Raw genomic sequence first — 58107 nt, forward strand, 5'->3', positions numbered from 1 at the left:
CCACATGCCACGGAGCGGCTGGGCCCGTGGGCCATGGCCACTGAGCCTGCGCGTCCGGAGCCTGTGCTCCGCAACGGGAGAGGCCACAACAGTGAGAGGCCCGCGTACCGCAAAAAAAAAAAAAAAAAGTGTTGTACCTTTCTATACACAACAGCCAAAAGGTGGAAACAACCCAAATGTCCATCAGTGGAGGAATGGATCAACAAATCATGATACTTCCGTACAATGAGATATTATTCAGCCATAAAAATGAAGCACCAACACACCCTGACATGGATGAACCTTGAGAACATGATATTAAGTGAAAGAGGCCAGACGTGAAAGGCCACATATTGTGTGATTCTACTTATATGAAGCATCCAGAACGGGCAAATCCAAAGAGACAGGAAGTGGATGAGTGGGTGCCAGGGGCTGCGGGGAGGGCAGTGGGGAGGATGGGGAATGATGAAAATATTCTGGAACTAGTTAGTGATGATGGTTGCGTCCATTACGAATATATGAAATGTCACCGAATTAACTGTTCACTTTCAAATGGTTAATTTTACGTTGTGCAAATTTTACCTCAAGTTTTTAAGCAAGTGGAATAAGCGTTGGACTGAAGGCTTCCGTGAAGTGAACCTTCTGTATTACGTTTCTAAGAACTTTACTGTTTGGTCCTTTGAGCTGGGCAACAGTCCACCTTGGACTGATTTTGTGTGGTGTGAGGTAAGGTCTGTTGTGTGGCCCTAGCTAACATTTACCAAGTGCTTTCTAAGTCCTGGGCATAGACCGATACTCTTCCTGTTGGGTATTTGACCCTCACAGCTCTGTGAGAGAAGTTTTATTTTATTATCATGACATATTTTAAGGTAAGGAAACAGAGGCTCGGGAAGGTTATGAAACACGTTCAGTTTCAGTAGAGGGGGACCAGCCCCAGTGGGCAGAGGAGACCAAGGTTTGTTGTGGGCAAGGTCTTCTGTCTCTGGGCCTTGCATTCCCCGCCTGAAACAAGAGGAGCCTGAGCTTGTGCAGGACTTCAGGGTGCTGAAACCTCCTGGCCTCTGGGCCGAATTCCAAGCCCCAGGCTTGTTCTGAGCTTGTGCAGTTGGGCCTGAGTTCAGAGGGCCCTGGTCTCAGCAGAAGACGGAGGAGGGATCTGCATACCCTCACCCAAAAGCAGCCCCGGGTGACCCTGGGCAGGGTCAGGTACCTTGTGAGCCCCATTTTCCCTGGTTTAACCTCGGGTGGGGGTTAGAATAGCCTCCACCACACTCTTAAGAGGGATGAGCTGTCACCATGTGACCTTGGGACACAGCAGCATGAATTCAAGATTATTGTGGTTCCTATTGTAGGTGAATGATTCTTTCTGGGCAGAGATGGTGGAGATGTCAAGGTGGGTCTGAGATAGGGTCTGTGAGCCCCGCCTGGCCCTCTGGCAGTCTGTGGTGGCTCTATCAGGCCCAGACCAAGTGGCAGGACTGATAAGGCCTGGCCGTCCAAGGAGCCTCTTTGCCCTGCCCCGGGGAGTGGGGGGAGAACCCAGGCTGGGAGGAAAGGTCAAGAGTTTCTGTTTCCAAGAATCCACTTACCTTCCAAAAAGCAGGTTACTAAAGAGAGTTATTTAAATTTAAAATGAGGACTTAGAGGTGTGGGGTGCTGGCAGGGAGGAGTCTGAGGACATACCCTGCAGTGAGCAGAGGCTGGGCCTGGGCACATCATTGTTCAGGAGACCATTTGTTCCCACTGCTGTTACTGGTGGGGAACCTGAGGCCCAAAGTAGGGCCAGCCTACCCTCGGTCCCTCTGGCTGCCGGCACCAGGCTGGATTGGCCAGGGAGTGACCATGAGCCCTGGTTTCCCTAACAGCCCAGTGAGGCAGACAGACAGACAGACATGGACTGAGATGCTGCCAGTGAAGGTGATGTGGGACTCGGACCCCGCTTCCTCCAGTCCAGCCCTCCGACAGCCCTGCACCTGGGCCTTGGGAAGGGTTGTATCTAGGACCCCTGGGAGCGGCGATCCTGGTGAGCTCCCATCACCATTCATGGATTCCAGTGCTTGTTACAATAAAAAGACATTAGCCACACAGCCAGAAAAATAAACGATGGATACTTTTGTGAAGGTTGCTAGTGGGGAGAGGGCTCTGAGTGGGTAATTGAGGAATGATGGTTTCTCCATGTCTGGGCCTTCCCCCAGCCCAAGGACAGCCAGGTTCTGGGGCCATAGGACCATCCAATGGGGCAGCAGCATGTCCAGGGAAGTTGGAGGAAGGAGGCCTGAGTCAGAGTCCTGGTTCTTATGTCTGGGCACCCGCAGATTCCCAGCACCCCTGTGGGGAGGCCCCCATTACCACAGCTAGCCCATCTACCCAGCTCTCCCAACCTCACATCCTGCTCCTTTGCCCTTGTCTCCATTCTGGGGACATTCATGGGAACTGGGGGAGAACTCAGAAAACTTTTGATGATACATAAAATCAATATATTCTAGACTGGGAAAAAGGCTTGCAGAATCTGTAACAGAGGGTAACTAACCCTCACAAAATAAAAATACATCAAAGAAGGACAAACAACCCAAAAGGAAACATGAAGGCAATTCTTAGGCTCTGGCAAATAATCAAGTGATACAGTTAGTTCTTCTCCTCAGTAACAAAAAAATGCAACATAACACACTATTTCCTTTTTTTTGAAATTTTGGGAAAAAATAAAGTCCATGCTATGCAGCCCTGGGCAGGGCAATATGTTGGTGGGCAACGTCTGAGACATTTCAGATGCCTGGCAGATTCAATCCATGAATCTGTCCTGCAAAATACACGTTTGTGTCATCTTCAGTGCAAGAGGTTACTTTGGCAATGAAAATCTCATTCCTTAGCCCATTGGTTACTTTCTCATGCATCTGATGTGCTTGAAAAGATTTGGAAACAGTTGCAGTAGACTGTTCACTACAGTAATCTCCGGGGGAAGACTGGGATGGGGTGGGTGGGGTGATTTTTTTTTACTTTTTAAAAACAGCTGTACTGTGAGATAGAATTCACGTATCATACATTCCACCCATTCAAAGTGTGCAGTTCAGCGGGTTTTAGTATATTCAGAGAGTTATGTGACCATCACCACAATGTTAGAACACTTTCATCACCCAAAAGAAACCCCATCCCCATTAGCAGTCACACCCCCCCAACTACCCCAGCCCCAGACAACCTAATCTACTTTCTGTCTCTAAGGATTTGCCTATTCTGGACATTTATATAAATGGAATCATACAGTATCTATTTTTTCAAGGCTCACTCATGTATCGGTACTTTGTTCCTTTTTATGACTGAATACTGTTCCATTGCATAGATTATACCTTATTGGATTCACCTATTCATCAGTTGGAGGACAGTTGGGTTGTTTGCACTTTTTGGCTATTATGAATAGTGGTGCTATGAACACAGTACAAGTTTTTGAGTGGATGTATGTTTTAATTTTATTGGGTACTCTATGTTTAACCTTTTGAGGAACTGCTAGGCTGTCTTCCACAGTAGCTGCATCATTTTACATTCCCACCAGCAGTGTCTCAAGATACCAATTTCACCAACACTTGTCATTTTTCTTTTGGATTATAGCCATCCTAGTGGGTGTGATGTGTTCTCTTTCTGGTTTTGATTTGCGTTTGTCTAACGAGGAATGATGTTTGAGCATCTTTTCACATACTTCCAGGCTACTTGTCTATATTCCTTGGGGAAATATCTATTCACATCTTTTGCCCACTTCTCAGTTGGCTACTTGTCTTTTTCTTGTAGAGTTGTAAGAGTTTAAAATATATATATTCTAGATACAATTCCCTCATCAGATATATGACTTGCAAACATTTTCTCACGGTTCGTGAGCGCTGTTTTAACTTTGTTGGTCTTGTCCTTTGAAGCACAAAATTTCGCAACTCTATTCAGGACAATTAACTTCTTCTTCGGTTGCTCGTGCACTTGGTGTCGTATTTAAGAAACCTCTGCCTAGCCCCAGGTCACGAGGACTTAACCCCCGTGTTTTCTCCTAAGAGTTTTACAGCGTCAGCTCTTACATTTAGGTCCGTGATCCACTGAAGTAATTTTTTTTTTTTTACTTTTTTATTTTAGTCCTTTATGTTTCTAAGAAAGAACTTTCTGCCCAAAGCAAGTGTTCCTTTTATAACGAATAAAGCAACATTTAGAGAAAGATTCCTTAAACCGTACGACTAACCCAGCCACACAGTCCCGCTAGCCTTCCCGCTGGCTCTTCTCCCCACTCCACAAAGGGGCCGCGTCCCGCATGCGCACGAGCACAACACCCAGAGACGGCCTCGCGCCTGCGCACACGGCAGCCTGCGCCTGCGCAAACGCCTTCGGTCCGCGCGCAAGCATTTTATGCGCGTTTGCCCCGTGCTGTTGCGCGAATCTCGCGAGCGTTGCCGGCCGCGTTAGGGGTAGCCTGGTTTGCGTCACTGTCGCGCGGGAGACGTCTGCTTGGCTCCCCTCGGCCCCCGCCCCCAACCAGTCCTTAGAGCGCTCTGTTCCGCGTCCCCGGCCCGTCCACCTGGGGGTCCCCACCGCCCCCCACCCCCGTCCCGTCCCGGCCTTGGCCCCGGCCCGACCCCTCCCCAGGCCCCCGGCGGGATGGGGGACAACACCAGCCCCATCAGCGTGATTCTGGTGAGCTCGGGGAGCCGGGGCAATAAGCTGCTGTTCAGGTACCCCTTCCAGAGGAGCCAGGAGCACCCGGCGTCCCAGACAAGTAAGTGGGCGCCGGGCGGAGGGCCTGGCGCCGCCTCCCTCGCCGTTAGCGGAGAAGTCGTTTCCTTTTTCCTTCTTATCGTACGGGCGGTGCCTTCTCATCACAGAGTGTTGGGGAAGGATAGAAAAGTAAAAAGAAGCAGGGGAAAAAAAAATCACTCATAGTTTTAGCATGCCAAAGCCACTCCTGCTAACGTTTCATCGGTGTCTCTGGCCTTTTAAAAGAGCTAAAGCACCGTATGAATGTATTCAGCTTGGATTAAGTACGAAATCCAGGTACATCGGAAGTTTTCTTTGACCTCTTCCCCCCAGTTCTGCTGCTCCTCCCTCGCTTGCAGGGATCACCACTTACCATGTTCATAATTGTTCCTCCTGTACATAGACACCAAATATACCTCCATAGAAAAATAGTTTATTGCTTTGGGTTTTTTCCCCCTCTCACATAGCTGTATTGTTCTCAGTCGCTCTTTTTTCCATTGGGCCATCTGCCTTGGAGCATTTTCCAACCTAGTAAACAGATCACCTCCCTTTTTGGTTGTACACAGCTGCCTGGTAAGAACATGCCCTTTCCCTATGGGTGGACGTGTAGGTTACTTGCAGTTTTTCACTATCATGAATGTTCAATTTGTAATTTATGTGATTTAAAAAATTACTTTTTAAAAAAATACATTTCATTTTTGGCTGTGTTGGGTCTTCGTTGCTGCACACCGGCTTTATCTAGTCACGGCGAGCGGGGGCTGCTCTTTGTTGCGGTGCGCGGGCTTCTCATTGTGGTGGCTTCTCTTGTGGAGCACGGTCTCTAGGCACGCGGGCTTCAGTAGTTGTGGCACGTGGGCTCAGTAGTTGTGGCTCGTGGGCTCTAGAGCGCAGGCTCAGTAGTTGCAGCGCGAGGGCTTAGTTGCTCCGTGGCATGTGGGATCTTCCTGGACCAGGGCTCGAACCCGTGTCCCCTGCAGTGGCAGGCGGATTCTTAACCACTGTGCCACCAGGGAAGCCCTAAAAATTACTTTTAAATTTCTAACTGTGGTACAAAGTTTTAAAGGTACAAATGGATTTAGATTATGAAAGGAAAGTTCTTTCATCGATCCTAGCCACCCACATCCCCTTGTAGGGTCAGGTGCTGTTACCATTTTCTTGTGCATCTTTGCGAAACCTTCTGTGTAAATACAAGCATATACATGCATTGTTTTATTTTCTAAACACAAGTGAGCACACAATTCACACTGTTCTGCCCTGTTTTCATTTTCACTTTACATCTTGGATATAGATTCAGAATTATCAGAATCATGGGAGGAATTTGCTGTGATTTAGTCATCCAGTCTTCTGTTGATGGGCATTTAAGTTGTTTCCAGTCTTTTGCTAATACAATGTGAATGTCCTTTATGGATATATATTTTCATTCTGCAGAATATATGATCAATTCACAGAAATGGGGTGTTCATATCCAAGGGATGATCGGCTGTGTTTTTTTGTTTTAATTTATTTGATTTATTTTATTTTTGGCTGTGTTGGGTCTTTTGTTGCTGCACGCGGGCTTTTCTCTAGCTGTGGCGAGCAGGGGCTACTCTTTGCTGCGGTGCATTGGCCTCTCATTGCGGTGGCTTCTCTTGTTGTGGAGCATGGGCTCTAGGCATGCCAGCTTCAGTAGTTGTGGCTCGTGGGCTCCAGAGCGCAGGCTCAGTAGTTGTGGTGCACGGGCTTAGTTGCTCCGTGGCATGTGGGATCCTCCCAGACCAGGGCTCGAACCTGTGTCCCCTGCACTGGCAGCCGGATTCCCAACCACTGTGCCACTAGGGAAGCCCCTCCGCTATGTATTTTTAATAGATCAGATTTTTCTATGTTTGTTAATGAGATAGGTGAAAAATTGTATCTGATAGTAGTTTTAATGGGCATTTGCCTTCCAGCTGAGAGTGATCATGTTTTCCTGTTTTCAAAGCCATTTGGATTTCCTTTTTAGTGAACCACCTATTCATAACCTTTGCCTAATTTCCTCTTGGATTGCTTGATTTTTTTTCTTTACAGATTTGAAGGAATTTTTTATATACTTAGGATAAAAATAGACCTTTTTGACAAAGCTGTACATATTTAGCCAGTTTGCCTGTGAGTTTTTTTTTTAATAATAAATTTATTTATTTATTTATTTATTTTTGGCTGTGTTGGGTTTTCGTTTCTGTGCGCGGGCTTTCTCTAGTTGCGACGAGTGGGGGCTACTCTTCATTGCGGTGCGCGGGCTTCTCATTGTCGTGGCTTCTCTTGTTGCGGAGCACAGGCTCTAGACACGCAGGCTCAGTAGTTGTGCCTCACGGGCTTAGTTGCTCCGTGGCATGTGGGATCTTCCCAGACCAGGGCTCGAACCCGTGTCCCCTACATTGGCAGGCAGATTCTTAACCACTGCGCCACCAGGGAAGCTGTGCCTCTGAGTTTTGATTTTTATGGAGTCAAGTTTTCAGTCTGTTCTTTAGTGGTTTCTGAGTTTTGTTACACATAGAAAAGGCTTCTGCTCTCCAAGATTATTAACGAAAGGAGTCTCTCATGTTTTCCCGTGGAATGTTTATCTTCTTGTTTTAAAAATGTGTTTCTTTTGGTGTAAGGTGAAGGCTCCTCCCTGGAGCTGGTATTTTCTGGGCACTTGCTGAGAGCTGTGTGTATGCCCCCATTTGCCTCCTGGAGCCTTGTGGGGCAGGCGCTGAGATGGATGAAGAAAGATGTGGGAACATGTGGCCCACACACGGCTAGAGAGGGGTTGGCTCAGAATCAGTATAATTTTCTCTTCCGTGTGGCTGCCTAGTCCCAGCATCATTTTATGGACTCATTCACGTTGCCCTCCTGATTAGTTTTGCTGCCTTCATGGCATACTAAATTCCCATGTTTATTTGAGTTTGTTTTCTGACTTTTCTTACCTCTCCCAATAATCTATCTATGTGTGGGTTCCACACAGATGAATTATTGTAACTTTATAGTGTGTTATACCATCAGGTAGGATTAGTCATTTATCATCACCTTTCTTCTTCAGCATCATCCTGGTGTTTCTGCTTGCTTTCCTTGTAAACATTAGCAGTGACTGTGTTAGATCCCACTCCCAAGCCATTGCTATTGTTTTGGGGGTCACATTAAACATGGTGATTAAATGGGGAAAACGGGATCTTTATGTTGAATCTTCTCATTCAGGAACATAGTCTGTCCTCTTTTCATCCTCATCACCCTTGTTAGCATTTCTGTTTTCTTCTTGGGCCTCTTGTACGTGAAAAACTTGCCTGTGATAAATGTCCTTAAGTCTCTTTTTTTTTTTTCTTTATTTTTTGGCTGCATTGGGTCTTCGTTGCTCCGTGCGGGCTTTCTCTAGTTGAGGCGAGCAGGGGCTACTCTTCGTTGCGGTGCACGGGCTTCTCATTGCAGTGGCTTCTCTTGTTGCAGAGCACGGGCTCTAGGTGCGCGGGCTTCAGTAGTTGTGGGATGCAGGCTCAGTAGTTGTGGCTCACGGGCTCTAGAGCGCAGGGTCAGTAGTTGTGGTGCACAGGCTTAGTTGCTCCACGTCATGTGGGCTTGAACCTGTATCCCCAGCATTAGCAGGCGGATTCTTAACCACTGTGCCACCAGGGAAGTCCCTGTCCTTAAGTCTTTAAATGTTATTATTTGGGTAAGATATTGTTGTTTTTGTATATGAAGGATATTGCTGTATGGACATTTAAAAATTCTTTCTTTTACCTGTGCTTTTTCCAGCCTAGTTGCCAGCATACACTGAGAGCATGTGTGTGCGCATGTGTGCGTATATATATAAAATCCCTTTTTTTTTTAACTTAACATAGTAGCAAGAACATTTCCCATGTTATCACAGCTTCTTGGAAACTATAATTTAAAACTTTTTTTTTGTGACCGTGCCATGTGACATGCAGGATCTTGGTTCCCTGACCAGGGATTGAACCCACACCCCCTGCAGTGGAAGCATGGAGTCTTAACCACTGGGCCACCAGGGAAGTCCCAGTACCATGCTGTTTTGATTACTGTAGCTTTGTAGTATTGTCTGAAGTCTGGGAGGGTTATGCCTCCAGCTCCATTCTTTTTACTCAGGATTGCTTTGGCAATTCTGGGTCTTTTATGGTTCCATATAAATTTTAGGATTATATGTTCTAGTTCTGTGAAAAATATCATGGGTAATTTGATAGAGATTGCATTGAATCTGTAGATTGCTTTGAGTAGTATGGCCATTTTAACAATATTAGTTCTTCCAATCCAAGAGCAGAAGCCATCACTTTTAATGGTTCAACAACCTTCCTGTATGTGGATGGATCCTGTTTTCTTAGCTATTTTCCCCTTTTTGCCTTCACTCAGGTAAGCCTCGTAGCAGATATGCTGTCAACAGCACCAGAGAGCATGCCGAGGACCAGGACGGCGACTCCAGGTACGGGCTCTGCATTCACTCCGTGGCGGGCCTGGTCCTCCCATTGACCCAGATGTTTTTTCCCCTGAGGAACCCCGTGTTCTCTTTTCCACTTGGTCGGGGGTTTCAGGCAGACAGAGGTGGGGATTGTGTTGCCAGTCTCTGGCTTTCTGCCTAGTTTGGCTTTATGGTCCTGCTGTGGGCTGTGTGGTTGGTAGGGCAGGTTGGAGAACAGATGAAGCCGTGTCCCTGCAGGACATTTATCTCCCATGAGAGGAACGTGCAGGACAGCAGATTGCAGTGCTGTCCTCAGACCCTAGTCGTCAAGCACGTGTCCAGAGGTCAAATGTAGGTGCTTGGGTGCAGCACAGCCTGTCCAGGTGGTGAGGTGGCCTGAGAGCCAGGGCAGTCGTGACCCTTGCTTTTTAGGGCCCGGATGAAAGGCAGGTCCTGTTCCTTCCTGTGCATGCTACCCCTCTTCTCTCTGGGAAGTACTTTCTGGGTGGCAGCCTTGAGAAATGACCACTTCTGCCTTCTTATGTTCATTTTAAAGCTTAATGAATTGTAACTCAGGCCCAGATGAAGGAGAAAAGATTGTAAATTGCCAGTCCTGCGTGAGGTAACGTCTGTGGGAAAGTAGCTGAGGTCCCCATGCTGGGCCCTCGCCATGCAGTGCGTTAGTATGGTTTCCCTCAGTTCTCTGACATGGCACCATGCCTGCCATAGTGCTGTGTACTTCCAAGAGGGGATTGTATCCCTTTGTGTAAGGGTGTCAGGGACCTCTGGCATGACCAGTGACTGTCTAACATCCATGTGATGCTTGGCCTTGGATGCTGTTGTGTGCGCCCATTAGAGGCAAAAATGTTCCCATGGGGTTTATATGACACTTCTCTGGGAGGCAGGGATACAGTGGGGCCCTCCCATCCCCGACAGGGCATACCTCCTGGGTGTTGGAGGTGCACAGAGCATCTGGGAGCCCCCAGAACGGGAGGGGGCAGAGTCGAGCTCTCTTCCGTGCTGTCCCTTCTTTTTTTGGCCAGGTCAGAGAAAAAGCCCTGTTCCCAAGTGTCTCAGCAGGAATGGAAGGTCTTGACTTGTCTTCCAGCTAGGCTGATTCATCTTTCTAAATGTGTTTTCTTTCTTAATCTCTAAATGTTAGTTTTTGTAGCAGCGATTTTATTGTGTTACAGTATATTTACCAGACCTTTCACCATCAAAACAAGGGAAAAGTATTTTTCTAAATTTTGGAAACAACAAACAAATATTGAGGGAATTCCCTGGCGGTCCAGTGGTTAGGACTTGGTGCTTTCACTGCCAGGGCCCAGGCTCAATCCCTGGTCAGGGAACTAAGACCCCTCAAGGCATGTGGTGTGGCCAAAACAAACAAACAAACATTGACACTTGTTTTTGTTTCAATTTGCTATTTATGGCAGTTAGGTCATGATGGACATAGCTCTGTCTTTGTGCATGTTATGTCAGCAGATGCTGTATAAAGTATAAAGCCACTCAAGTGTTTTTTCTGTCATCAGTGTGTAATATTAAGCTCTGGTGAGTGGATTTCTCTGTGGGCCAGACTTGCTCAGACAAGCAGAGTGGCCAAACAGCAGAGGGACCTCCCTGAGTGGCCACTTAGGGCAGTGTGGCTTTTAACTTGAGCAGCACCTGGCTTTCTGGTTGGCTGCTTTTGGAGACCCCGGCCTCTCTGGGCCCAAGCGGGGAAAGCGCTTTCTGTTTGGCCTTTGGATTTGGACATTTATAGTCGTGAGCTAGGCCACCACTTCTTGCCTCTGAATCTCAGTCCCCATCCCACAGCCCGGCTAACTTAGGTTCCTGGAATGGTGGCTGAGGGCCAGGGCTCAGGCCCATCTGAGGCTCTTTGTGGCAGAGCAGAGGTTTTTGGTGGAGATTTTTGGATATCACAGTAAAAAGTGAAGTCTCTGGGGTGGCGGGAGGTTGTTTTTCTATCTGTTATTGGTGTGTCCTGAGTCAGTGGGTGGCAGAGTAGAGGGAGGTGTTTGTTCAGATAGGGCGGGTAGTGTTGGCACTGGGTCAGGCTCTAGGGCAGCAGTGTTTGTTAGGTTCCACCACGCTGGGCCCTCCGTCACCCTAACTGGGCCCTCAGATGCGGCTTCCTGGGCAGAGTGAGCCACTGGGGGCTTTTGAAGAAAGCATGTAACGATTCTGGTCTAAGACACTGGAATCTTCCATCTCTGGTTTAATCACTCCAGGGAGCAGTATTCCAGGGAGGAGACACCCACAAGGGAGGCCAAGGGCTCTGGCTATGGGGGCCGCGTGTCCCAGAATGTCTTTGATGGTATCGGTGTCAGAAGGTCTGACCGCAGCCCAGACTGTGCAAGTGGAATGGCAGCCCATTCTGACAGACCCTCTGCCTATGGTTTGTTTGGGAGCCACAGGGCGACTTAGGACGCCTAGAAGACCACGTCAGTCCTGGAGGAAGGCTGGACACCAGCGTGACCCCCCCCAGGCTCCCCACCCTCTGGAGGGGAGAGGCTTGGGAAGTCCCGGGCTTTGTCTTGCTCGGTGCAGGTCGAGCGTAGCCAGGCCCTTGCTGCAGGTGGCTCCGAGTCACTCCTGCATCGGTTGGTGAGCCCTGCAATGTGCGAGGAGCCAGGAGCCAGTGGTCCCTCTCCTAGATCTGTTTATCCTGGAGGTGTTTGCTGTTTTGGAGTTGCAGCGGTGTGCAGCACCCTTCCCTTCTCTGAAGACGAGGGTTCTGGTGTGAAGTGCTTCCCTCCCCCTAGAGCAAGGGCCTCCTGGAGAGAAGTATCTGGTGTGGTGCCTGTTCACCACAGCTCCTCGGGAAAGCCCAGGACTCAACGCTGAGTGTTTGTCCTTGATGGGCTCTTTAGGACAGCATGCGGCCCCAGGGAGGCTGGAGCCCCTCTCAGCACAGCCTGTCCTCCGACCTGCATGATGGAGATGCTTTCCCAGGTGGAGAAATGAGCACAGGACTTGTCTGCCTTCTGGCTCCAGGTTAGACACGGTGCATCCGAGTTTCCAGAGTGGAGGCCCCGAGCCTGGGCTCTGAGATAAGAGTCTGCACTGTCCTCTCCTCCCTGCAGTGACTCTCCCTTATCTGATCCCCCACCCCCACCCCCCAGGCAGGAAGGAGACGTAAAGGTGCAGAAGAGCCTGGAAAAGGGGCAGTTTTACAGGGATCATATCCAAACTGCTCTTACCTGCACCCAGTCATTCCTCCTCCATGGTGTCCAGCCCTGTCCATCCCTCCGTCCATGTCAGTCAGTGGGTCTGCACATCTAGTGCGTCTGGAACCTTTCTTTCCTAATAAAAGCTGGAAGGTTTAAGTGTTGCGGGTAAGGGAAGGGCCCGGCAGCCGAGCTGTGAGGAGAGTGATCAATACGCTGCAATTCGTGCTTCCCCTCGGCCTTCGCACAGCACTGAGGGGTGGGGGTCCCGGGAGCTGAGGGGAGCAGCCCAGCACGCCTGGGCCGTTGGGGAGGCCCCCAGCCTGACAAGCCACGCAGGCTCCCGCAGCTTCCTCCTCTCCGGGCAGGTGCCTTGCTCCTCCTGCCTTCCCAGGCGGGCGGGGGCCAGGGTGGCAGCACGCACCTTCCGCCTTGTAGTTTTGGTGACTTTGCGACCCTAGTCTTGGGGATTGCTTCAGAAGGGAGACTGTCGGGGGACTTCCCTGGTGACGCAGTGGTTGAGAATCCGCCTGCCAGTGTGGGGGACGTGGGTTTGGTCCCTGGTCTGGGAAGATCCCACATGCCGCGGAGCAGCTAAGCCCGTGAATCACAGCTACTGAGCTTGCACTCTAGGGCCCACGTGCCACAACTGCTGAGCCCACGTGCTGCAACTACTGAAGGCCGCGCACCTAGGGCCAGTGCTCCGCAACAGGAGAGGCCACTGCAATGAGAAGCCCATACACTGCAACGAGGAGTGGCCCCCACTCGCCACAACTAGAGAAAGCCCACGCACAGCAGCAAAGACCCAATGCAGCCAAAAATAAATTAAAATATAGGGACTTCTTGGTGGTCCAGTGGTTAAGACTTCGCCTTCCAATGCAGGGGGTGCGTGTTTGATCCCTGGTCGGGGAACTAAGATCCCACATGCCTTGGGGCCAAAAAACCAAAAACATAAAACAGAAGTAATATTGTAACAAATTCAATAAAGACTTTAAAAATGGTCCACATCAAAAAATAAATAAATAAAAAATAAAGGAAAAATCTCCAATGTCCAAAAAAAAGAAGGGAGACTGTTAGAAGCTTCCAGGTCATCAGTGGGGGCAGAGCCACCCTGCGCGCAGCTACTCCCTACCCCTGGGGCAGCAGGTCTGGTGCTGTGGCACTTGGTTAACTCTCTTCCACTCTACCTTTTTTTAATTTTAAGGTTTTCAGATGTCATTCTGGCAACAATTTTGGCAACCAAGTCTGAAATGTGTGGGCAGAAGTTTGAACTGAAGATTGATAACGTGCGTTTTGTTGGGCACCCGACGCTGCTGCAGCACGCGCTGGGCCAGGTACGCCCTCCCTGGGCTGACGCGGGCCTGTAGAAGGCAGCCCCATGCAGCAGATCCCATCAGGTGCTTGCCTAGCTGCACCTCCTCCTGGGCCCTGAGGGCCTGGCAGAGAAGGACACAGGCGTCCTTGCCCTGGTGTCTCAGCCCCTGCTCTTAGCTTTTGCTGTTTGCGTCCAGCCTTTCTCCTGACTGTGGCCTTCTACTTTGTAGATATGATGCCGGTTTCTGCGGGGAGGCCAAGAGAACGAGTTAAGCAGCGTTTGTCAGATTCTTGAACTTTATATAAAGTGGTACAAGCATTTCTTCTTATTAAGTGATATCATAGCCAATATTGTTATTAATTTAGCTCTTACTGTTGTGCCACACCCTCTCTATGCGTTCTCTGATGGGGCCTGAATGCACTGTTGTTACCCAAGGGAATTTGCACACCAGAAGCTGCCAGTCAGTCCTTTGCACACAGTGTCACTTAGATTCTGAAGGGTTTTGATGTGACAGCACAAGACTTAGCTCCACTTACACAATCCAGAAATCCCGTGAGGGTCTGGGTTGTGGTCCTCAGATCTTCTCCATGACTAAGCCCACAGGAGGAGCTTCTGAGACATGGAGGCACCAGGGCAGGGGACCATGGCTGAGGAGACGGCTGTGGTGGCACCTATGCTGCTCAGGCAGGCTCAGCCCCACTGATGGCCTGTGGGTGACGGAGGGGAGCTTTGGCAGTACCGGCCTGGAGACATGGAGGGACAGGGATGGTGACAGGCCCGATTGAGATGGCCCAGGGACTCCTCTGCCCTCTGGTGGCAACACTTGTAGGCAGCTTGGTGTTTGGGCCCTGGGCTGGCTGGGTGCCCCAGCGGCAGCCCTGTCTCTCCTGGGTGGGAGCATTGTCCTGAGTACTTGTCCCGCCTGGGAGGACTCAAGTGGGCACGGGGGTTGGCGAGGGGAAGGGAGGGTCTGCTCAGGGAGCACTCCAGCCACTTGAGCACCTCTCCACCTTTTCTCCTCTGGGCACCTCAGCTCACTCGAGGTGACTGGGACAGTCGTGTCACTTTGGGTCACAGCACCTTCCTGCTCCTTTCTCCACTGTGACTGTCTGTCCATGCAGCCAGCACTTGCCTGTGCAAAGGCGCTGGTCGCTTATCAGAGACCTAGGGCTCTGTTTTTCTCTGGTTCTGCTGTATTCTGGAACACTTTCCCTGCCTGAAGTAATAGCTCTAAGTGCTTTTCTTGGGAGGTGGTGGCTCTCATTCACTAGAACTGTGCCTCTTTCACAGGTCTCCAAAACAGATCCATCTCCGAAGAGGGAAGCTCCCACCATGATTCTTTTTAATGTGGTATTTGCACTGAGGGTGAGTGTATAAATGGCTGAAGAGCAGATCAGGGAGGTGGGGTGGGGAGGAGGGTTAGGGAGGGCGGTGGGGAGGGGGTGAGAGGGCAGAGCTCATTTCCAGTGACCGTGTTGTTGACTTAGAGCTCAGACCGCTGTGGGCACGGCACCGGCCCTCCTGGGGGCTGGAAGAGTCTAACTTCATTGTTCCCTCTTTTTTCTTTTTTTTTTTAAGTAAAATATACATAACATCAAATTTACCATTTTAACCATTTTAAAGAGACATTTTGGTGGCATCTGGTAGCAGTGTTGTGTAACTATCACCACTATCCAGTTTTTGTTGCCCCAAAAGGACACCAGTTATTCCTCATTCTCTCCCCTCCCCCAGCCCCCAGAAACAACTAATGTGTTTTCTCTTTCTGTGGATGTACCTGTTCTGCATGTTTCATATAAAAGGGATCCTACAATAGGATCTCTGATGTCTGACTTCTTTCACTTAACATAATAATTTTGAGATTCATCCATTTTTTTATAATCTTTTTTTTTTATTGAAGTGTGGTTGATTTACAATGTTTCAGGTGTACAGCAAAGTGATTCAGTTAGTATATATATGAACTATCTTCAGTATCTTGTAATAATCTATAATGGAATAGAATCTGAAAAAGAATATACATGTATATCTATAGATACGTATATATCTCTACTACTATACAGTAGGGATATGTAGCAGGTCCTTGTGGGTTTTTAAAAATTATTTTTAGTTTTTTAAAAAAAAATCTTTTAATTGAATCATCCATGTTATAATGTATATCAGTACTTTATTCCTTTTTGTGGCCCAATCATATTCCATTGTACGATAGACCATACTTTATCTGTTTATCTACTGGTGAACTTTTGGTTTGTTTCTACCTTTTGGCTATAAGAACAATGCTGTTAAGGACATTTGTGTACAAGTTTTGTGTAGGCAGGTTTTCCTTTCCCTTGGGGTCGATAGCTAGGAGTGGAGTGCTGGGTCACGTGGTGACTCTATGTTTAACCATTTGAGGAGCTGCCAGGCTGTTTTCCACAGCAGCTGCACCGTTTTACATCCCCACCAGCCGCACCGTTCTACATCCCCACCAGCCATGTACGAGGGTTCCAATTTCTCTACATCCTTGCCAACACTTGTTATTTTCTGATGTTTTATAATTAAGTGTAATTATTTCTTTTGGCAGTTCCCAGCACTGTCTGAAGTTGTGTTTTCACTAGTTACAGGGAATTTCTTTTCAATAAAGCTGTCAAAATACAAGGGATCTAAATAAATATAAAAAGCACCCCTGGGTAAGGACTGGCTGGTATTACTATGAAGGGACTTTGAAATTTAGGAAATGTATATATTCCATACTGTTAGATAATGGCATTCCTCAGACATATCCCACTATCGGTTTTCACCAAAGAATCCAGTAGTTCTTTCTGGCTGGGCACATGTGAGCTGCACAACGGCTTTTGTACAGAAGTGTCAGTGAGAAAGTGGCTAGATCTTGGTGACAAGGAGCAGTGTGCTCTGTACCCTTTGCTGTGGCGCGGGTGAGCCTGAGCAGGAGGGAGCCTGTCATATCAGGTGCCTTAGTCTCAGAGTGTTTTTCCCACTGAGGCTTTTCTGTTGTGGAGACCACAGGTCTCACTGAAGAGTTCAGAATCAGAATAACGCTAGGGAAGAGCTCCTAAATGTAGCTTCCTCCTCTCTGAAGGGAGCGTAATCCTTAAAACTGGCCCACCTTGTTGATAAAGAAAGAGCTGCAAGTTAAAACAAAACCAGCTGTTCCTGGTGGCTGTCCCGGGGCTTGAGGTTCCGAGAGGAGACTCTTACTTTCTGCTTTGTGCACTTCCATAGCGTTTGCATTTTCACAGTGTCCCTTTATTACTTATATCATTACGTAATACAGACATCCACAAAGAGAACTCAAGTTAAAGACAGACAAACCAAAACCATGACCAGTGCTCTCCGCCCGTCAGCACTGATAGCCCCTGTGGGGTGGGCCATGAGAAGCAGCCTCGGCCCCACCCTGGATGTTGCTGGCAAGCCCTCATCTCTGGGGAGCAGGGTGTGATAGCGGAGTGTATGACACCCATGGACACGACAGTCAAGAAAACAGGCAGATTTTAAAGTTGTATGAAGATTTTTATAATAAGTAGGCTGGAAATAATCCTGGTATCCAGTAGTTGGGGAATGATTAGACAGGATAGTGGTTTTACACACTGGAACGTCCTGTGGCCACTGAAGATGAGAAATGGGGGCGAGGCCAGACCCTGGAGCGGGTGGGTGGCTCACTGCCAGGTTAAAGCAGTGGGAACAGGGTAGTGTAGGATTTCAGAGCACAGAGGCCATGAGGTGAACAGTGGGAGGAATTTAAAATAGCATAAAGGGTGGGCCAGTTTTTTTCTTCTTTTCTGTAGTTATTTTAAAATGTGCATGCTAAAAAAAAAATGTGCACCCTTTTTATTTTGAAAAGTTGTAAACAAACCCTGAGCTAGTGACAATAGATTGATGGTCCTTGCACACCTGTCTCTGAGATCCCACAGCTGCTGCCTTGCACCCTGGCTCCATCTGCCCCCAACCCATCGCTCAAGTATTTCAAGACAAGCCTCAGACCTCATGTCTGCTCACCCCACACACTTCAGGAGGCGTCTCTGGAAAAGGGGGGCAGCTATTTTATACCATACCTGACAGAGCTCACCGTAAGCTGGTATCAGCTAGTACCTGGTCCATGGAAACGTGCCCTAGTTGCCACAGCGTTTTTTCCCGTTGACCTGTCTGAACCTGGGTGAAAACCAGAAGCCAGCCCACACAAGCTTGGGGCTTGTGTCTCCAGGTCTCTGACTCGCCCCTCCTTTGTCCTGTGAAGGGTCCACGGTCGGACCCATCTCAGTGTGCAGTCAGGCTTGCTCCATGTCCGTGTGTTTCCCGCAAGCTGAACGTTAGCTCTGAAGGCCTGACTGGATTTGGGTACAAGTTTCAGGGTGAGAAAATCTCGCAGGCAAATCCCTACACTTCACTGTTGCTTCACGTTGGGTGTGGGGAGAGTGGGTGTTTCTCAGAGCTCCATTCAGGGCTGGCACATCCTGGGTGGTCGCTTTCTCACTGTGGCCCCACGTAGCCCAGGCTCTGTGGGCACCCTGAGCCAAGCCTGGCCTGTGCAGCCGGTTGGGACACCCAGGCTCGCTCCATCCTCGCTCATCCCGGAGTGTGAGCGAGCGGCCCCAGACGCCTGACTTGCGACACCGTTGTGCCCTAGCCAGGAGGAGCGTGATGGGGGATGAGGCTCTCAGGTGTGACTGGGCTACTTCTTCAAGGGAGTAACCACGCGCCCAGGTCATTCTCCTCTCTCTGCTTTGCTGCGGGGAGGAATTTTACACAGATTTCTCTAAAATCTAAAGCAGAACATTTTGTTCTGAGGCAGTTGTGTACACCCTATACCCCAGACCCTCCGTCCCGTGACCTTGCGGGGACACTTGAGGGGCTGTCCTGGGCTTGGGGCAGGGCTGCTGCCCGTAGGTGGGCCCGGTCCCCGCACAGGTGTGCTGCCTGGGGTGTGTTCTGTTTGCGAACATGGGTCTGTAGGAGCTCAGAAAGTATCTCCAGCTCCAGGTGGTGAACGGGTTTACTGAGTCAGGTCAGGGTCTGGCCCAGGAGCCTGGCTGTGGACACTCACCACAGGGCCCTGCCTGTAGATAACCGGGGGCAGGGCGACCAGAGGTTCTAATCATGGGCACCACTGCTCCCACCTCCACCCACGGGATGACTCAGCTGTTCTGGCGGCCTCCTGGAGCGCTGAGTCACTGTGGCTGGTTATCTGCTCCGTGTTCCATCTTCACAGACCCCACAGCTGCCTGCCCCACCCTTGGCCTGGGTGGATGCGCCCGCCTGGCCTGGCTGTGGCCCCTGATAGGTCCCAGAGTGAGCATGGACGCGGAGGGAAGGGGATGGCCTGGCGCCTCCTGGCTTCTCTGTTAGCCAGGGTCTCAGGAAGAGCTGTTTACACTGAGGACAGGTCTTCACTGAACAGTGGGCCTGGTGCTTCTGTTTCTCACACCGTGTCCTTGTTGTAACATGGGCTGTGTGACCAAATTCTCACACAGCCGATCCTGTCCACTAGCACTCAGTGGCACATTGGTGACCGCAGACACTGCCAGGGGTTTTGCTGTGTTCTGAGCACTTGACATGTTGACTGATTGCTGAGAGAGGGGCCACTGTTCTCCTTTCTCAGATGAGAGCCTGTGATCCGGGGTCGCACAGCAGGTGGCTGATGGGATGTGTGCCTTCCATTGTGCCACTGGGCTGCCTCTGTCACGTCCAGAGTGGATGCCTGAACATCTTCTGCCTTCCTGCATGGCCCTGGCCTGGGGCCCTGAGCATGGGCACCTCTCTCTGCTTGTTAGAAATGCCTGTGTCCCCCCTCCCTCCCCACCGGGGACCCCCATGGAGCCATCTGTGTTCCGTCCAGGCGGCCGGTCCATGCCCACGTTGCTGGGACAGGCCCTAGAGGGGACCCGGGACTGGGGACAGTGGTGGCACCCAGAGAGGGGCTCTGAGTGTTGCTGTATGTCCTCCCCGAGTGCATGTGCTATGATCGGGTTGGCTGTGGCCTCTCTCCTGCAGGCCAACGCTGACCCATCGGTGATAAACTGTCTGCACAACCTCTCCCGCCGCATTGCCACCGTGCTGCAGCACGAGGAGCGCCGCTGCCAGTACCTCACGCGGGAGGCCAAGCTGATCCTGGCGCTGCAGGACGAGGTGTCTGCCATGGCTGACGGTGAGGGCGGCAGGCGGCTTCTCTGGGTAGGGACCCCATTGGGTGGGCCGATGTGGAAACTAATGGTCTGTATGGTGGGCTAAGCAGCCCTGGGTGCACAGGAAGATCCCCAAGGGACACAGCTAGACCCAGATTCCTGAACTGATGTTCCAGGAGTGGCTTCCCAGCCCAAAACATTCCCCTCCCCCCAGGCCCCTGCACGGTGGCTCTTCCTGCAGGTCAGGCACCGCCTGCCCCGCCCTGGTCCTGCTGGACAGTCCCCTGAAGCAGGGGACATGCAGAGGGGCAGCAGGAAGATTGAGCTGGCGGCGGGGGGTAGTTCTTTGCTTTCACCTAAATTGAAGGGGGACCCAACTGAGTTATCAGCTGACCAGTTATTAAAAGTAGTGTCTGATGATAGATCCCCATGAGGCTTTGGTGTACTGTCAACATTTCAGAGCAGAGAGATGCCCACCTGTCACAGCCTGTTCACCTCCGTCTTCTCGGATCAGCACCTCCATAACAGAAGAGAAAACTAGGAACAGATTTGCCAGTGAACCTGGGCTAATTTTAGCAATAAGTAGAAGTGTACATGAACTCTGTCACTTGGGTGCATTTTTTCAGTAAAAGTTATCTTTTGTTGTTTGACAGTTAGTTGTCAAAATGTGTAATATATTTGTTTTGCCCAGTTATGTACTAGCTAATAACAATCCAGAAGTTTTGTTTTTTAAACATTCTCTTTAGAATCTGTGACTTTTTCACAGGAAATTTTTAAAAGTTCAATTTAAGTACATATATTTTTTGTTAGACATTTATGAGAAAAGATTAACAAGAGACTTTGGATCATGAAAATAAATTGCACTGGTGTAAGTGTGTGGGGGAAGGAGTGGGGTGAGGCAGGGAGTGATTGGTCTGAGGTGGGGGTGGCTCTGGCAGCCTGCGGGGAGCCTGCAGGGTAGCTGCAGAAGGGTTTCTTCCTGTGAGGGCTGTGGCTACAGGGTCAGGTTGGGCCACCGGTGAAGGGTAAATCCAGACATCCCGTATAAAGACGGTTGAGCACACCAGTGGAGAATTTCCTGATGTTTGGTTTACAGCCACTTAAAATTCTTTTTAGGTTAAGCTTGTCTTCTGGCCTGTGCAAGCTCCTCGCTGTGCAGACTCTGAGTCCTCTGTGTTACAATTCTTGCAGCAAATGATGGGCCTCAGTCCCCGTTCCATCACATCCTGCCCAAGTGCAAGCTGGCCAGGGACCTCAAGGACGCTTACGACAGGTGAGGCGGTGGTCTGCTTCCCATGGGCCTCCCCGGGCTAGTGCCATTTCCCTGCTGTGCCTGAGATGGGGGGAGGCTGGGGAGGAGCCCCGCTGGGACGGTCACCTCCAGACTTGTCTTTAGCCAGAAAATGAAGCTGAAGAAAGCTGAGCATGGGACCTGAAATGCACGGTGATGCTGACTGAGCGCAACACTGTGCCAAGTTCCAGGCCCACCTTCGTTAGGCGCGGTCACGGTCGCCACCTCACCCACGAGGAGACTGAGGCTCAGGGGCTGGGGCTGGGGTTGGCTCTGCTTCCCCCGCACCGGGGTCGTGGGGGTTTGGGACCCTGAGTGTGTGAGGGCAGCAGGCGTTGGAGACACTGCTCATATTAGTGGCTCAGCACCAACTCTCTTAAACGTGGACCAGCAAGGCACTTCTCTTCTTTTTTTTTCTTTTTTTTGCGGTACGCGGGCCTCTCACTGCTGTGGCCTCTCCTGTTGCGGAGCACAGGCCCCGGACGCACAGGCTCAGCGGCCATGGCTCACGGGCCCAGCTGCTCCGTGGCATGTGGGATCTTCCCGGACCGGGGCACGAACCCGTGTCCCCTGCATCGGCAGGCGGACTCTCAACCACTGCACCACCAGGGAAGCCCCACTTCTCTTCTTTTTAAAGAGCGTCCGTGTGGCTCTGACCACTGCTCCCTGGCCCTGGGTCTGCAGCGGGGATGGGATGGGGAATGGGGGTGGGGGGCTGTCTGCCCAAGTGCACCTGGCCAGTTGGCTCACCAGGGGCCTCTCAGGGCTGAGGGGACCTTGCAGCACCAGGCATGTTGCTGGACAGATAGTGTGTAGGTGCAGGCCTCTCTCCTCTCCACCACCCCCAACTTCCCCACATTCTCCTCTGCTCCCACACCTCCCCTGCCCCGGCTTTCTCGGGGCTTCGTTCTGTCCAGTGGACCCACATTCCCTGCTGGAGGTGGACCTGATCTGAGAGCTGGGGCCACAGCACCATCGGGGATCTTCACTGCAGCGTGTGGGACCTTTAGTTGCGGCATGCGGGATCTAGTTCCCCGACCAGGGATTGAAGCTGGGCCCCCTGCACTGGGAACGTGGAGTCTTAGCCACTGGACCACCAGGGAAGTCCCTTTCTTTTTTTTTTAATGTTAATATTTTTTCTGATTTCACCAATGATATGTGTTTATTATAGACATTTGGGAAATATAAAAAAATATAAAGGAAATAAAAATCATCTATAATCCCATACCCAGTGATAATCACTATGACCTTTTGGTAAGTTTCCTTTTTTTTAACTTAAGCCTTTGAAAAGGTCACCTGTCCTTTGAGTTTGAAAGTCAGAGCACAGAGTTTCTTTCCCGTTGCACCCTCGCCAGGTTTCCTTCCTGGTGGCAGGGTACATTGCATCAGGCAGCCGAGTGTTGTGCGCCCTCTCGCAAGGTGCTGAAGCACATACAGTGAACCCTTTCGTAGCCAGAGCGCACTGAGTGCACAGTTCGCCCTTTACCTCCTCACTTTAACATGCAGCTTACCGACAGACGTCTGTCTGTTGGTAAATAGGGACTGACTTCTTGCTGCACAGCTGCCTGCCCCCTCCCTGGGGCATCATTGACTCCAGCTTTTGCTGCTGAAAGACGTGCTGCTCAACTATATGCGTGTTATTTCGTGCGAGTGCTTGTGCATCCATGAGATAAATTCCTAAGAGAATTGCCGGGCTGAATAGGTCAGGTGTGCGTGTCATTTGGAGGCACTTCCTTCTGCGGCTCGGTCTGCATTCCCATCAGCAGCACCTGAATCAGCAGCACCTGAGCTTTGCCAGCACAGGGTCTTGTGAGCTTTTGGGTTCTGCCCACCGTGATGTGTGGAGGACGGGGTCTCAGGGCAGCTTTATCTGAACGCAGGTGTGCACGACTTCACGTGTGGAACATCCCTGTTTCCTTTTCTGTGAGCGCTCTGCTCCGACTCCTCACCTGTTTTGTTTTTTTTTCTTTTTTGGCCCAGCTGCACAGCTTGGGGGATCTTAGTTCCCCGACTAGAGGTTGAACCTGCGCCCTCTGTGGTGAAAGCGTAGAGTCCTAACCACTGGACCGCCAGGGAAGTTTTCCCCCCTCACCCGTGTTCTGTTGGGGGCACAGGTGCCTTTATGTGGGAGGGAGAGCTGTCCTTTGGGGTGTGCGTCCGGGCTGGAGTTTCCGTTTCTTTATTTCGGTGACCTCTGGGCGTTGGGGGAGATCAGAGCAGCGTGAAACGCCCCTTGCTGCATGATTGCCTTGGTTTCTGGTCCCTCCTGCTCTGGAGACCTCTTGGCGAAGCCTTGGTCTTGACCCAGAACAGATTTCTGGTCTTGTAGTCTGACCCTGTCTCTTTTTATCCACATGATCACATGACAGTTTTTCCTGCAGTAAGAGAATTACTGCCCTCTGGTCTGGGTGGGCTGGTATGAGAAACCCCTTCCTTGGAAACTGTTGCCATTTTCTGAGTGGGAGTTTGCATGCCTCAAGTAGGATTAGACTACAAGCTAAGTTCACGCTAACGTGGAATTACAATAAAAAGCAAACCAGAACCAGACTTTATATTTCTAAGTGAATAATGAGCTGTGATTTCTTAGGTTTGAATTGTGTTGGAAAGTTGGAGGGAATGAGGCCCTGGAGAGTTGGCTGCTTCCTTGGTGACCTGCTGGGCCGGCCGAGCTGGGGCTTGGGGCAGCCCAGCACCCTCTAGTGGCACTAGTTCCAAGGACAGGAGTCAGCGTTTGCGGCAAAAACAGCTGCCAGGGTCCACCATTCAGCACTTAGATTCCTTCCAGAACCGAGGTGTGTCAGTTTCCTCCAGGTGAAACCACCCCATCCTTCCTATTTCCAGACCTCACTCTGACCAAGTGGGGTCTGGAAACAGGCTCCTAGGTCCTGGGTCCGGCCCCAGGGAAACCGGCGGTGCTTCTCCCGCAGGAGTCCCGGGGGCATCTGTGTCCTCCCCGTCCCCTGTCCCCGCCTGGCAACAGCAGCGGCTCTGAGACTTCCCAGGAGCCCCGTGGTCTGTGGCCTTCCCTCTGACCCACCAGGTCCATGTTGGCCTCGAGGGTCTGGCCTGGCCCACTCTGCTCTTGCAGGGTGGACTGCACCTTGGAGCTAAGAAGGGGAGGCTGCGCAGGCGGTGGGGAACATACAGCTCTTTCCTGGTGGAGACTTGCTGGCTGACCCCTGGGAAGGGTGTTCTCAGAGCAGAAGTGAGAGGCTGGAAGCTGTGAGAACTGGTTGAGGTTAGGGGTTGGGGTGGGACTTTGCAAAGGAATGGCTCTGGATTGGCTGCTTTAATTAAAATCCGGGTTTGTGGTGTGGCCTGGCGGTCCTGTGCCCCGGGACTTAGGCGCCTGTGGCCGCCTCAACTTGCCCAGCACCTGTGTCTGCCTGTGCAGCTTCGTGACTTGAGTGACAGCACCCCATGAGGTCAGGGACATCCTCTCGCTTTCTGTGACACAGCCCTCGTGCTCGGCATGTGGTTGAAGGGATGAGTAAACACGAGTCCCCTTGATGTGGATTCCGTGGGGCTCAAAGGAGTGCTTGTTGAAGAGTTCTCAGAGCTGACAGGGCCTGTGGTGGGCCCGGGAGGCTGGGAGCCTGGGGAAGCCACCCAGGTCCGGGCCTGCGGGCGGTGCTGTGTGCGCTGGGGATGCTGCCTCACTGCTGCCCATCCAGAGCAGGGGTGGGCCCACAGACACGTCTGCAAGTATCCTGGGCATTTCAGTCCCTGTTGCCATGAAACGCACTTAAACCTAAACTTAAACATTTCAAGGTTGGCCTTTTGGAGCCCACCCAGACCTCGTGGGTCATGTGCAGTTTCGTCCCAGTGCATGTTGTGTTTGGACCAAAGGGTGTAGGGCTGGCTTCGAAGGTCTCTGGCCTGGGGCAGGAAGAAGGGTGACCGGTCCGAGGCTAGAGGAGGACGTTAGGTTAGGAATTGAAATTCTTTCTAGGATGCTGAGGTGTGAGCTGATGAAATGAGCTGGTGCACAGTCGTCTGGGGTGTGAAAGATAAGAGCTTGTTGGAAGGCCGGTGTGGCCGCCTCAGGACGCGGGCTCTGGAGGAGCATCTATCTCAAGTCGCAGGCGGGGCGGCGTCTCGGAGCTGTGTGAGGGGCCGGATAAGCCTCACACGGGGGCAGTGTTTTTCCTCAGAGTTCCCAGACCCAACCGTTAACTGCTGGCAAATGGAAGTGAGAGCTTCCCAGGACCCATTTCGGGCCCAACTTCTACTCTGCTAGTCTTGTCTTAAAGCCGCACACACTTGAGAAACAAGGGCAAACATCTCTCTTTCCTCCTCCTGACAGACCTCAGCACAGCTCCGGGCTCACCTCTTGATGGCGGTGGGGTTTATAGGACATTCCCAGTGCGGCGCCCTCCCTCCTGGCTTGTTCCAGGGTGTCCCGGGGTTCGCCTGGGCCTGCAGCTGGCCCTCGGGTGCTGCTGGAGATGGCGCTCAGGGTCCGCACGCTACAGAGCTCCGTTTGTTTGTAAAGAGGCACCGGCCTCAGTGCCAAGTGCCCCACGGGAGGCGGTCGCCAGTGTTGGGAACACGGAGTAAAGTCCACGTGGAAACTAGGGACCCAGGGAGGGCGTGTCTCCCCCCAGAGAAGAGGACCCCATGCCAGCATGTGCCCAGACTGTGTGGCCAGGGCTCTGGGGACAGTGACATGGTGGAGAGTCTGCACAGGCCTTGACTCTTCGTTTCCCTGGTACCCAGATTCGGCACTTGCAGCTGAGTCTCCATGAGGCCTGTCCCAAGCCCCCTCCCAGCCCATACACACCCCTGCACCCTCCCCCCATCCCTTTTCTTACCACTCTCTTGGGCTTCTCGTGTTCACACAGTTTGCTTACGATTCCCTGTGTCTTTCTCGGCACCGCTGAGTGGGAGCCCCCAAGTGCAGGGCTGTAAATTGTGCCCCAGGAGCCCGAACCAGTGCTTGGGGCCTCTGCATGTGCCGTGTGACTCGACAACCTGCGCGTGGCATCCCTGGGCTCCTTGAGGAGCCCACACGGCTACCTCTGAAATGAGAGGCCTCTCAGTGTTTACTTCTGACTCTGCGGCATTCATTCTAGCAGGCACTTTGAGCCATGTCCTAGAGGGGAGCTCAGAGACAGGAAGACCTTGATTTTGAATCCACCAGCCTTTCCGAGCAGGGGTGAAGTGAATGGAGGAGGAGCTGGCGCCCAGTTTCCCCTGCCTGCTTCCCTCATACACAGATGCTGAGAGCATAAATGTTGCCCAGGCAAGTGGAGCCACTACCCTGGGTCCCCTTCGTGTGACTTTTGATCCCTGAAGACGCTGTTTCCCAGGGTTTGACGTGAGCCGTCCAGCCCACAAAGGCCCGTGGCCAAGGAGTGGGGAGGCTCCAGGAGCCTCTGTCTGCTCAGGTGTACTTGCTTCCTTCTGGAAGAAGCCAAGAGCGGTGTCCTCCACTGGGACCTGGGGAAGGACCCGGGGTCTCTTCCCCAAATTGTGACAGTCACCAAACCTGTGCCTGGGTTTCACCTTAAGGGGCTGTGTCATCAGCAATGGCCAAACCTTTGCCCTCCAGACTCAGCTACAGCCTGCAGCTCAGAACCTAAGACCGTCCCTTGAGGGGGGCTCTTGGGGGCCTAGTTCTCCTGACGCCCTGGTGGCAGGACAGGCAGAGGGAGCAGACGCCGGTGTTGGCAGGAGTCCTGGGGCAGTTGAGGTCACAGACGTGCTCTGTGTTCTTCCCACGGTCCTTTGCCTGTTGCCCATTCCCTGCTGGAGACAATGAAGGCTTATTTTTACATTTGAAACTGCTGACCATGGATTCTGTCGTCCGTCTGGGCGGAGCTGTGGGGAGAGGCTGTAAGAACGGCCTGTGGGTGCGGGGGGGGGGCGCCGTGGGGCCACCTCCCAGCACCCTGCATCTGTGTGCCTGAGAGCCCTGAGACCTGGGCGCCAGCGGGGCCAGCAGAGTGGGGCTGGAGTGTGACGGGGAGGGTACCCCGGGCAGGGCAGGCGGGCCTCAGCTGGGCACAGACCCCCTTGCCCTCTGCTCCAGCAGTCGCTCCCCCCACGTCCACACCAGGTGCCATGCCACGGAGCCATGGCCCCAGCTTTGTGTGTGGTCCCCCTGCACGGCGCCGCTAGGAGACTGTTCTCCTGGCAGGGTCTTCCTGAGAGATGGTCCCCCCAGAGCGGACACATGTTCCTCGGGCCTTTTCCTTCCTCCATTCAGGAAATGCCCTCAGTGCCCCCACGTACGCCACCATTACCGGTTGTACGGTGAGCAGTGCACCTTGTGACTGAATTCTGGTCGGGAAACAGCACTGACCAGGAGACGGCAGGTCGTGCTGCTGCCCAGTGCACAGGACACACGGGAACTGTGAGCAGCCTGTGGGGCCTGGCTCATGGTTGAGCCACTGAGAAGGTGGCGCTTGAGTTGAGATCTGAAAAGGGGGGAAGGAACCCCGGGGCACCTGGGGGAGAGTGTGTGGCCAGGGCAATTACATGGGCCTGGAGAGCCGCAGGGCAGCCTATTTTGCTGGACCCATGGGAGGTGGGGAGGAGACAGGGTCGGAGAAGAGTGGGCAGGTCCCACAGGGCTCCGGCACTCTGGGGTCTTGGTTGGGACTGCTTACGTGGGAGCCCTGGGGGTCTGAGTGGAGAGGGCGGACAGAGGGGGCCGGAATGGAGAAGGTCTGGACTTTGTCCCTGCCATGAAGCAGATAGGATTGACAGATGGTTTGAGGTGGGATGTGAGAAATGAGGGTCAGACACAGAGTTGCCATGTCTGGCCTGAGCAAGGCCAGGGCTTGAAAGAACCAAAGTTCCATCACGGAGACGAGGGAAGCCGAAGGTTTGAGCCGAGGCTGGCATTGGCGGTGGCCGTGGAGCCCCTGGGGCTGCTGGTGTCTGCAGGGGAATGGGCCCCTCCCCGGCAGGACCTTGCTCTCCTGCTCACCTCTCCCTTTTGGTGACAGGCCCTGCCCTGCCAGGCAGCCCGCTGTGATGGAGCCTTCCTCAGGTGTGCAGAGGCGGCCTCAGGATACCCCTGGTGCACTGAGCCTGTGGGACAGAGATGGGAGCCCTGGCTCTCTAGTTGGACTAGAGATTCCAGGGCTGGCCAGGAATACAGTTTTTGTGGGTGTTCCTAATACTTTTTCTTCTCTTACACATACTGAGGTCCAGGACAAGATGCTTTCTTGCTCTGGAAGTCTCCCCCTGCAGTTTCCTCCGTGTGCTGGGAGGAGGCGCCCTCAGGGGTGTCTGTGTGGCTGTGTGGCTTGTGTGCACGGCTGGGAGCTGCTATGTGGGTGGCTGACGGCCCGCTCTCTGCAGCCTGTGCACATCTGGCGTGGTGCGGCTCCACGTCAACAGCTGGCTGGAGGTGAGCTTCTGCCTGCCCCATAAGATCCACTACGCGGCCACGAGCCTTATTCCCCCCGAGGCCATCGAGCGGAGCCTGAAGGCCATCCGGTGAGTGCCAGCCCCACGCACACCCTGCCGGGGCCCTGCTCTCCTGTGTCCTGAGGTTTACCAAGTACTTGGTTCCAAAAATCGTCTTTTCCTCTTCCTGCCACAGAAATTGGCAGGTAGGGCGCTGCTGTTTACAGAGTAAAAATACACGCTCTTGTGTTCAGTTTTATCTAGAGATGACCACCCCAGGTTCCCCACGGGCCCTGTCAGCACTGCCTGGCCAAGCGGGGCGCTGTGCTGCAGTCCCAGACGAGGACCTGGGCAGGGCTGTGGGGCTGAGCATCATGGCAGGGGCCAGGAGCCAACCACGGGAGACGTTGTGTCTTCATGGTGTTACTCACCGGACCTCCTGCTCAGATCAGAACTTGTGAGATCTGTTTCTTCATGTCACTGATTTCCTTCAAGGAAAGCGCTGAGCCCAATCTTCTGCCTCCCCCTCCTCCATCAAGTCCTTTGTTTCCTTAAATGTTTTTTAACCAGAAAAGGAAATCTGGGTACATAACAGAAAATGTTGAGACGACAGAAAGCAAAGCACTGCCTGGTCCCTCCTCCCTCCCCAGGCCCCGGGCTTCCTTGCTAAGCGTATTTCTAGGTAGTTCTGTTCATAGTCTGCAGTGGGGATTATGCTTTTCCCATATTTGGGACTCTTTCCTTAGGAAAGATTCACTCGTTTTCGAACGAACATTTGCTGGGCAATCCCAGAGGTGGGATGGAGCCAGGTCACCCGTCAGGCCTTCCTCAGTTTTTTCTGTGGGTGATCCTTGCAGGTTTTTAAAGGCCTCAGGGCACAGCACTGTCTTCCGCTTCCTCCCCGGCCTCTTCTCTACAGATGCACACCCAGGGCAAGGGCCTGTGGCTCGCTGGTTGTGATGACCCGTGTCTCTGCCCCACAGCCCGTACCACGCCCTTCTGCTGCTCAGCGACGAGAAGTCCCTGCTGGGCGAGCTCCCGATTGACTGCTCCCCAGCCCTGGTGCGTGTGATCAAGACCACGTCTGCTGTGAAGAACCTGCAGCAGCTGGCCCAGGACGCAGACCTGGCCTTGCTGCAGGTACCCTGGGGGCTTGAGGAGACACCCTGGGTGGGCAGGATGGGCAGCAGGGAGGGGCTGGACGCATCACAGCTGGCACCTCAAGTCGCCTCCCTAGGGCCTCCATCCAGCCGAGGGCTGCTGCGTGGCCTGCTGTGGTGGTGGGTGGATCTGGAGTCTGACCTGGGATCAGGCCTCGGGATTGACTTCCTCCTCTGTGGAGGGGAGCGGGCAGTGAAACTGTGGCAGAGGAGTGAGGCCATTGTGGTGCCAGGTGACGGGGCCGCACAGGACCACAGCCAGGGCTGGGGGCTTGCAGGGTTGAAGCAGGGGTACGCAGAGTGCCTTAGCCCACGTGGGAGCCATGCAGAGCCAGCACCAAACCCAGTGGCCTTGATTCCCCACGCCACACCCCACGGGCACACAGGCCTGTGTTACTGTGCAAGGTGCCACCTCCTTGCCGAGCCACGTGCTCATGAGCTGCCCTTTCTGATCAGATGGGGGCCCCTTCTCCCTGGCTGTGGATCTGGTTTGAACCTGGGCAGGGGCTGGGGCCAAGGAAAAGCACAGGGAGAAGTTGAAGGCCAGGGGCAGGGGGCCTTCCAAGCGACAGCCTGAGGGTGGACTCAGGGTCTGGAACGGGGCACTGTGTGACCGCCAGGGGGCGGCAGGGCCTGGCCCAGGGACCAGCGGCTCCTACAAAGGCCAAGGGTGGAGCACCATGAGGCAGGCCACCTAGGCCCCTGCGAGGCACCTCCAGGGAGCCCTTGGCCTTTGCTCCTTAGCACGTTAGGGGAGCTTGTCTACCAGGCCTGACTCTCGGGCCATGTTCCCCAAAGCAGCCTTTCTGGATTCTTTCGTCCCAAATAAGCCCTTCCCCCATCTCTGCCCCATGACCTTTGTCCACCCCATCTGAAAGTGTTTATCGGACGCTGCCTTCGTGTTTCACATGGGCTCCTGGACTGCCTTCCTAGCACCCACGAGACACAGAACATTTAACGCGCTAGCTGTTGTGTGTGTACTGCGGAGTTTGTGTTCTGACCAGTACTGGCTGATCAGCAGATGCCTGTGGGTGTGCAGCTCTGAGGGGGTGACCCTCACTGTCCCCTGAGGCTGCCCAACGCGGAGCCTGTTTGGACACTGTGCCTCACAGTTCCCCCAGACACAGACAAAGCTCTGATGATGTCCCCTTCGCCTCTCCCCGGCCTTGCCATGGGGTCCCCTTGCTGTTTCCTTCCATGCCCCTTCCCGCTGAACCTGGTGCAAATCAGGGTTTGCCACTGGTGTGGTCGTGCAGACGCCCCCTGGGGCCCAGCCCTGGTGGTTGACCTTACCAGCCTCTGGGACTGCTGCTTCCTGCAGCAGACCACCTAGCGGAGGCCCCCGTGGGGAGGGAGGCCAGCGAGCCCAGCTGGAACCTCAAGCACAGGTGTGAATGTCACCAGATGATTTAAAATCACTCATGTTCCATCCTAGGCAAAAAAGCTCTGCAAGTATTTTGAGGGTTTTTTGTCATGATGAAATTAATATATTCTTATAAAAATTCAAATATCGTACAAATTATAAACAGAAGAAGAGAAAGTCCCCATAATCCCATATCCTAGTAGTAACCTAGATTCCTCTAAGCTTTTTATATACATATTAACACATAATCTCTGAATAACAAAATTAGGATCACACATTACTTGTGATTGGGTGAACAGTGGCCCCGTAGACCTAATCCCTGGGACCTGTGAGTGTGACCTTCCTTATGTGGGACTTTGCAGATGGGAATAACGCCCTTGAGACAGGGTGATGATCCTGGATGATCTGGGTGGGCCCTTCTGAGAGGGAGGCGGGGATGTGACCATGAGGCAGAGATGAGACGTGTGGTCACAGCAACTTGGAAGCAAAGAACAGTCTCCCTGCTGACAGCTTGACTCCAGCCGGGTGATCCTGATTTCAGACTTGTGGCCTGCAGAGGGCGCTCTGGCTGCAGAGAGGTGGGAGGTGGAGCCCATTGGGCGAGGGTGGTGGCAGAGATGGAAGGAAGGGGGCCTGTGTCCTTTAGAGCCATCAGCACTGGGACTTGGGCTGAGAAAGAAGAGGGTCAGCGATGGAACTGAAATTTCTTCTGTGTTTGATTTGGCTGTGGCACTGGAGGCCCTGTTTGCCGAGACGAGGTAGAGGTGTCCCCGGCACTGTCACAGGTGTGCATGCACCCTCAGAGGCGCTTGGCCGTGGTGCTGCAGGATGAGCGGTGCCCGTTGCCGTGGTCTCACCCTGGCTCCCTGTCCTGTCTTCATGGTGTGTGTGTCTTGAGAGTCAGGGCAGCAGGACAGTGGGATGTTCTCCAGGGATGAGTGTGTGGAGGGGGCAGGTGCAGTGACCCATATCCACTGTCACGTGGAGCCCCGTCTCCGTGCTGGGCGCCGGCTGGGCTGTGGGCTGGCCTCTGCTGGGATGTGCAGCCAAGCCCCTTGATCAGCTGGACTGGCCTCATCTCGGGTGCCCCAGCGTCCCTGTGCTGGTGCCAGCCAGGACGGCTCAGGGACCAGTGACGGAGAGGCTTGTGGCCATGAGCCAGGGGGCTGCGTGGGTTGGCCTCCCCAGCATTGTCCTCCCGGCCCTCTGCCCGCAGGTTTTCCAGCTTGCGGCGCACCTGGTGTACTGGGGCAAGGCCATCATCATCTACCCGCTGTGTGAGAACAACGTCTACATGCTTTCGCCCAACGCCAGTGTGTGTCTGTGAGTCCCCCTGGCTGCCAGAGCCCAGGGCCCCCGAGTGGGCAGGGGAGTGGCTGGCAGGGCCGGCCAGGCGGTGCTCCCCAGGGCAGCTGGGCCCACGTTCCAGTTCTGGCCTGGTCTAGCCCTGCATGGCACCCCTAGCCTGTGCTCTTCCAGCACCTACGGCCTCCAGGAAGGGTCTGCGCCTGCCCGTGCCTGCCAGCCAGTGGGTGCTGCACGGGGCACCTGGTGGGAGGTCAGGAGCCTTGGCCTTGACTAAGGGGCTCATAGGGGCTGTGGTGTGGGGAAAGCATCTGGGTTCTGTCCTCATTGCACCCATCCTGGCCCACCCACCAGGCTGCGCCCCCTCCTGCCCACCACAGGCTCATGGCGAGGGTGCAGACGCCTGAATGGTGGGGAGGTCTGCTGAGCTCACGGACCCTCACCCCCGTCCCCAGGTACTCTCCGCTGGCTGAGCAGTTCTCACGCCAGTTTCCATCTCACGACCTGCCGTCTGTCCTCGCTAAGTTCTCCTTGCCGGTCTCCTTGTCAGAATTTAGGAACCCCCTGGCCCCCGCTGTGCAGGAGGTGAGTCTCAGGAGCTCAGGGAGCCCAGGAACCACCCACCTGGGTCAGTCCCTGATCCCAGGCTCTCGGTGCTGCCGTGCTTTTAGCCTTGGTTTGGGGGGAGGTGCTTGCTGTGTATGTGGTACCTGCCCTGCCAGGGTGACCAGAAGCCGTGTCCCTGGCTAGGCCGCCTGCAGACACTTGAGCATTGCAAGTCCCTCCCCCCATGGAGCCCCCCTGCCCCTGGTGGGCACTTCTTAGGGTTAGAACGCAGGTAAGAGGCCCAACTGGCAGGAGATCGGTGACCTCTCCTGGGAGGACAGAGCCACTTGGTGCCCCCTTCTGGGCCTGGGGATCCCATAGTTGGGGGACGCAGAGGGGATTTTGTTTTCACTGAGTCTGGTCCCTACACTCCTACTCCCTCCCCTGCCTGCCACGGTCCAGGTGGCCACAGGGTCTGTGGGTATAAGTCCTGGGCTCACTGATCCCCAGAATCTCCTCATCCAAGGGGTCCTGGGTCTTGGTCAGGGCGAGAGGCAGGCAGGGTGCTGGGTGTGGTGGGCTGGCCCCCAGGGAGGGGTGAGACGTGTGGAGCAAACTGGTGAGTTCTGCGTTTGTGGCAGGGTTGAGTGTAGCCTGGATCCGAGAGGCTTTGCCTCCTCCCCTCCACTGCAAACCTGGGGCTTTGGGGCTCTGGGCAGGGCCAGGTGGGACAGGTGTCAGATATGGGTCTGGGTGTTCTCAAGGCTTTGTCTTCAAAAGTAAAGTATTTGCTTTAATAAGTGCCAGGTCTGTTAGGCAAAACCAGTCCTTAAAAGCTTAAAAGGGGGCTTCCCTGGTGGCGCAGTGGTTGAGAGTCCACCTGCCGATGCAGGGGACACGGGTTCATGCCCTGGTCTGGGAAGATCCCACATGCCGCGGAGCGGCTGGGCCCGTGAGTCATGGCTGCTGAGCCTGCGCGTCCGGAGCCTGTGCTCCGCAACGGGAGAGGCCACAACAGTGAGAGGCCCGCGTACCGCCAAAAAAAAGCTTAAAAGGAAACCCTTTTCCTCCTCAAGTTGTGAATGAGGAGGAGACCCTGTTGGTCCGCTCATTTAGATGCCAAGCGTGACTATTCTGAATGCTGTCTTTCATGGCACCTTTGGTTTCCAGGAACTGTGCCAGGTCGTGCCAGCTGAATAAAAGACACACTTTGCATGTTCACCCTCTCCCCTCCCCAGCGGAAACTTCCCAATGGTCCGGATGGCGGGTGGCTTTTCTAGGCCAAGCCCGAGGGGCCCGGATGGAGCCAGTTCTGGTTCTGCTCAGTCCCAGGGTGAGGCCACCTGCCTTCCATACCTACTACTTCAGGCCCATTCAGAATGTGCTCAAGTGCTGATGAAGTCTCTTAATATAATTTTTATTTATTTAAATTGATGGATTTATTTATTTTGGCTGCGCTGGGTCTTTGTTGCGGCACGCAGGCTTAGTTGTGGTATGTAGGATCTTAGTTCCCCAACCAGGGATCGAACCCGGGCCCCCTGCATTGGGAGCAAGGAGTCTTTTTTTTTTTTTTTTTTTTTTTTTGCGGTATGCGGGCCTCTCACTGCTGTGGCCTGTCCCGTCGTGGAGCAACAGGCTCCGGACACGCAGGCTCAGCGGCCATGGCCCACGGGCACAGCCGCTCCACGGCACGTGGGATCCTCCCGGACCGGGGCACGAACCCACATCCCCCGCATCGGCAGGCGGACCCCCAACCACTGCACCACCAGGGAAGTCCGGGAGCAAGGAGTCTTAACCACTGGACCACCAGGGAAGTCCCTCATAATTTAATTATTTTACAATCCTTTTCAATTTTCTTTGGTGTGACTGGGTCACATATGCCCCTATTTCCACGCCCGGTCAGCCAGCCCCTCCCAGCAAGGGACCCCCAGGGATGAGCAGGTGGGTGTGTGGGTCTGAGGATGTGGACGCCATGTGCACACATCCCCCCACTCAACGGCTGCTGGAGCACCACCTGCACAGGCTTCCCGGTCCCTGGGCAGGCTTTCAGGTTGACCCAAGGGGAGGACTTTTTTGCTGTCAGGGCGGCTGCCAGCAGCCTCTTTCTCAACAGTGTCCAGGGTCCCCACAGAGGCCAGTGGGCTGGGGAAGAGGAGGCAGAGCAGGTCCTCCGCGTCACAGGTCCTGCTCCTCAGCTCTGGGCAAGAAAGGACAGCCGTGGGCAGCCCGGGCGTGTGATGGAGCAAGGGCAGGTGTGGCCCCGCTGCCTCCTCTGGACGGGAGTTGGGGTTGCAGAGCGGCTGGCGGCTGGGCGCTCCCTCTCTTGAGGTGTGGGGCCTCACCCTGACCTCCGGGGTGACCTGGGGGTCATGTCTCAGGCTTGCCCGTCCTGCAGACACAGCTCATCCAGATGGTGGTGTGGATGCTGCAGCGCAGGCTCCTGGTCCAGCTGCACACCTACGTTTGCCTGATGGCCTCGCCCAGTGAGGACGAGCCCCGCCCCCGGGAGGATGACGTGCCCCTCACCACCAGGGTTGGCGGCCGCAGCCTCAGCACGCCCAACGCCCTCAGCTTTGGCTCCCCAAGTAGGACCCCCTGCCCAGGGCATCTGTCTGGTGGGGGGTGAGCACCTTGGGCGCCCTTGGAAGAGGCAGGCGGCCAGGAGGCCCAGTTTGGGCGCCTCAGGGAATGACCACAGCACCTTCACAGGGCTGCACTCGAAAACGTGCACACACAGTGTCCGTGGGCAGCTGTGTCCGCGAGGACGCCACTTCGCCCAGCTGGGCAGCTCTCCCTCGGGGAGGTCCCCTCCCCCGCCTCCCTGAGGACAAGGCTCTACCTTGCTGAGTCAGGAGCAGCCTGGCCCAGCCTGGGGTCAGAGCAGACCACACCCCGTCCCTGGGAGGACCGTTGAAACCTCCATGCTCAGGGCCTGAGGAGACAGTGACTGTCATAGTCCCTTTTCGAAGGAGGTGTTTTGGCCACGGTGTGCCCCCTAAGGCAGCAGCCCCGAGCCCCAGGTCCCTGGCTTGGGGAAGACGAGGGGCTGGAAGGCTTAGGGGGAGGCACCTCCCCAGGCTAAGATGGGGCCTTGGACATCAGGCTCAGTGCTGGACCTGCCTGCTCAGGGCTCCTGTCTTCTGAGTGGGTGGGACGGGTTGGATGACCAGGCTGGCCTTGGGGTGAGGGGCTGCTCCCCAAGGGCACAGCAGTTATTTCCCAGGTGGGCGCAGGTGACTCGTGGGGTTGGGGGCAGCCGCTCCCTGACTATGCCCGTCCTCAGCCAGCAGTGATGACATGACCCTCACCAGCCCCAGCATGGACAACTCCAGTGCAGAGCTGCTCCCCAGTGGGGACTCGCCACTCAACAGGAGGATGACGGAGAACCTGCTGGCCAGCCTGTCCGAGCATGAACGGGCAGCCATCCTCAGCGTGCCCGCGGCACAGAACCCTGAGGACCTCCGCATGTTTGCCAGGTAGAGCAGGGGCCACATCTAGGGACAGGACAGAAAGTGGATCTCAGCTTAAATCCCGATGGCAAACAGCCCTCACTGGTTGAGGTGGCATCTCCAGTACACAGCCGTCGCTACCTGGCACCTGCATGTTGGGGTCTCTTCTGTACTTCCTGGGTGTTTCTTGTCACGTCTTGGGAAGCAGCAGCAAGTTCTTGTCCTCATGGGGATCGGGTGGGGCCCTTGGTGTCCACGCCATAGGTGACACAGACTTGTCACACCCAACCCTGAGTTGGGTGCACTGGGTGTATGGTGTTCTGGGAGCGTCGGGTTGTCAGGGACGGAGCCCCCAGCCGAGGTGCCCTAAGAGCCACAGCAGCATGAAGCAGAGACGCTGCCAGCTGACCCTGCACTGCCCTCACCTCCGTCAGGGCACTGAGGCAGGGTGACATTTCAGGGGCCACGGTGGGCAGCGGATCCAGGGCACTGCTTGGAGCAGGGGCCTGTCTGAGGACCCCCTCCTCCCGCCAGCTCCGTAGTTGTGCTCATACCCACCCTCCACCCCCCAGGCTCCTGCACTACTTCCGCGGCCGCCACCACCTGGAGGAGATCATGTACAACGAGAACACGAGGCGCTCCCAGCTGCTCGCGCTGGTGGACAAGTTCCGCAGTGTCCTGGTGGTGACCACCCACGAGGATCCGGTCATCACTGTCTTCCAGGCCCTGCTCACCTGAGCTGGGGCACCAGAGGGAGCCTCCCCAACCCCAGGCTCCTTCCCTCCCCATGGGGCCCCTGCTCTCCACATCCTCACCTGCCTCCAGTCCTGGAAACAGCCTCAGGGGCTCTGAGCTGAGAAGGTGAGGCTCGAGCTGGGAGAGCGTCCAGGACTCTTGCCTCGGAGTGAGGCTTGCATGCTGCCCACACCAACTTGGCTCGTATTTCTCTCAGAGCCTCGCTCCCCCTCCCGTGTTCCCCGGGCCTGGGCTGTCCAGAGCTTCAGGTCCGAGGGCCTGGCCTGGCCTGGCCTGTATGGCCAGCACTGGCCGCCTGCAGGCACCCTTCCCTCCAGCTTGCCGGTGCCTGGCCCGGCCCCTCCCCGCCCCCCACAGTCCTGTGTTAGCCACCAGGAGGCCATGGCCAAGCGGTCGCCCCCGTGCCACCTGAGGCACGAGGACCTGGGCTAACGGTGTCCCGCAGCTGTCTTAGCTTCCCCTTGGCCGGGGCGGGGGTGGGGTGGGGTGGGGAGGAGTGACTGCACCGCTGCTCCCCACACACGGCTGCCTCAGGCCTGAGGAGGAAGTGCACCTGCTGGCCCCGGGTCCTCCCAAAGAGACGAGCTGGCCACAGACAGGGGCTCCGGCCGAGACACAAATGACACTGTTTTCTATAAACACAGCATTTATTTCATTTTTAAACAATTAAAAATCCTCATCCCGGCTGGCCTTTGCTCTGGCCTGTGTGTTCCGCTTGGCCGCTCTGTCTACCACACTGACCCAGGGGCTGCCCTGCACATAGAAGCGCAGGGGCTTCAGGGCCCACTCTCCTGCAGAGCCGACGCCCACTCGGGCTGCTGCCACCACAGCTGGCTCACTGGGCCCCAGGGGGCCCCGCTCCAGCCACACAGCCTCGTCTGTGGCCAGGTCCCGCTGGTCGAAGCTCTTGTCGATGGCCAGGGCCTGGCACAGCTTGGAGGGACCGTTGCAGAGCTCAAGGTCTTTGAGGGCTCGTCCAGCAACACCTTTGCGGAGGGTGTGGCGAAGCTGCCGCATGGCCTCCAGGCCCCCCAGGGGCTCCAGCGCTCGGAGCAGGACACATGCCCCATCCCCTGTGGAAGAGATGAAGCCTCCCAGGTTGTCGCCCCACTACCCAAGGCCCGACCAAAGCTTTGGGGGTGACACCTGTGCTCACTCACCATCCAGACCCTCTGCCTGCCTCCCCCTCCCGCACACCTGTACCCCCAAGGCACCTGTGCTTCCTATGGGCACCAGCTGGGGAGGCATGGAGCTCCCTAGCTCCCTCTGTGAGGTCAGCAAAGAAAACCCCAGGGTCCCCCAACCACCCCCCGCACTGGCTGTTGGGGAAGCTGGAAGCCTGGCTTGGAGCAGCCACCAGTGTGCACAGGACGCAGGTGAGCCCCACCCTAGGATCCAGTGTGGAAACTGACAGAGCAGGAATAGCCCCCCACCTCCGTGGGGTCCCCTCCCCAACCAGTTCAGGCTACTTGTGGGATGGCAAGCAGACACCCAGGCCCAGGGATTCCCTCGAGAAGACATCTCTGTCCAGACCCCCTTGGATTCCTGGCTGAGGACAGTGATTACTCCCTGCGCCCTGGACAGAGGCGCCCTGACCCTCCAGCAAGGCCACTGTCCTGGGACACCTGCTCCCCTGACTCTCAGCCCACTCACTAGCTGGGAGTCTGAGGGGCTCAGCCTGAGGCGTGGCCAGGCCAGTCCCTCTCTCAGGCCTCAGCCGCACAGGCCTTCCCATCAGCACCCAGGAGCTGGCCTCCTGCACAGCCAGCAAGTGTGGGGGTGTGTTCGACCAGATGTCCCTTAACCAGCCAGCTTTCAAAGCACTTCAGGATGTGCCCAAGGGCACCTAAAGCCTTGAGTTTTAGTCCCTCTGTGATTCCCGGGTAGCTCCCCTCACTGGCCTCAAAGCTCTCTCTGGTTCCATCCTGAACATAGTGGGTACCACCTGCAGACAGGTCTGGAGGAGTAGCTGACCCCTCCTCTCCTGGGATGCACCTGAGTCCAGACTCCTGACGAACAGAACACCCCTACCTCATCGCACCAGGCCTCCCCATCACCCCCCGCCAACCCCGTCTGCCTGCACCAACCGCGCAGCCCCAAGTCCCGGTCTCTGCACGGCCTCCGCCCCACAGGCAAGGACTGTCTCAGCTGCCCCTCTCCCTCACTCCACCTGGATGACCCTTGGCCCTGTCTGTACCCATGTGGTTTTCAACTCCCCTAACCTCGACATTCCTGGGGCATCCTGGTCACGTAACGAGAAAGTAACACACCACCTCCCACATCTGCTCTGTCCACTGTACCCGCAGAAACTTGGGCTCCTCCCTTTCCTCACTGACTGCAGCCCCTTGTCCAAGTGCAGTCTCCTCTCACGTGAGGGGTTGGTTCTAACGCCAAAGAAAAGCTCAGCGACCGGAATAAGCTCTGCGCCTGGTAACAGGGCCCTCAGGGGCAGTCCCTGTCACTCAGTTTCACACAGCACCTGCCTTCTGCTGGGCACAGGGCCAGTCGTGGATTCCCTGTGTCCTCTGGCCCTGTGGCTCTGGCATCAGGCATCCCCAGCTGTCTATTCTGGGCAATCACAACTCACACGTTAATGGAATCCTTCCACGTGTGTGACCGGCAGCCCCTTATTGTCCTCGAGCCTTCATTCACTTGCGTCGGCAACGGGAGGCTTGGCAGATGGACGCTAGGACCGGCTAGCCAGAGTGGGCTGGGCAGACCACCCCCCCACCCCCCACCCCCCCCGCCGCTGCTGGTCAGCAGCGGCTCTGGCAAGACGGTGCTGGGCACTTCCTTCCCAGCACAGAGCACTCAGAAAACACAGCTGCCTACCCACGAAAGACCCAGTGGGTCCCCCAAGGTGCGTGGACCCTCCCGGGAGCTTTAGACCAGCATCCCTCCCACCGGCACCACTGACCTTTGGGGCCATGATTCTGTGGAGTTGGCCATCCTGTGCATTGTGAACTGCTGAGCATCCTCCCTGGCCTCCACCCACTAGAGGCCAGGAGCATCCCCACAGATGTGATGACCAAAAATGTCTCCAGACGTTGCCTAATGTTCCCCAGGGTGGCAGTATCATCCCCAGTTGAGAACTGGCCCAGACCCCATAACTGGCCGCCTGGCGAGGCTCCTGCCTGAGCCCAGCTCACCCCAAATCGATCTCACTCTTGTTTCCCCACATCAGCCCCTCCCGAGTCCTCTCTGGGCCGGCAGTGACACCAGCACTGAGCTCTGGGGCCAGCGGTGGGCTCGTGAACCCATGGGCTCTGTGTTCAAGTCAACCCATGACCTCTATTCTGTGGGGCCCCTGGCACCTCTAACCACCATCCGTGCAGCCAAAGTTCCTGAAACCCTCGCCTAGCCTAGCAAGGGAACCCCCTGCTCAATCACCTAGCCAACCCGGTCCTCCCGGGGTCTGCCAGCTGAGGCGGCTCTGCCCAGGCCTCCTGCTTCCCCAAGCCCCAGCACCGCTCACCTTGGCTGGAGACATTCATGCAGAAGTAAATGCCATAGATGAGGTACACATACAGCGTCCCTGGCTTCATGAACATGCCGCGGTTGCGGGGGGTCTGCCGGCCACCCCTCGAATGGGCAGCTTCATCCTCTGGCCCCAAGTATGCCTCAGTCTCCACGACGCGGCCACGGAGCTCTGTGCCATCATCCAGCCGTCGGACCAAGACCTGCTCAGCATAGGAAGGAGCCGGGTTCGTTCCACCCTGACAGTCCACAGCCTGGACTCATCTCCCCAGCTCAGGGTGTACAGGTACAGGAACCCAGGTACAGCTGGCTCTTCCCCACCATCCCCTCCATCCTGCTGGACCACTGGACCACACGCCCTGCTCACCAAGTGTCCTGTCCACAGGGTGCAGCCATCTCAGGCCGACCAGGGCTGGGCTGGGCACCAGCACTAGTGAATTCTCACACTTCCTCTCAGCAGGGTCCCCTTGGACTTAAAGCTTAGCCTGGGGCCGAGCAGTGTGAAGGGCACAGGGCCCTGCCTGGGATTCCAGAGCCTGTGGAGCCCCCTCCCCCTGGACTAACTGCAAAGGACCGTCACACTCAGCCCCCACCCAGCCAACTCTGAAAGCAGCAGGACCAGCTGCCCAGCAGTGCCCCATGCTTGGCCCACAGCCCTGGGGGTAACGAGCTCCACAAGGAGTGGGTCAGCGCAGGCAGCAGGCCAGGAAGGCAAGCCTGGCGATGGTTGCCTCGGACAGCACCCTGGGCAGGGTGGGTACAGGAAGGGACAGAGGGCCCAGCCGAGGACAGGGCAGGGGGCAGTTGTCAGGGGCTGTCCCCAGAGGGGTGGGTGCTCTCAGGCCAGCAGAGCACCTAGGAGAACAGAGTAGGCCACAGGAGAGCCAGGCAGGGCCTGCGGAGCACTGAGTACCCCGGGAGCTGAGTCCTCCCCCGCCTGGAGCCCCTCTGCCCTTCACCACGCATCACCATGGTACGGCCCCAGGAATGGCCAGCAGTCATGCCCAGTGTCCGGAGCCCCAGGTCTGACTCAACCAGGGTTCACAGTGGAGTTTCAGGGGCCAGCCACCTCACCAGGGCTGTCCCTAGCACCTGCCTTGTCCTTAGGCCAGAGCCTCAGGCAAGTTGGACGGCCAGGCCACCATGCCTTAGCCCACGGAGCTCAATGTGTCTGCGGCCAGGGTCAGTGTTGTGGGGGCAGGGAGGGGTGTGCTGGAGGCTGGACTTGGGGTAAGGGTTAGAGGAGGCCTTCCTGGAGACAAAGCCCACAAATCCCTGTATGTGTGCACAGGTGGGCTTGGTCAGAGCACCTCAGATGGGGCCTCCCTCCCATCTTCCCAGGAGACGAGAGGGAGCATTCCCTGTCAGCCTGACACCTCCATGGGGCCTGGGGAGGAGCCCCCCACAGCCCTTTCCTCACTGTCTTCTTTCCTGTCCTGAATTTCACTGATATCATTTCCAGATAGCAGATGGTGGTTGCCCCTCACCCCAATTATACACATCTCCTCCTTGCTGGTGGAGGGTCCCGAGAGAGGCAAGACCCTTCTCAGCTGAGAGGGTGACACAAGAGTGGTCTGGGTTGTCATGGCAACTCATTGCTCCTTGCAGTGACCTGCTTAAGGATGAGTGCATGACCAAGGCTGGTCAAGAGGTCTGTGAGGATGTCCACTGAGGGGTAATGAAAAAGGCTCTCCACCCTAACCAAAGGCACATACAGGGTGAGACCCGCCCTTCTCTGCTGGACATCGCCCTGTCTACCCTCAGGCTCAAACAGGCGTGATGCGAGCCTAGGGGAGCCTAGGGGGAGACTGTGACACACTGAGGCCCTTGGGCCCTCTACCTGATGCTGGACCCACCTGCCCCATGTGCCTTTGCTCATGAGATCATAACCTCTCCTGACTTAAGGTGCTTTTACAAGGACCTTCTGGCCCTTGCAGCTGAAAGCATCCTCATGTAACAGACTCTGGTCGCTTCTCAATGAGGTCACACTTTAGGTCACACTCCACTAGCTCACATTTTAGGATCTGTTCCTGGCACCAATTTTCTGTTAGCCACAGAAGCTGACTCTCCTTGGCCATTTTAACCTAAAAGTAGGCTCACTAAAGGACACAGGGTAGCCATGGAACCTCCAGGAGGACCAGAAAGCCAGGCCTAGCCAGATGGTACTCCAGATGGATGTGGCCAAAACTCTGCTGCTGCGCCACATGCCATGTACACACAACATGGTGACGGGCTCCACCCCCAAGGGCCCTGGGCAGTCCTGCTTCCCACCCCAGAACTTGGAGCTGCAGGGGCTGCTGGGAAGCCAGCTTCGGCACTGTGAGCCACTGTGGGGAGAAGGAGGCTGTCCTTCATCAAGACAATCCCGATGCTGGGCAGCCCATAGGCCATGGCCTCAGCTGCCATGTGTCTAAAGCTGCTACACACATAGACAAGCTCCAGCAGGGGCACTGACTGTGTCAGGGGACGGGGCAGGCAAAAGCAGCCCCTCACAGACAGGGGGGCCAGCGTTGACCGTGGTCCTTGTAAGAAACCTGCCCTGAGGGCAATCCCAGGTGGACCAGGGGTAATGCTCCCACAGCCCCAGGGGAAGTCTAATGTTGTAGCTGCCCCGTCCTCACTGCCCAGAGCAGGCAGGCACCCCTAAAAACCTCGGCATTCTTCCCAGCTGACCCTGGACCCAGAGGCTGCCCCAGATGACTGAGGTGAAGCTACCCAGGAGCAAATGTGGGCAAAGCGGCTGACTGCACGCGGCCACGCAGGGCCCAAGTGCCCAAGTGACTGCACACTTGGCCCACACAGGGCCAAGTCAGGGATGTGAGCCCAGCGGGGAGAGGGCTGGGGCCCACAGACGCTGCACGGTGATGATCCTTCAGCAGAGGCCACGCCGCTACATTTCCATTACCTGTCCCAGAAATGCCCGTGCCAGGGAGACGGCAGGCTGGTCGAAAAACTCTGATCCCAGGCGACCAGGGCGGCCCTTTAGGCTTGAGAAATAGATGCTGCGCTGGGGGCCGAGGGTCGTGGGTGGCTCCAAGCGGGGCTCCTTGGGGGAAGATGTCCGGGTCCCATCTGGCGGGCTCTGATGCCGCTTGGCCTCCAACAGTCGCTGCTTTTTTTGCCCCATTCTTCAGGAAAGCTGAAACGGGAAAGGACAAGATAAAGGGTCTGAAGAGGAGAGGACAGATGGTTGTGCAGTGAAGTCGGGAGCTCAAGGACTCATTCAACTGCCTGCCTGTCTCCTCATATGCAAAAAGAGGGCAACCAGCCTGTGCAAACAGAATGCCATACTTGAGCCATACCTGGCATGCTCAGCCCTGCGCTGGGACCCAGGAAGACTTGGGAAATGACGGCACGTGAAGGCAGGCTGGTGGCAGCAGTGACTGGTAGCCACTCTGCTGCACGTGCCATCCACAAGCAGGAGTGGCAAAGGGCTGCAGGGCCTGGGGAGGGGACAGTGGCACCCAAGCCTGGGACAGGAGGGCTGCTGCCCTCTGATTGCCACTCATCACGTGGTCTCCAAATGAACTTCTGAGCTTCTTTCTGGAACCCTTCCCTTTGCACCTGCCCCTAACCAGGAATTTTAAAACAGCTGTGACCTCAGTGGGGCCTGGCCGAGGAACGGATTGTGGGTCACTGTGTCATCCACACCCCTCCCCAATGCTGGCAGGGCTCCCACTGTGCCAGACCCCTCCTAGAATGGCCCAGAAGGCCTGACACACGCACATGGGTGAGCACCAGGCAGACTGTCTACTTGGCCCCATCCCAAGCGCTCAGGGTATGACCCCCAATGAGTCCCCAGCTGTCCTCTGTCTCATGACCCAGGATGTCAGAATAAGGCTAAGTGAGGCAAAAGTAAGGTGTGAGGAATGAGGAGGATCTGCCGAGACCGGCACACTGTCTGCCTCCCACCTGCTGCCACAGGGCCTGGGAAATCTGACCACACACCCTTGGGCGTTCGGGGACCAGCTGCTCTCCAAGGAAAGGAGCAGCAGGTGAGCACTGGGGCCTGGAAACACCCTCCTTAGGGGCTGATTCCCATACCTCCCTGGCATGTGACAGACCCGTTATTTTTAGCGTAAGTGCTGACATTCTATGTTGTCCGGAGCCGCAAGCCTGCTGAGAATGGATGTTGATATGACCCTGTCTGCAGCCAGGCGCATTTGCCAACACCCACCACAGGCTGACTCCAGGACGCTGCGGCCCCTGTTCTCCACCCAGGTTTGGCCCCCGGCCTGCCGCGAGGCTCTGGGGTGGCGCTGGGTCTCTGCCCTGACCCACCGTGGGCAGTGGGGGTCGGCTCATGCAGATGCCCTGGGACTGAGGCTCAGAGAGGCCTTGTCTCCCCCTCTGCAGACCTAGGATTTGAACCTGCCTCAGAGCCTCAGGCTGAAGAGTGGGGTGACCCTGCCGTTGCACCCAAGGGTGACCACTGCCCCAGAAAGTGACCTAAGGTGTCTGTGCCTCTGTTTCATCTGCAGAAAGGGAACCAACATTGTCATACAAGATGGTTCCGAGAATAAAATGAGAAGCCGGGTAAGCACTTGTCTGGGTACAGCGAGCGCGCACCAATGTTAGGAAGAAACGCAAAACCTGGGGACAAGGGTCACTTCCCAGGCTGGGCCCAGCCAGTGGAGGGCAGAAAACAGCAGCCTGGATGGGGACACCCAAGGGACCCGCCAGCCCTCCATCAAAACCTGGGCAAACAGTGGGTTAGTAAATAAAGGGAGAGCATTTATCCGTGTGGGCCAGACACTGAAGGGAGGAGTGTGGGGAAGTGGCCCCTCGAGGCAACCCTATGGTCATTTCTGCGGCAGGCGGGCTCGGGCAGGGGCGTCTGAGCCAGGTTGAGCGCCCAGCACGTAAGCAGGAAACCGGTGGCGGGCGCTCCTCTCAGATCTCACTGGCGACCACGGGCAGGGCCTCGGCTTTGTTTCTGGCAAATGGAGCAGCCGAGCCAGCCCCACCCCGCCGTCAGGCGCTCGTCTGGGAACTGCAGACGCCTAGGGGCGGCCCGTGCGCACATTACTGGCTCCCACTCAGGGCTCACTGCGGTGGCGGTGCGACTCCGGGGGTTCTGCCCCCGAGCCAGTCCTTCGGCCGTGCGTCCGGCGAGGAGCACGCTCACCTAGGCGCGCACTCACCTGAGCCCCGCGGCGCGCGGGCAACCGGCAGTTCCGTCAGGGATCTCGAAACTTGTACCTGCCGGCGCGGAGCCCAGCCCGGCGCGGAAGGCACCCCACCGCCCACCCGGAAGCGCCGCCGGGTCCGGGGCTGGAGCCGGCGCCTGCGCGGAGAAGGACGGAAGCCCGGCGGGGGTAGGGGGCGGGCGCAGGCGTGGATCCGCCCCGGGGGTGGGGCCGGGCTAGCGATCGGAGTTCCCCGCTGTCGCCCCTGCCCCGCGCCCTACCTCCCATCCGGGACAAAGGCCCGGGGCTGCCGCGACAGTTGTGGTGTGAGGAGGGGGAGCAGGCAGCTGGAGTGGAGGGAAGCGCTCCGCCCCGCGCCCCTCCCAGTGACATGCCCCCCGCCCCACTTGCACCCTGGTCCCGCCGCAGCCGCAGCGCTCACTCCACCTGGTGACCTCCAGCTGGTGGTCAGACCACCAAGAAAGAGGCTTGGTCCCTGTGAATCTTGACTGGGCCCTAGAGGGGCCCCGGCTGGGGGTGTAGTGGTTTGGGGGTGCCCCAGACGGTTGGGTGGGGTGCGCGTGGAGTGTGCGTGAGGGAGGTGGTGTCGGAGCCCCTGGTCCTTGGGACTGCGGAGGGGCATTACTTGCTCCATACCTGCGGAACATTTGGGTGGAGGGGACAGATAGGGCGGGGGAGTGGGCCAGGAAGACTTTGTCCTGGAAGTGGACCCAGGCCTTTCTGGAAGCACCACCACTCCCATCACAATAGGGATGGGTCCTGGGATTCTGTGTCTGCAGTGGGGCCCCCACCTTTCCCACCACGGAAGGATGCGGAGAGGAGCCCGCCCAGGTCCAGGGGTGGGCCTGCTGGAGCATGGCCAGCCTCCTGAAGAGGCTGAGGTGAGCAGGAGGGCTGTGGGGACCCAGGAACACCCCTCCTGCAGGGCAGTGGCTGGGGGCAGTGTGAGGTATGCCACTGCCCTTTGGGGCAGCAGGGGGAACGCCCCTGCCCTGGACCATGTCCTGAGCTGTCTGACTTGTGTCACCCTGGCCCTGTGAGGGGTACCCGTGGGGCCTTGGAGAACAGTTGGGCAAAGGATGGTGTGTGTGTGGGGGGGGGGGGTGCTGGACGGGCCACGTGAATGGGGCCCTGGGATGAGCGAGTGTGGCACCTGGTCTCAGGGCAAGTCCAGCTGGGGGAACCCTGGTCTCCAACTCCTCCTCCTCCTCCTTGGACCAGCCCAGGAGCTCAACTCCAGCCCAGGCCCAGGCCCAGCTGTACTCCCCGCTCCGCCCAGGGCCCCAACCAGAACTTCCTGCGGAGGGAGGGGCAACAGCCTTTCAGCTCCTGCCGGAAGCCACCCAGCTGTCTGCGGCACTTTGTGCCGCTTCCTTCCGGGGCTGGGCGGTGTGTCGTCAATGAGTGCTTGTGAGGCGGGCCTGGATGTGACTCCCACCCCTTTCTTTCCTCCTTACCCGCTGCAGCCATTCTGCCCGAACAATGACTCCCCCTCCTGCCTTCCTGTGTGCCCAGCCTCCCTTCCCTCCTCCCTTCCCCCTCTCCCTGCTCTGGGAGGGAAACTGAGGCTACAGTTGGGCCACTCTCCCTGGTGGGGGCAGGGGCAGGGTGGGTGCAGTTTTGTATTCATTTTCATTTCACAAATAGTGCATGGTCCTTGTAGAAATCATGGGGAGTCCACGCATTCCCAAAGGGACATCTTTTTCCCAACTTGAAGATGAGGAAAGAGAGGCTTGGAGGACAGCCCAGGAGGAGGAGGCAGGGCTGGAGCCAGCAACCCCTTCTCCAGATGTTCCAGCCTGAGTGCAGGGCCTTGCACAACCTCTGCCCCCCCCTCCCCCCACCCCCCCACTTCCTGGTTTGTGGTCTGAGGCTCCACCACAGGCTGGAAGCGGTGGGCTGAGCATTCCCACTGTGGCCTACAGGGCAGGCAGGCTGGGGGTAAGAAGGTGGTCTCGGTGGGAGGAGGGACCTGGGGCCTTCTCTTCTCAGCCCCAGAGTGCCCTGCTTCTGGGCTGGGAGAGGCTCTTTGGAGGATGTCCATGGAGGATGAAGGTGAGGACACCCTCAATGCTTTGAAAGGGGCCAGTACTGGGGTGAGTTGCTCTGTGCCCTGCCAGGCCTGCCATGGCCTCTGGAGGAGCCGTCAGACCCTGGAGCCTTGAGAGAAAGGACAGCGGCTCCACCAGCCACAGAGGCCGGCACTGTTCCTACCCAGCACACTGTTCACTGTCCTTCTCTCTATGTAGGGACAGCTAACACCATGAAGGGGCAGCACCTTCTGGGGGTGACATCTCAGTAGGGCGGCCTCTGGGGCCCTCTGCAGCTGACGGGTCCTGGGGGCTCGGAGGCTCCTTGGGCAGAGGATCAGAGCAGTGACTGCAGTGGGCTGCATCTTCCTTTCCTGGGGCTGTGCTGCCAGTGCTGCCGGGCCCTGAGGCCAGGTACTTAAGGGCCCCCCTTGCCAGGCCCCAAGACATGGGGAGGGGCAGCTGCCTCAAATAGACAGTGACTTCAGGCCCTGGCTGGTCTGGCCCACTTCTGCCTCTTCCCCAAATAGCCAGGGGCTGGTCCCGGCCCCATTCAGGCCCCCCAAAGCTCAGGCTGGCCTGCTGAGCTGATTCCAGAGTGGCTGGTGGGGATTGCTCTCAGTGGTCAGGACTGCCACCCCCTCAGGTCCTAGAGTGAAGTGTAGTCAGGGGGTGCTCCAGATACTTGCCCATCCCCAGTCACCTGCACACATACTGGGCAATTGCAGCTGATTTCTGGGGTTTCCGTGTCAGGCCCTCCTCCACCAGAACACAGGGCAGTGGGCCAGGTGTGAGACAGAGCACATGTGTGTGCACACACGTGTCCCTGTGGACTGGGTCCAGGCCTCTGCTCATACTGTCCTTCTGATACCCGGGTCCTCGCTCAGGAGACTCGGTGGGCTCAGAACCTGGGGATTCCTGGGTTTGCCTGCCAAGGTGTACTTGGGAGCCACACCTGTGAGGGGCAAGGGTTTGCAACAGAGGCTGCTGGGGTCCCACTGGAGCTGAGAGGGTCCTTTGGAGGTAACCTGAACGAATGAACCAGGGGGAAGCCACTTACCTGTGACTGGACACACAGACCACCCTCTCTGGGGAGGGGATGTTACTTGGGGCAAGGCAGCTCTCATTCACTGAAAGTGACTCCAGGTGGGGCGGGGGTTGAGGTGGGGGGGGACTGCGGGATGGGCACCTGTCTCAGCTGTGAGCCAGCTACGGCTATGCTGCTGGCAGCTGGGAATGAGTGTCTGGGTCATGGAGGGGGCCTGGGTACCCTGCAGTACCCACTGCAGGAGACCTGGCGGCACTGGATGCCTGGCCACGGCAAGCTTTGGAGGTGAGCCCAGGCCCTGGACTCCAGAGATGACACCACTGCCGCTGGCCCTGCCAGCCCAGGCTGAGCGTCCAGGTGGACGCGGCATGCTTATTCCTGGCGGGGGTCGAGAATGCCAGGCATGGAGAGACTGTCCTGTCTGTGGGTGAGAGCCTGGCATGGGAGGGGTGGCAGTGTGGGCAGCCAGAGCCCTGAGCATCGGCACTGGGCAGCCTTCAGCCTTCTTCTTGCCTTGTGTCCCCAAGGCACTTGTAGTCACCACCCCACCCCGCAGTGAAGGAGTCCTCTTGCAGCCCCTCCAAAGCTTCCATTGTCTCCCTCTACCTAGGAACTGTGTTGATATACTGAGTTCGTAAATGACCCGGAGTGTGCAGGCACCACTCTGCCCTGAGGATGGATGAGGAGACAGTTGGAGGATTCTGTCCCTTTCCCAGGCTCCTGGGCCAACTGTGAATTGGCTGCCACCGCAAGTTGTCTACTTTCTGTGTAGCCAAGGACCAGGGCTTTGTCTGCGGTCATACCCTGGGCATAGCTTGCTGACCTGACCGTGGCAGCACCTCTGTTCAGAGAGGACCACTGCCTCCTGGTCCCAGACCAGCAAAGGGCCTGTGAAGACACACTTGTGGACCCTCCAAAGCTGGAGGGGCTGGGCCTCATGTGCCTCAGTATTCTGGTTCCCAGCAGAAGGGTCCTTAGGACACCCATGGTCCCAGTTCTGCTCCCTACGGGGTGGAAGTCTGTGCCCCTCCACCACTCACAGCTCCTGGTCAGCCCTGCCCTGCTATTGGCACCCCCTCCCCCATTCCCGGGTCTTTCTCTGGTGATTGTGCCCCACCGACTCCTGCAATGTCAGGAGAGAGGGAGAGGAATGTTGGAAAACTCCCACCAGCGGCCTCAGCCTACAGCAGATGGGCCATTTTGTGTTCGATTCAGGGAGTGCAGGGATGGGCCCACAGGGCTGGTGGGTGAGCCCTGAAAGAGGGAGGAGCACAGAGTGGTCGCCGGAAATGGTGCTGCCGCCTCTGCGCCTCTGCTCCAGGGGTTCCAGCCTGGCCTGGGAGTGCCTGTTGGGGGAGCAGGGATTCAGCGGGTGGGGAGCACAGGGGCCCCGGGAGGAGGTCACTGCTCTGATCCTGCCTTTGGTGCGGGTGCGACTGAGTGTGCATCAGTGGTTGTGTGCACATGTGTAAATGGGTGAGAGTGAGCATGGAGGTGTTACAGTGTGTATATGCAGAGGTGTGTGTATGTGAGTCTGTGTAAACAGGTGTGGGTAAAGGAACACGTGGGCGAGCATGAGTGTGAGTGCGTACAGAGCGTGTGTGTTTAAGTGCATGAACGCAGGGGCATGTGTGTGCGAGTGAGGCTCCCGTGCGGCTTAGGGTGAGAGACTGGGCAGCGCGGCCTTCGGAGGAGGCTGGCGGTTCGGTTTACGGTAGATCCAGGGCCGCCTGCCCCCTCCCCCTCCGCACAGCGCCCCCCGCCCACTTCTCAAGCACAAGTCAAAGCAGAATAAGGTCAGGACTCACTCGGAGTCCGGGAGCGGCTGACGCTGACCATCAGGTTCGGTCCAGCTGGGCCACCAGGTCCTCCCTCCCCGACCAAGGCGCTTTCGACCCCCCAGCCGCAGGTGTCCCCGCCGCCCTCCCGGAGGAGGTGACTCGGGCCGGGCGGGCCGCGCGCATTCCTGAGCCTTGAGTCAGCGCGGCCGCCCCCTCCGGCCGGGCCCGCCCCCGGCGCGCACGCCCCTCGCTCCATGGCATTCCCGGGCGGGCGGGCGGGGACTCGGCGCGGGTGCCCTCGGGCCGGCGGCGGCAGCCCCTCCCCGAAGCCCTCAGGACCCCCGAGGCCCCGGTGCCGGCGGCGGCGGTGAGTGAGCGCGCGGGGCTGGGGGCGCGGGGCGCGGGCCGGGTGGGTTCCGGGGCTGCGTCCGCCGCGCGCGGGGCCCGTCCCCACCCCTCCACGGCCGAAGCCGCTCGGAGCGGCCGGAGTCTGGCTGCGTCCCGGCTTCGGGCGACTCTCCGCCCGAGGCGGCCGGACTTTCCTTCCCGGAGTTTCCCGAGCCGCCCGAGGAGGCGGCCCAGCCCCGGATTCCTAACCCGGCGCGCCGCAAAAATAGCCCGTGGCCGGATTAGCGCGTCCCGGCGGCCTGACCCGGCCGGACATCTCGGCTCCATCCCCCGCCCGACAGCTGAGGGTCCCGGGAGCGGGAGGGCTCGGAGTCCGGGGGTGTCCCCAGGCGCCTCTGAGCTGTACCCTCCCCCCCTTACACTTTCCTTCCCGGCCACCACCAGTGGGTGGTGTCTCCAAGTCGAAACTCCAGCTCAGAGGGTGGGACTTCTCCGGATCATCCCTGTCCCAGCCGTGTTCCCTGGGGATGGGAATAATTTCAGCAATAATAGCAGTAGCTGTGGAACTGGAGGGGGGGCGGTGGGCGGTGCGAGGAGGGAGTGACCCCACCTTCCGCTTCACAACCCAATCTCCCCGGCTCTAAACACTGGAGGCTGCCGGACACTTTCCCTACCCTGTGCTCAGTGGCCAAGAGGAGCAGGCCAGGGCTGAGCCTGTGGCCACCACACGGTGCCTCAAAGCAGGCCTGCTCTTGGCTGGGGAGATTGCTGGACCCCAGGTGCTCAGGGCACTGGGGGAGGGCCTGGCTGTCTGCCCTGCTGCGGGCATGTCTGTGGGGCTGGGTGGGGAATGGGCAGGGGAGCCAGACGGTCCTGAGCAGAGTTCCTTCTTCTGTGTGTGCAGTTTGGGGTGGTGCGTCTGTGTGTCTCTCTGGGTGGGCGAGGTCTGCGTCTGGAGGCCCTAGCCCTGTGCTGGGAAAGGCCCCCCCACCCCCACCTGGGGACTTCCTGGCAGAGAAGATTCAAGGATGAAACTGGCTTTTCAGGTTTGGCCCAGCCAGATGCTGGGTTCTCCCCACCCCTGTGGAGCCAGCCCTAGCCCCCTGAGCCCCCACCCAGAGGCTGGGAGGAAGCTCGGCCACCCAGCAGATGGTGGGGGCCCAAGGGGTCCCTGAGGCTGAGCCCCCTGCAACCAGGGGTTATTCTGGGTCCTTTTCCTTGAGAAAAGCAGGGGCTACTAGTGGGGCATAAGAGTTGAGTGGCCCTGGATGGTATGTGCCAGGCCCCAGGCTGCTTCCCAAACCCTCCAAGCAATCTCTGCCCATTGCACAGGGAGCTGACTGAGAGCACCAGAGCTGGAGCACTGCAGTGACAGCATCCCCCGTCCAGCGTTAGTGGGCCGGCCGGCAAACCACTGCCCTTGGGAGCTCCAATTCTAGGGGAGCCCTTGGTTCAGAGGGAGTCACCCAGGCCTCGCCTGCCTTCCTGGGCCCACCCTCAGGGCCTCTGGACTCAAGCTGCTGCTCAGGGCACCTCCTGTAGCTCCTCTCCCCAGATGTGAGGGGCTCCCCCCGCCCGCACCTCCCCAGCTCCAGTCCCTCCATGTCATCGGTGTCTGTGGCAGGATCGGCTTTCAGCCCAAGGATCAGATTCCTTAGCTTCTGCCTGTTTTCTGGGTTAGGTGTGTTTGAGGGTGACTCCTTCCTCCCTGAACTGAGATGCTCTGGGTGGAGGCGGGGTGGAGTGGTGGCCCAGAGGGGCCTGTTAGCCCTCCCCAGCCTGAGGAGCCCAGATGGTCTGCCCCTCCCCTGGGGGGCTGTGGCCACCTCCCCAGCTCCTGGGCAGACATGGCCCCAGGCTTTGAACCCCCCTGGAGGCTTGGTGACCACAGGTGGTGACTGGCCTCTCTGAGCCTCAGTTTCCTGATCTGTAAGATGGACACAGAGGACTCCTGCAGGGGTGGTGACAGGTCAGTGGGGCTAGCCAGAATCAGGTTTGAGGCAGGTGTGCCAGGCTTCTGCTGACTGAAGCCATTTCTGCTCCGATAATCGACTTCAGGGGCTTGGTGTCCCCTGCCGCGGCCTTACAGATACTATCCAGCAGCTGACGTGTCCTGAGAAGGGTTGCTAAGCCAGAGGGTATGTGGGCACCGGGAGCTCGTGTGGGGGTGGGGGTTGGTCAGGGGCACTTGTGGGGCCTCTGACTGGTGACTAGGCTGCTCATCTGCCTTCTGTCCAGGCCTGTTGCTGGGATGTGGGTCTTTTCACTGTGTAGCTTGAGACAGGCTTGCACCTAACTCCCGAGGTCCAGCTAGATCCCAGATTGTCCCACCCAGAAGCTATAGCTGAGCCCCTGCCCTACTCCACTGTGGCACGGACGGGTCCTCTGACCTTTCTGAGCCTGGGGCACCCCGACCCCAGGGTGCGTCCACCCTGCCAGACCCAGCCGGGTCGTAGGCTTTAATTCTGGTGGCCAGTGACCCTCTGGGTCATAGTCTGCTGAGGCTTTGGGCAGCGCCCAGTCCACAGGGCCAGTGCTCCCTTTCCTGCACCACCCTCCCAGGGCAGTTACCTTCAGGGCCTCCTGTGCAGAGAGCCTCCTGTGGTTCTGTTTTTGGATCCCTGCATTCCTATCATCTGGGGTGACAGCTGGTGATGGGCGCCTTGGGGGGGCAGGGATCCGATGTGTCCTCCTGGGGACAGCACGGGGCACCCAGCAAGCCATTGGCCGGGTGTCAGGTCTGCCCTGCTCCCTTCTGAACCTCATATCTTCCACAGGAAAGTGGAGGGGTCTCTGGGAGGGGTGAGGGCCTGGCCAGGATCATTCCCGACAAGATGCCGGTTACTGATGGTGAGGTCAAGAGGCACAGAGCAGCCAGCTCACTTTCGCTTTGCCACATGGTAGCACGTAGTGGAGGACTGAATTCTAGGCTGCCAGACAGCTGGTGATTCCCCCCTCCCAAGGGAGACCTGGGGCTGGGCATCAGACTAGGGGTCAGACAGGACACTGAGGGTCAGAGGTCAGGGTTCACGTGGGGAGGTCAGAGGAGCTGGCGCATCCTGGGACCATGCTCAGGTGAGCTGGGCACACGTCTGGGCAGGTGTCCTGGGGTGGGCCCAACTGCTCCAACTGACATGGGTGGCCCGTGGTCCCCTGGGCAGGGTAGGCCCCAGGCTTGGTGGGTCTGGTCCTGGGGCCGGGCCGCTTGCTTGACCTCCAGCTGCCCTTGGTCTGTGTTGTCCCTCAAGTGTGTGGGGCAGGCCTAAGTGCAGAAATAGAGGGTCCAGCTTAACCCCGGCCACAGCCTGTCCAGGCCTGGGTGGGCCAGAACTTCTCCCCGGTCTCCTCCTGCCTCTTGGCTACACCTTCCCAAACTGGGCCTCCCCAAAGGGTGTGGCCTGGGTCCTCCCACGCCTTGTGCTCTGATTGAACGTGCTCCCAGGCCCTCATTGGGGAGCTCCCCACAGCCGGCAGGCATCACCAGCCTGCTCGTTTGTTTGTTTGTTTGTTTCTTTTTAGTTGAAGGATAGATGACTTACAATATTATATTCGTTTTAGGTCCAGCCTGTTTTTTTTTTGATTCAGCTGCTGCTTCTCGAGCACCTACTGTGTGCCCAGCACTGCTGTGGCCCCTGATTTTCAGAGGGGAAAATTCAGGCTATCTCAGGGTTGCAGGTGGTAGAGGGGAGCTGGGTCAGTGCACAGTGTCTCAGGCCAGGCTCCCCGACACCGGCCTGCCTGCACTGGCTCCTGCTTCTGGACCCCCCTGGACCCCTGCCCAGGGTCCCCCATCATCCCCAGAGCAGGCATGGCTGCTTCTCAGGGCTGCCCCACAGCCCTCCACCCTGCTGGCTGCAGCGGCTCCCCCTCCCCTCGCTCCCGCTTAAAGCAGCCCTGGTGGTCCCGGTACCCTGCGGGCCCTCCCTCTGCATCCCCTCCAGCCTCACCACACACTCCTGAGCTGCTCAGAGCTCCGTCCTCACAGTTAGCTTTTGCTTCGTCAGCCTCCCCACTGCGCTTCTAGTTGCCTGTTTGGGTGTCTCCTGGTGGGTCTGGGCCCCGGGTGGGCAGCCACGAATGTCACCAGAGTGACTCAGACGGCAGGCAGGCCCTCCCTGGGCTGTGGTCTCTCCCTGCACTGAGGGGCAGCAGAGCAGAGATGCTGTTGGGATTCCCCCTCAGGGACCGTCTAGGAACAAGAGCCCACTGTGCGCCTGGGGGAGACCCAGACACTGAGCCACTGTCTCCTCTGGGCGGGCGCTGTGCCCTTTCCCAGCCCAGACTCTTTGTCCGGTCTGGACCCGACCCTCCCCCACACCCTCAGGGTCCACTGTGGAGCCACCCCCGACCCTGCTTGTGAATCCCACCCCCTTGATGCCCAGATTGCCGCAGGGGCGCTGGGGGATTGGGCACACAGGGGTGGGTCAGGCCGGGAACCCATAGCACTGAGGGCAGGGAGCTGTGGGGGTTATGGGGCACCCTCCAGCCTCTGCCCCAGACACAGGAGGGATCTGGTGGGGTGAGGGCCACCGGGAGGTCTGTATGTCCAGGCAGGGAGCTGGTGCCTCCCTCGTGAGGTGAGCGGCTCCTGTGTCTGGTGGGCCCAGGCCAGCGGGGGTTGGGGGGGCATCTGGCTCCTGTGTGTGCTCACCACCCGCTTCCCACCTCCTCGCTTGTGCTGTTTCTGTTCCCACCGGTCATGTGGTAGCTCCTCCTCCCAGAGCCAAGTGAAGGGGCATCTTTGGGAATTTGCCGTCACCCCACTTCATGGGGACTGGCCCCTGCTAGCTCGTGCTCTGAAATGACAGTGATCATTCAGCAGTGGCTCTGGAGCAGCCCTGTCCTAGGCACTGTGGACCCGGCATGACAGGACCGGACCGCACACACGTGGGTGTGCTCCCGACTGTGCCAAGGGAATCCAGGGCCTGTCAGGGAGGGGCCGCCTGACTGAGGCGGGGGATCCTTGAACACGTGGGCAGAATGCATGTACTGGGAGAGCCAGGTGTGAGGAGAGGCTGTGGGAGCACAGTGGGAGCCAGGGAGGGTCGCAAGTGTGTGTGTGGCGCTGAGCCAGTCAGCTGGCAACGGTTCCGGCACTCCTGAGTGGAGAACCAGCTTCTGTCACCTAGAGGTGCTGGGCATGCGCAGGCTCCTGTAGGGGCTCGTCCCTGGCACCCAGCCTGCCGGGTACCAGCAGTGATCCCAGGTCCACACTTGGCCTCTCTAGATCTCACAATAGCTTTACCAGGAGCGTATGAAACTCTGTGAGGCATGGGGTGCTCGGGTGGCAGGGGCAGACTTAAGGTACCATAGCCTCCCCCATCTGAAATGCTAAGGGGGTCCCCATCCTGTCTGGCCCCTTCCCAACAAGGCCGCATGGGCACAGCACCATCTGAGGAGTCCGATCGCCCGGATCTCCACCTGGCAGGCCCGGCCCGCCGTGGCTCAGAGGGTGCACCCAGGGTGCTGTCCCAGCCCTGCAGGTTCTGGACGCGCCTCTCAGCACCTTCTGCCTTCTCGATAAGCCTAACACCGTCTGAGGTTCCACCATTAGTGCTTGAGACCTGGAGCTGTCCTGCCCAGTCATTTCCTTACCAGCAGGGAGAGCTTACAATCACCTTGGTCTGTGAAGGGGCGGCTGGCGGATGACAAGGAAGACGCTGCCCTCCCAGGGTGCTGACCTGTGGCCTGGTCAGCCACAGCCGTGCAGGGCTGGGCTGGGTTGTGGTGCGAGTTGGATGCCGAGTGCTGGTTCCAGAGGGACCCAGTTCTCAGTCAGGATGCCCTCATGTCAGACGCTGCCTCCATCCCCTCCAGGGACCCTCCATCTGACCGCAGCTTGTGGGGCTCAGTGTAGGCGGGGCCAGGAAGGGATTTCCAGAGATGTGGGAACAAATGCTGCCCTCAGCCCTTTTCCTGAGACCAGAGCAGGTGAGGGCAGGGGAGAGAGGCTTGGCCCTGGGAGCTATGTTGTGATGGAAAGACTCCTGGAACGTGAGGGATGGGCCAAGAGTCAGAAGGCATCCCCGGACTGCCTCCCTCCAGGCCTGTTCCTGGTTGGGGTAGGGCCAGTGGGAACCGTGATTAGTGTTCAGGCTCAGCCCCATTTGGTACAGGGCCAGTAGGCGCTGCCAGCTGCATCCTGGCCTGGTCTCCAGTCAATATAGGGCCAGTAGGACCTGTGTGCTGGGTCCCGGGCCGGTCCCCGATTGTCATAGGGCCAATAGAAGCTGTGAGTGTTGTCCTGGGCCTACCCCTGGGTGGCAGAGGGCCGCTAGGAGCTGGGAGCAGCATCCTGGGCTCTCCGTGTTTTGTGAGCAGCATAGCAGTGTTCTGTGCCATCGCGCGTCTGTGTCATGCGGCCGGGGGTGGGGGGTGGGGGTGGGGGGGCGGGATGAGCAACATCCTTGGCCGTTCCCAGGTCCATAGAGAGCTGGGGGTGATGGTGGCTCTGAGCAGGGTTCTGGACCCCTGGACCTTCCCTGATCTGTAAAGGGCCAGTAGCAACTGTGTCCTTAGTTGTGCCGCCTGAATATGTGGCCTTGGGCAAGACAGGTCTCTCTTTCTAGGCCTCAGTTTCCCTGTTTGTAAAGTATTTTCTCTGTATCTCTCCAGGCAGTTGAGAGGGAGGCTCCGAAGTAGAAGCTGTTTCTAGCGGCCTCAGTGGATGGGTCACAGACCCCGCAGGTCAGAATCTTCAGGGTCTGGAGCTCTGAGAGGCTGCGGAATTTTGGAGTCTCCACCACGCCCCTGCTATCCTTGCCCCCGTAGTTCTAGGAACCCTTCTAGTCTTGGATATCCTGTTTCCAGGCCCTGTGATCCTTCTCTGGGGCCAGGGAAGCAGATACGCCCTGAAACTGCCATTTCGTAAAGGAAGAATTAAGTGCCAAGGAGCCATGCTTATGTGGCCACTGCCTCCCGGTCACGTGGCCAGGCTGGGGTGGCCCAAATCAAGCCCTGGCCTCTCTGCTCTGGGCCCTGGGCCCTCCCCCTGTGCCCAGGTAATGTGGGACAGGGGTCTCAGATGCTTAAGGTGGCACAGAGCAAGGCGTCTCGGAGCACTGTGGGGCTTTGCTGCTGTTTCTGGGCCTGTGGCGCCCCCTTGTGGTCACAGCGGCCTTTTCACCAGGTAGTTTCCAGGAGGTCCCTTGGCTATAGGAGCCCTTGGCCCCTGGGAAGCCAGGTGGTCCCTCCTCTGAGAGATGGAGGGACCATGCACCCTGTCGTGGGCATAGTGAGCCCTCTGTCTCTGGAGCAGCTGTCATGGTGGTTAAGAAGCTGAGGTCTGTGTCCAATAGGCTTGAGATTTGCCCCGTGTACAGACCGGGCCAGCCCCTAGGCTTGCTTCT

General features: G+C 56.9%; 2 protein-coding genes across 9 annotated transcripts; one reads left to right on the top strand and one right to left on the bottom strand.

Moving 5' to 3' along the window:
• Positions 1 to 4420: 4420 nt before the first annotated feature.
• NPRL3 (NPR3 like, GATOR1 complex subunit) lies at positions 4421 to 37609 on the top strand. 7 transcript variants are annotated; one of them, XM_073792576.1, is made up of 14 exons: positions 4428 to 4720; positions 9049 to 9118; positions 13469 to 13598; positions 14870 to 14944; positions 19562 to 19715; positions 20884 to 20965; positions 28298 to 28435; positions 29329 to 29485; positions 32085 to 32191; positions 32629 to 32758; positions 34833 to 34971; positions 35098 to 35304; positions 36003 to 36195; positions 36741 to 37609. In XM_073792576.1, the coding sequence occupies exons 1-14, from the start codon at positions 4603 to 4605 to the stop codon at positions 36904 to 36906; spliced, it is 1866 nt and encodes a 621-aa protein (XP_073648677.1). In that variant the 5' UTR covers positions 4428 to 4602; the 3' UTR covers positions 36907 to 37609. The 7 variants fall into 7 exon arrangements, 6 of the variants coding, with proteins under 6 accessions (XP_073648678.1, XP_073648677.1, XP_073648679.1 ...); XR_012326179.1 differs by lacking the exon at positions 36741 to 37609 and having other exon boundaries at positions 4421 to 4720; positions 35115 to 35304; positions 36003 to 36142; XM_073792577.1 differs by lacking the exon at positions 28298 to 28435 and having other exon boundaries at positions 4425 to 4720.
• Positions 37553 to 50574, bottom strand: MPG (N-methylpurine DNA glycosylase). Of its 2 annotated transcripts, none has more exons than XM_033839429.2 (4): positions 50438 to 50574; positions 43307 to 43540; positions 40400 to 40604; positions 37553 to 37997 (listed from the first exon to the last, which is right to left on the bottom strand). In XM_033839429.2, exons 2-4 carry the CDS (start codon positions 43526 to 43528, stop codon positions 37591 to 37593), a joined length of 834 nt encoding a protein of 277 aa, XP_033695320.1. In that variant the 5' UTR covers positions 43529 to 43540; positions 50438 to 50574; the 3' UTR covers positions 37553 to 37590. The 2 variants fall into 2 exon arrangements, with proteins under 2 accessions (XP_033695320.1, XP_033695318.1); XM_033839427.2 differs by lacking the exon at positions 50438 to 50574 and adding an exon at positions 45546 to 45712.
• Between the last annotated feature and the right edge of the window lie 7533 nt (positions 50575 to 58107).

This window comes from Tursiops truncatus, chromosome 15 (assembly GCF_011762595.2).
Source record: "Tursiops truncatus isolate mTurTru1 chromosome 15, mTurTru1.mat.Y, whole genome shotgun sequence".
NCBI lineage: Eukaryota > Metazoa > Chordata > Mammalia > Artiodactyla > Delphinidae > Tursiops > Tursiops truncatus.

What these genes read in the sequence shown, in the direction of transcription:
- NPRL3 (XM_073792576.1), top strand. Translation starts at nt 4,603, where the DNA reads ATGGGGGACAACACCAGCCCCATCAGCGTGATTCTGGTGAGCTCGGGG. An exon ending in ATGTGGTATTTGCACTGAGG is followed by an intron (nt 14,945 to 19,561) that starts GTGAGTGTATAA and finishes TCTCTCCTGCAG; the next exon opens with GCCAACGCTGACCCATCGGT. An exon ending in GGTGTCTGCCATGGCTGACG is followed by an intron (nt 19,716 to 20,883) that starts GTGAGGGCGGCA and finishes CAATTCTTGCAG; the next exon opens with CAAATGATGGGCCTCAGTCC.
- MPG (XM_033839429.2), bottom strand. Translation starts at nt 43,528, where the DNA reads ATGGGGCAAAAAAAGCAGCGACTGTTGGAGGCCAAGCGGCATCAGAGC. An exon ending in CACGGGCATTTCTGGGACAG is followed by an intron (nt 40,605 to 43,306) that starts GTAATGGAAATG and finishes TATGCTGAGCAG; the next exon opens with GTCTTGGTCCGACGGCTGGA. An exon ending in CATGAATGTCTCCAGCCAAG is followed by an intron (nt 37,998 to 40,399) that starts GTGAGCGGTGCT and finishes TCTCTTCCACAG; the next exon opens with GGGATGGGGCATGTGTCCTG.